The sequence below is a fragment of the Bos mutus genome, chromosome 16 (genome assembly GCF_027580195.1).
Source record: "Bos mutus isolate GX-2022 chromosome 16, NWIPB_WYAK_1.1, whole genome shotgun sequence".
NCBI classification, from domain to species: Eukaryota; Metazoa; Chordata; class Mammalia; order Artiodactyla; family Bovidae; genus Bos; species Bos mutus.
The window spans coordinates 60,864,013-60,936,101 of record NC_091632.1 but is presented as its reverse complement, the minus strand read 5'-3'; the positions used below and the strand labels follow the sequence as shown (position 1 = coordinate 60,936,101).

General features: G+C 42.5%; 1 protein-coding gene across 1 annotated transcript; it reads right to left on the bottom strand.

Moving 5' to 3' along the window:
- Window positions 1–13,723: 13,723 nt before the first annotated feature.
- DUSP10 (dual specificity phosphatase 10) lies at window positions 13,724–54,839 on the bottom strand. Its single transcript, XM_005905554.3, has 4 exons — window positions 54,687–54,839; window positions 51,587–52,440; window positions 18,742–19,113; window positions 13,724–15,029 (listed from the first exon to the last, which is right to left on the bottom strand). The coding sequence occupies exons 2-4, from the start codon at window positions 52,395–52,397 to the stop codon at window positions 14,764–14,766; spliced, it is 1,449 nt and encodes a 482-aa protein (XP_005905616.1). The 5' UTR covers window positions 52,398–52,440; window positions 54,687–54,839; the 3' UTR covers window positions 13,724–14,763.
- Between the last annotated feature and the right edge of the window lie 17,250 nt (window positions 54,840–72,089).

Here is a 72,089-nt window from a genome sequence, read left to right as displayed (position 1 = left end):
GCAACACACTCCAGTATTCTTGCCTGGAAAATCCCATGGACAGAGGAGCATGGTGGGCTACAGTCCTTGAGGTCGCACAGACAGACATGACTGAGCACCCATGCACAGGCAGGTCTGGTCATGAAGGGTAACATTTTGAGGAAGTCAGCTTTCAGGAAGTGCTTACAGTGGTGGTACCAGTGTTCCAGAGTGCCCGTGATGTCTGGGCTGGTTATTCAAAACATCAGAAGATCAACACCAACCATAATTGATGGAATTTTGGATGCTGAGAGAATAGGAGAGTTAGAGGGAACAGATTAAGTTCCTTCATTTGTTTCCTTCTTTTATTCATTCATGCATTTATCCAAGCAACAAAGAAGCCAATACCCTTTGATGTAGGAGAACGTCAGACATTGAGATTAACGAGTAAGGGCTTTGGGCGACACAGGCTGGGCTTCCCCTCGTGTCTTCCCACTATGCTGAGATGACCTTGACAGAGTTAGGTATTAGACTTGGCAAAGCCTTCATTTATTAAAAAAAAAAATGGGGATAATAATGTCTACCTTTCAGAGAGGTTACAAGGACTAGATGAGAAGCTTATGCAAAGGATTAGAGGTGTGTTTGGGGTGCACTAAAAACTCAGTGCATGCATGTAGGTGCAGTCGCTCAATCATGCCTGACTCTTAGCAGCCCCGTGGACTGTAGCCCAGTCTTCTGTAGCCAGACTCCTCTGTCCATGGGATTTCCCAGGCAAGAATACTGGGGTAAGTTGCCACTTCCTCCTCCAGGGGATTTTCCCGACCCAGGGATTAAACCATGTCTCCTTTTTCTCCTGCATTGGCAGGTAGATTCTTTACCAATGAGTCATCTGGGAAGCCACTACTCAGTAACGTCCAGGTAGCACTATAGAGTACCTCCACTTATTGAGTTGTGGGCTCTTTTTATTTACTTCTTAGTTGATTTATCAGACACTGCAGTTGCCTGTTCCCCTGAAGGATTTTGCCAGAGATAAATGTGAGACATGAGAACTTTTAAATTACAATGAAGTTACGCAGTGTAAGCTATGCTGTGTACGCAACCCACTTCGGGAGCACACAGGGGAAAAGAATGGAGAGAGGAAGAGGAGGATCTGGAATGGCCTCAAGGAGACAGTGACTTTGAAGATGGGTATAGAAGACGCTAGTAAAGTAGTGCTCAAAATTCTCCAAGCCAGGCTTCAGCAATACGTGAACCGTGAACTTCCAGATGTTCAAGCTGGTTTTAGAAAAGGCAGAAGAACCAGAGATCAAATTGCCAACACCCACTGGATCATCGAAAAAGCAAGAGAGTTCCAGAAAAACATCTATTTCTGCTTTATTGACTATGCCAAAGCCTTTGACTGTGTGGATCACAATAAACTGTGGAAAATTCTGAAAGAGATGAGAATACCAGACCTCCTGACCTGCCTCTTGAGAAACCTATATGCAGGACAGAAAGCAACAGTTAGAACTGGACATGGAACAACAGACTGGTTCCAAATAGGAAAAGGAGTATGTCAAGGCTGTATATTGTCACCCTGCTTATTTAGCTTATAGGCAGAGTACATCATGAGAAATGCTGGGCTGGAAGAAACACAAGCTGGAATCAAGATTGCCGGGAGAAATATCAATCACCTCAGATATGCAGATGACATCACCCTTATGGCAGAAAGTGAAGAGGAACTCAAAAGCCTCTTGATGAAAGTGAAAGTGGAGAGTGAAAAAGTTGGCTTAAAGCTCAATATTCAGAAAACGAAGATCATGGCATCTGGTCCTATCACTTCATGGCAAATAGATGAGGAAACAGTAGAAACAGTGTCAGACTTTATTTTGGGGGGCTCCAAAATCACTGCAGATGGTGGTTGCAGCCATGAAATTAAAAGACACTTATTCCTTGGAAGGAAAGTTATGACCAACCTAGATAGCATATTCAAAAGCAGAGACATTACTTTGCCAACAAAGGTCCATCTAGTCAAGGCTATGGTTTTTCCTGTGGTCATGTATGGATGTGAGAGTTGGACTGTGAAGAAGGCTGAGCGCCAAAGAATTGATGCTTTTAAACTGTGGTGTTGGAGATGACTCTTGAGAGTTCCTTGGACTGCAAGAAGATCCAACCAGTCCATTCTAAAGGAGATCAGTCCTGGGTGTTTTTTGGAAGGACTGATGCTAAAGCTGAAACTCCAATACTTTGGCCACCTCATGCGAAGAGTTGACTCATTGGAAAAGACTCTGATGCTGGGAGGGATTGGGGGCAGGAGGAGAAGGGGACGACAGAGGATAAGATGGCTGGATGGCTTCACTGACTCGATGGAGATGAGTTTGAGTGAACTGTGGGAGCTGGTGATGGACAGGGAGACCTGGCGTGCTGCAATTCATGGGGTCGCAAAGAGTTGGACATGACTGAGCGACTGAACTGAACTGAACTGATAGAAGACTGTGAAAGATTCGATCTTACGGAAGAGAAAACAACCACATGTGTTCCCAAGGATCTGTGATTACAGATTGTATGTCTACACTCATTTGTATAGATTTATGTTTTGGAGCAAGGCTATCTTTTTTGCTTTTCATTTGTATTTTCTTCCTTCTGGATGGTAAGTTGAGACAATAACCTACATCTTCTTGAAATAAAATAGTTAATTCTTGCTGAACTTTTCTTCTATAATGTGAAGAATAGCTAATCAAATTTCTTTGTGAATATTATACACTTTTACTTTATATGTATATTTATAAATATATATAAAATATCAAGCAGTGCCTGGAGCCAATAGCTGCTCAATAAATTTTACTTATAATTCTCATCTCTTCTATTTATCTCATTTGCCTTTGCCTCTACACTGTAGAGGCAGTTGGTTATTTAAAAAAAAAATAGTGGATTGGATTTCATGGTCTGGAACTTGAGGGCAACTTGACTTTCAAATTACTGTATCTCCTCGAGATCCTAGCACATACAGAGGGCTCCATGGGTGGTTGGTGATGGAAAGGAGAGAGAAGGAGCAGAGCAAGGACAGAGATGAAGAAAGCAAGAATGGTCCACGTACTACTTTATGAACCCTGTGGTTCATAAAGCTATGGTTTTTCCAGTAGTCATGTATGGATGTGAGAATTGGACCATAAAGAAAGCTGAACACCAAAGAATTGATGCTTTTGAACTGTAGTGTTGGAGAAGACTCTTGAGAGTCCCTTGGACTGCAAGGAGATCCAACCAGTCCACCCTAAAGGAAATCAGTCCTGAATATTCATTGGAAGGACTGGTGCTGAAGCTAAAGCTCCAATACCTTGACCTCCTTATATGAAGAACCAACTTCTTGGAAAAGACTGTGATGCTGGGAAAAATTGAAGGCAGGAGGAGAAAGGGACAACAGAGGATGAAATGGTTGGACGGCATCACCGACTCAATGGACATGAGTTTGAGCAAGCTCTGGGAGTTTGTGATGGACAGGGAGGCCTGGCGTGTTGCAGTCCTTGGGGTTGCAAAGAGTGGGACATGACTGAGCAACTGAACTGAACTGTGCCCTGAAGAGTTATCTCCTTCTCCCCAAGGGAAAGGGCAAAATAACTTAGTGTTGTGGAATTAAGGGTTTGTTTTTTTTTTTCCTGAGACTTGCACTTTTCTGACTAGGGTTTTTTTGTGTATGAGTTATCTTATTTAATCCTCACAACATGCCCAAAGTCCCAGAGGTTGAAATACCAGTCTGATTCCAGAGTCTTCTCTTTCCATAGCATCATCCTGACTATCAGATACTGCTATTTCTCTAATAAGAAAACAGAACTATCAGAGAAAAGATCAAATTTCTTGTCCAAGATCAGTTACTAACTGTATGATCTCGGGTTGTTTACAGACTGCTACCTGCCGGTCCTCAGTTTCCTCTTTTGTGTAACAGCAATAATGCCTGCCATTGCTAACTTCTGCAAGATTGCTGTAAGGGTCTCATAGTATGAGTGTGTAAAGGAAAATAACCTTTGATAATTGTAAAGCTATAAACGTATGAAAACCTGTTAGTGACATTCATACAAAGTGTCTGTAACTGATACCAGATCCTTCACTGAGTAAGGAAGAAAGGGTGGAACAAGGAGAACAGAACAGAGTCAAATATTCAGGCACAGAGGTAAAAGGGCATAAGAACCTGCTGGGGACACTTGAAGGTCTTACTATGCTACTTCATAGCTTTTCTGTCTGAACCAAGGCTGTCCAGACCTGATGTGATAATCTTTACTTTTCTGCATCCTGTCTTTGTGTTTACCCAAGACTCCGGAATTCATAGACTGTTTCTCACCCCCAAACACATGCATCCATCCCTGGGGAGAAGATCCTTCCCTCTCCAAATATGTACAAAACCACCATCCCCAGCGCCGGCTGCGGGCTGGCTGAGCTCAGGGCTATTCTGGGGCAGCCAGTTTGCACGCTGATAGGGGAGGATTAATGAGACAGTCTGCTCATCCATTGCAATTAGAAACAACACTGGAACTATTCTGGGGCTATTTCTATGCAGGGAACTTGAACTGCTCATCAGCCCTCCTCACTCAGAGACCTGTGGGTAATTAGGGCTGTGTTAAATATAGGAGAATCAGCGCAGAGCAGCCCCATCTGTGCTGGCGCCTTGGGTGCTGAGGATACATGGTGCCCTCAGCTAGCACTCCAAGAGCACTAAAAGAAGGATTTAGCAGCAACCTGGAGGATTTTGGTGTTGCTTAACTAAAGCTAAAAATGCCCTGGCCTTTTAGCCACGCATGGGCTGTCAGAGACAATTCAGGAGTGAAAAACCACGTCAGCCCCAGTAAAGCATCCTGACATTTATGGACCCTGAAGAGCCAAGCCCACAGGTTTGCCACCAGACCATTAAAAGGAGCAGTTCATCTTAGAACTGAGGGTGTGGAAGGAGTATTGCATAAGTCTATCAACCTTATATCTCAACATGAACAACTTGACGGACAAGTGAGCAAAGATGCATCCTTATCATTGCAACCGCCTGATGCCAAACAGTTGTGTGGACACTGGGTCATTATGAAGCGATTTCCTGTCCTTGTGAAAAGGTACTCTTAAGTCAGGAACTAACGGCACTCTGGATTTGAAAACTCTTAGCAGCCATTAAGTAATTTTCCCATAAGATTGCCAAGGGGCTGAAAAAGATCAGGTATTATTACCTCCATTTCTAAGATTTTATGATCATCTTTATTTTCTAAAAGTTGAAGTCTGGAGAATAAAATCAGGCCCAGCAGCAGGGCCCACAGTAGGTCCAAAGAGAGCCACCTTGAACTCCTATGGGCAGTCATCAACACGGGATGGTCCTCACCTCCTTTTTTCATGCTTTTTCCTTTTTTCTGTTTAGCATCATTGATTCACATTACTCTGTCTTCTAGCTTGCTGATCCATTCTTCTGTATCATTTAGTCTACTTTTGATTCCTTCCAGTGTATTTATAAAAATACACTGGAAGGAATCAGATATTGCATTCTTGATCTCCATTTGGCTGTTCTTTTTATTTTCTAATTCTCTGTTAAAATGTCTAATTTCTTGCTCTGTGCATCCATTTCACTCCCGAGATCTCTGATCATCTTTTCAGTCACTACCCTGAACTCTTCCTCATATATAGATTGTCTGTTTCTACTTCACTTAGCTCTTCCTCTGGGATTTTAATTTGTTCCTTTGTCTGAAACATGCTCCTTCTAAAGACTATGCTTTTCCATGGATGGGTGGTACTGGGTCTTGAGCCTTCTGGTGGACTAGGCCATTAGATCTAAATCTCTTTTAACTATATAAGAGGAATTCTTAAGCATAGAATGTACTGTTTGATGTTCCAGGACATTCCAGTTGATATTTGCACTGAGGAGAAAACATATTTATCCCCTTATATGAAGATAGTGGTAATGAAAAAAAAAAAAAAATTTGACTTAAGTGCTCACTTCCTCTTTTGAGCTTCAGGTTTGTTCAATCATGAAATGATTCAGAAGGAAATAATTATAATTTAAACACAACTTACAAAGATTCTATAATCACATATGTTTTTAGAGGGCTCAGTAACCTCATGATAAAGACTTCAACTTTATCCTGGCACCAAAGACAGGTGGTTTTTAGGAAATTCTCTTAAAGATAAAGGATAAGTTATTACATCTAATCCTTCCTACTACTAAGGAAAGAGGTACAGTGTCTAGTAGGTTTTCTTGAATTTTACAGAACATGTATATCCTCACTGGGCATGCTAATCCACTCTACCAAGTAACATGAAAGGTTATTAATTTAATTAGAAAGAAAGAAAAGAAAGGAAGTGAAGTCTCTCAGTCATGGCCAACTCTTAGCAACCCCATGGACTGTAGCCTGCCAGGCTCCTCCATCCATGAGATTTTCCAGACACGAATACTGGAGTGGGTTCCATTTCCTCCTCCAGAGGATCTTCGGACCCAGGGATCGAACCTGAGTCTCCCACACTGCAGGCAGACTCTTTACCATCTGAGTCACCAGGAAGTAAGGCTCCTGATGTATTATGATTTACAGGAACAAATAAATATTTGGTCTTTGTTCCTGCTTTTGATATATAGAGCTCCTAAAACCCTTGGAATTTCCCATGGATGAGAGCGATACTGGTGCTTTTTGTCATGCAGTGAGATAACTTTCGGAAAGCACCTAAGGATGGGGGCTAGGCACTAGGGAAACCAACCATGCAATTAACTATTGGGAACTTTCAGCCCCGCCCTAGACCTCTGGAGAGGAGAAAGGGGCTGGAGATTTAGTTCAATCACTAATGATTTAATCAGTTGTGCCAATATAACAAAACCTCTATAAAAACCCAAAAGGACAGGACTTTATGAGCTTCTGGGCTAGTGAACACACAGAGATTTGGGAAGAATGGTGTGCTCTCAGAAGACATGGAAGCTCTGTGCCCTTTCCTTATATCTTGCCCGATGTCTTTCTTCTACTTGGCCATTCCTAATAAACTGGTAACCTAGTACGTCACATGTGTCTCAGAGTCCTCTATGCCACTCTAGCAAATTAAATCCAGGGAGGGTGTCATTGGAACCCACAATCTTTGGATAGTCATTCAGAAACACTGGTAATAACCTGGACTTATGACTGATGTCTGGAGTGGGAGGGTCTTGTAGGACTAAATCCTTAACCTGTGGCACCTGGTACTATCTCCAAATAGTGTCAGAATCTAGTTGAATTGTAGGACACCCAGCTGGTTTCCAATAATAACTTGGTATGGTGGGGAAAAAACCCACACATTAGAACTGGATGTAGAAACTGAGCTCCAGAATAAGAGAAGTATCTGCAATATTTCAAGGCTGTCCTGAAAGCTGCTCTTATATCTATACCCAGTACATCCCATGGTGCTAGAAGGGTCTCTATTAGACACGGATTGTTTATGAAGCCATTCACCTGATAGGTGAATCATAGAGCAGCCATTCAGGATTTTGGAACCAAACTCTGACAGCTTCTTCAGGAAAATACCATTCATTTTTTGAGTAACAGTTTGAAATTGAAAGCTTACTCATAGATGATTACTTTATGAACCTGGATTGTTCATGAAGAAATATGTTATTGACCCACTAAGTCTCTAAATTGGGCAGGAATAACATTATTTGCTTGTCAAGTGGAACTGCACTATGTGAAATCAGATTCAAGTAAATTAAATAAACAAGTGATCTATTCCTGCTGCATCACTTCCTTGAACTCACAGTTATGGCTTCATGGAATGTTCTCTGTGACCAGTGGACCGAAAGACAAATATTTGACCTTGATTGCAGAGTTGTGTATATCTCGATACCATCCTAAAATGAATGGCTACGTCACTACAGCCCCACTCGGTGGGTGGCCAAGGCTGAGGGTGGTGAAGGAAAAATTTCACAGTGGGCAGAACTTCCAGCAATACACCTGGTTGTTCATTTTGCCTGAGAGAGAGTCAGAGATATGGATCTACGTTGCTTTGCAAGAAGTAGCCAATGGTTTGGAAGGCTTCTCAGGGACTTGGAAGAAATATAATTGACAAATTGGAGACAGAAAAGTCTGGGGAATAAGCCAATGGGCAGAACTCTCTGAATGGGCATAAGATGTACCATGTGAATGTTTAAAAAGCTCAACCTCAGCATAGAAAGGTCTTAATAAGGGACAAGACAATGTATTCTGTGAATCTCCGTCAAGTCTGCTTCTCTCAGTCACACCTGTCTGTAACCAATGGCTCATGCACAAAATAGCCATGATGGAAGAAATGGAGGTTATGCATGGGCTCAGTAATATGAATTTCCATTCACCATGGCTACTCTGGCTACAGCCAACACTGAGCACCCAACTCACCCAAAGCAGAGACAAATACCAAGCCCCTGAAATAGAACCATTTCTAGGGTACTCAGCCAGCTATATTATGTAGGTTAATTACATCGGAACTCTCCTATTATGGAAGGGGCAGTGTTTTGTTCTCACTCTACAGAAACACACTCCTCATATGGATTAGACTTCACTTACAATACTTTTTCCAAAATTAGTATCTGTGGGGTTATAGAATTCTTATATCTTATTCACCATCATAGCATTCCACAATGCCTTGTTTCTGATGAAGGAACTTACTTTGCAGCACAGGAAGTGGGGTGACAGGCTCACACTTGTGGAATTTACTACTCTTGCTATGTTATCCATCATTCTGAAGCAGTAAAATAGTACTTTTGACATTTCAGTTATGGAGCTAGATGGATGGTAAAATTTTCAGGGCTAGGGTAATGTCCTGCAAGATGCAGTAAATTTTTGAACATATATGTCAACAAATATATGTTGCTGTTTCTCCCTTATTCAAGAGTCACAGGCCCAAAAAGAGCTGTAAATGAAAAAAATTCCTCTGACTGTTACTTTTGGTGATCTACTTGCAAAATTTGTGCTACCTACCCTGCACCTTTGTGCTCTACTGGTCTAGAAGTCTTAGTTTCCAAAGCACAGATACACCTGCTAGGAGACCCAACAATGGCTCCATTATACTGGAAGTTGATACTATCTGCTGACTAATTTGGGCTCCTCATGCTAAAGGGAAAAAAAAAAAAAAAAAACAGGCAAAGGATGGGGTTGCTGTATTTCTGGAATGACTTGTGACTACCAAGGGGAAATTGGATTACTATAGGACTATGGGAGTAGGAAGAACTAGATCTGGATGAAGGGCACCTCTTAGGCTCTCATGTCTTACAACAAAAGAACCCAATGCAGGTAGGACTGCCAAAGGTTCAGATCCATCAAAAATGAAGATTTAGGTTATCCCAACAGCCAAGGAACTGGGAGCAGGTGAGATGCTTGTTGAGGACAAAGGGTAAATGGAATGGGTAGTAAAAGAAGGAAGTTATAATTATCACCTGTGACTACATGATCACTTGTAGAAATTAGGACAGTAAGAGTTATAAATATTTCTTACTTTGATATAAATATATTTGGTTTATATTAACCAGTTCCTTTTTCTCCTGTAGCTATTGTACCATCTAATATTAAATGTGGTTAGTCTTTGTATTAGTCTCCTTGGGCTGTCACAACAAAGTCCCCAAAACTGAGTAACTAAAAGCAATAGAAATGTATTACCTTATAGTCTGGAGGCTTGAAGTCCAAAATCAAGGTGTTAGCAGGGTTGGTTCTTTTGGAGACTCTGAGAATATGTTTCATGTCTCTCTCCTAGCTTCTGGTGATATCCAGTAATCTTTGGTGCTCCTTTACTTAGATGAATCACTCCAGTCTCCACCTCCCTAGTTATATGGCATTGGTTCCTCTGAATGTGTCCAAATCACCCTTTTATAAGAAGGATGTGTCCAGTTATACCAGTAATTGTATTAGCTCCCATCCTAATCCAATATGACCTTTTAAAACCTTGATTACATCTGCAACTATGCTATTTTCAAATAACATCACATTTACAAGGTCTGAAATTAAAACTTCAAAAACATCTTTTTGGCAAACACAATTCAATCTACAATATCCTTATATCTCAGTATTTAAATTACAGGATTTCAAAGAGACAGATCTCAAGTACAAGAGAAATGATTACCCCCAAATGAATAAAGTAACACATGAGACTATGCACTCTCATTTGGAGAAAGGATTAGTATCTCTTCAACTGTGGAAGTGATAGCTGCATCTTCTTAGGTGGAAACATCACTTTCTAATGTCTTTGTTCGGAAGTTATATATATATGGTTAAGAGAAGTGTAAATGGATAGCAAGTTGGCAAAGGATAGACTCTGGCAGTTTTGTGCAAGATCAACTTAGCTGAATATGAAATTGCATTTCCCAGAATTCCTTTATCTATTTCATGCTGGGATAAGGTTCACTTTAAAATAAATCTGCAAGAGATTGGAACACAGAAGTGAAGCAGCAGCCATTATACTATGAAGAGGGCACCAATGACTATTGCAACCAATGCACATTTTCACTGACCTGGAAACTCACCTTGGGTTAGGGCCATAACTGTGACTGTGGCTCTTAAAGCTATTTCCAGATTTCCTCCTTTGCTTCATAAGTCCTGCACCAGATACATGGTCAGCAAAATGGGAAAGGATACTTCTGGGTACTGGATACTTCTAAGTCACCCACATCATGGAAGTTGGTAAAAGGCAAATGTGGGCACTATTTTTTTCCACATAATTACAGTTCTTCCTTGTTCTCCTTTACTTTATGGCCACCTTTTCTCCCTGTTAGCTCTGTTGATCCACAGAGACATGGATCATCATCATCGAACATGGAGGCAATGTACTGCCATTGACTTCTTCACTACAGCTCCCAGTTGTCTCACCCTGTGTATCTTCCACCAAACAATGGCAAAGTTTGTCACAAAGGAGGAAATCAGGAACAATGGAAAGCACTGGTATTCATAGTCTACAATCTCCATAAAGTCAGAAAATTTTCTATAGATAGGTTTTGGACAGTTATTTCTAAATACCTTCTTATTGCCTTTCTGGATCCTTACTCATCATTTTTGATGCTCTCTTCCATTCACATCCATATATTATGACAGTCTCCAATGAGACCTTAAAAACAAATATCAACCCATATTTCTGGAGATTGGATGTTACAATGCTTGGGGAATAAAATATAATGTGTTGTGGCTTATGTATAAGAGCCTACTCACAATCAGGGTGACACCCATATTTCTTGATTTCTATTCAGTTTTACTTGTCAAACTTCTCGTCTTCCAGAAGATCTAGTTAGAGCAATTTACAAGCATTCTATCTTATTCCACTTCTGAAGTGTGATTGTTTTCCGAGTTCTATATAGTCTTTTTGTTTGTTTTACTATAAACTCCCATTTTCTTCTGTTCCCCATATTTTATCACCTTTCAGAGGGTTGCCTTTTCTCATTTACCATCAACATGTGGTTTGGCAGACATGTACATTTCCTCTTTCATATCTTCCCTTGTACATGTCCTCCTTTTGTCAGCTTCCCCGCCCCATGTCCTGCCGTACATGTCCTTTTCCAAAAGTTGCTAGCACGAGCTCTTCCATGAAATGTGAACTCTACATCTGGGTTAATATTCATTGATTGGAAACATATTAACTGGGGGGGGATGCTTATAGAGGAGCTGAAGCTGCTATTCTATTTAATTTAAAGTAACAATGCCTTTTTTTTTAATTTTATTAGATATGTTACAGATTCATTCTATTGTTAAATTAATCCAGCATGAAATAATTCTTGCTGGACTCAGAGAATAATATGTGCATCAGTTATTCAGAGACCCTGTTTCTCAGGAAGACAACAGTGAATTCCCAGCTCAGTCCCAAAGCTCCGAGACAACAAATGAGGCTCAGAACCTCATTTGAGGTAACAGAGCAGAACCCTAAGGGACCTTCCCAGGGCAAACTCCTCCCTCATATCCTTGGCTTAGATCCTTTTTGAAGTGCCTAGATGATAGTATTGATGCACATTTCCTGAGTTGTTTCACAGGTGCTAAAACCACCATCAAAGAGAAGAAATTAACTACTTGATGCTCATGAGCACACAGCCCCCAGACCTACTGGCACCTAAGCAATGATAATGTTAAGCTCTGTGACGCTGCACTATTACCTCACCATCAATCGATCAGAGAATTGCACAAGTTGATCACATACCTCGGGACTCCAGTTCCTTACCTTGTCCTTAAAAATGCTTTGCTGAAACCCATCTAGGAGTTTGGGTGTTTTAAGTACCAGCTGCCTTGACACCTTGCAATAAACACTGCACTTTCCTTCACCACATCCTGGTGTCAACAGATTGCCTTTACTACTTGAGGGTGAGCAAACCAAAGTTTGACTCAGTAACAAAACCTGGGGAGTCTGGTTTCTGGTGCAATGGCTTGGTTAATCCATGTAAATTTCACTAAGTGGTTAACATTCCTCATGAAGAAAGAGGCTAAGTGATTCAAAACAGATTAGTAAAATAAAGACAAGTTTCTCAGAATTCTTGGTATGCTCATTGGCAGAATTCCTATCTGCCCTAGGACAATCTTGCTCTCAAAAGCATAAAGTTATAAAGTTCAAAAATCATAAATTATTTTCATATTTTGCTCAAGAAACTATAGCAATTCTTATTTTGTTAAAAAGAAAAAAAAAAGGGGGGAATAAAACTCACACTATCAGAACTTTAATATTTGAACTTAGAATAAAGAAAAAGAAATATATAGTAAATCATTATATATTTTAAATCCCTAATTACACATCAATCCCACTTCTTAAATACGTTCTAGCACCAAGAAAATTGTTAGACTGAAGAGTAGAAAGCACCATAGAGAAATTTGCTTTTCACCTTATTAATGCTTTGTAATAAACCAAACTAAGTCAAAACAACCTTCAATTAATTCTTGTTAAATTCAGTCTCTATTTTGCTAATCAAACAAAAAGTTAAATCACTTCTACTAGAAAAGCTATTTTTTAAATATTAAAAAAATTTCATTATAATACTGGTCGGCAAATGTTCACAAGGATATTATGTCCAAACGTACTCATATAGAATTGGAAATTTCAAAATCATTCTACTTTTTTACTCACCTTGGGCAAATTTTAATCTGCTGTGAATCCTCCCTATGGCCAATTCCCTGGAGGCTTCTATTTTCAATAAAAATAGAAAACATTTGATTTGTTTTCTTCCCCTACCCCCTCCGTACTCCTCTGTGGACTGAGAACCCATGGAATACCAACTATGTATTAACCAAGTGTGATGGGGAAGCTGTACTTATGAAGTTGAATTCAGTTTGCTGGCAGAAAAGTAGGAAACAGCAGTGTGTTGCAGTGCATACCAGGTCTTCCCTGGCGGCTCAGAAGGTAAAGAATCTGCCTGCAGTGCTTCCTGATTAACGTTACCAAAGGTGCCAGGTGGGTAAGTGACAATGGAAGGGGGATATCAAGACCCCCACAATATTGATATTGTAGGGGTCATATTGTAGGGGTCACAGACATTGATCAAAGAGCCACTGGGGAGATAAGAGAATTCTAACCAATCAATCTGGCAGTGACCTGGTCACCAAGGCTCAAAGGCTGCTGTCAAACCTCACACCTTTTTCAAGGAGATTACCTGAGGTTTCCCCTTTGTAAGAGGAATTACATTGGCAGAAGTGGATGGCAGGACTGTGACAATAGAGGGGACCATGACCTGGCCGACTAGAGCTTTTTCACTTCCTTGCTAATTCTCTCTGCTTCACACTGAGGCCAGAGAATATTTCCTTTCCCTCATCTCTCTATCCCTGTATCAAAAATTTGTGTTTACTTCCAGTTACGTTACATGGACAGCTTACAAGAGGTAAGAGATGCTTGAACTTGAATTGAGGAAAAGAAGAGGAAATAGACACATTTCCAAATGATTTTCATTTATATAATGAAAATAAAATTTTTACACAATCAACAGAAACACACCAAGATTTTTTGCGAAAAATATTTTTAAATAAATTTTTGTCTTTTTTTTTACATTCTGATATACATATGTAACAAGGTTTATGGCACTGTAACCAGAATCAAATCAAAGAGAAAAAAAAAAGGAAAAAGGTGGGAAAGAAAGTAACTGGTTTTGTTTAATTCCTTTCTATCTCCAAGCTGGCAACTTTGCACTATTTGTCTATTTTTCAGCTGCCAGCTCTAACTCATTTGCACACTCAAAACACCATATTATTGCACAAGAAGCCAGTGAAGGCATATGGTATAATGGTCAGTTCCTTGCTATTTGAAAAAAAAAAAATCTCTTAAACACAGAGAGGGAAGAAAAGTAATCCAGAGTATGAAACACACAAAATCAACAGTATCCTTTGTCTCTTTAAAGAATGTGAAGGGTTCTTAGACCACTTAAGCTGCCCTGGTCTTCTCTTTGCACCAGTGAGCACAGCAGGGCTTGGTTTGGTTGGGTTTTTGTTTTCTATAAGGACAGGTCAGGCAGATCCTAGGTCTTCATGATTCAATTCTTTTCTACTTACTTTGGGTTCTTTTTAATTGGTTTAAAGTATAGTGTCTTCGGTCTATGAACCTGCACAGACTAGTTAATCGTAAACTCTACAAATAGCTTAAAAGGAAAAGGGGAAGAAACAGGTTTTATGATATTTTTATTGTTGGCTTAAAAAAATGACTTCTTTAGACTCCCTGCTTTGTCAGTTGGTGGGAAGTAAATCTCAACGGCATCAAAAGTTAAATTCTTCTCACACTGGTTAAAAATAAAGTTTTTAAACAAGTTTGTTTCCATTCACAAACTTTACCCCCATCTAAAAAAAGAAGAAAAAGAAAAAAAGAAAAGAAAGAATCCATACTCCTTCCTCTTCATCTCCTAATGGAGAACAGTCATCCTTTCCAGCCAGACTATGGTCACACAACTGTCTCCACACCCATCAGCTTTGGTGTAAGGATTCGTGGTGTCACACCATTGTTCAGGTCTTCCTCAAACTCCAGCAACTGCCCCATGAAGTTAAGGTTTGGGGAAATAATTGGTCGTTTGCCTTTGACAAATTTATAAGCATCAGTCATGGTCATCCGCGTGTGCTTCATCAAGTAGGCGATGACGATGGTGGCAGAGCGGGACACGCCCGCCTGACAGTGGATGAGCAGCCCCTTCCCACACTGGTGAGCTTCCTCTGGAATGAGGGAGAAAAGCAAGAGGTGCAGGGCAGGGGACAGAGAGATGGAAGGAGAGAGGTTAACGTTTATCTAGACTTGATGATGTCATATTCTGTAGAGAAAGACAACATGAAAATGGTTTGGGAACTAAGTATAATGTCCTACTTAATTGTGTCTGTTTATGGCACAACCTCCAGAACTGGCTAAAAGCAGCATTAGCTTGAATAAGAAGCTTATTTTACATTTAGAGGGATGAGTAGGTGAGAGTCATTCACTATAATAGTGGACTTCACAGGTGATGGTGGTCAACTGAGGAATGAGTTGTGACATAATCAGCCTAAATGTAGTCACTGGTGAAGTAGACCCTTCTGATTAAGGATGTTAATTCCCATCGTCACACTGTGTCATTTATCGAAGCTAGTGTTATTAACAATGTCTCTCCTACCTGTGATAGAGAAAAAGCACTTCTTTTTTTTATATTGTAGAACTGCTCTGTACAGGAACTAGTATTAAATAGATAAGAGTGTCACCTCCATCTGAACTGTCCAATCCCCTCACATGCATACATGATGTTCTAACATGGTAATGATATGGATGACGGAGGAATTCCAGTGCTGGCTCAGAATCCAGGGCAATCGAAAAAGATAATACTTTAAAGGTTTTCAGATATATTAAAAACCCAGGAGAACAGCTTGTGGGCACTGTCTGAATGGATTCTCAGTGACACTTCTAAACTATTGGGTTGGCCAAAAAGTTCGTTTGGGTTCTTAGAGTATACAAATACCCAAACAAATTTTTTGGCCAACCCAATAAAAGTCATCCCAAAGACAGTATCCCTGAAAAATATACCAATTAGAAGATTGGGAAAGGAGTATGTAAAGGAGAGCCAGATTTTAACATAAACTACTTCTACTGGTTACCCACTCATAGATCAACAAAACAAACATTGAGCAAATTTTCAACTTAAAAATTCAGAGATTTGACTTACTTCTTATAGATAACAGTATTTTACAAAAGCATCTCCTGTTTTCAATTTCTTCTTTTTAGCACACACTATTTAACGGCCTCCACCCCCAGAGTGGAAAGCATGGGGGTAAAGAAGATGAGCCACAAAGGGCTAGGTCTGGCCATGGTTCCACCTCGTAGAGGACCTTGCGTGAATCCTGTAACTGCTCAGAGGCTCAATCCTCCTATCTGAATAATGGGAGTAATACTAACCAGGCATAGGGGAATACAGGAATAATATCAGCCAACGCAGCAATAACCAACTGTCATAGTTAAATCCTAAACCTAGACTCTGCTTAGTTTACATCAAACTCTCTGTGGATGCTATTATGTTTCTAAAACAGGGTGTATTTTTCTTAAAGCAAGACTGTAAGATTTCAGTTTACTCAATGATATAACAATGAAAATTTAAAAATTGTGCCTGTGCAGGGTGTGATGTGGAATTGTTTCCAGCCTTTAATGTTATTTATTTTTGTTTTGTTTTGTTTTTAGAAAACCAGGTAAGCCTGAATAATTTATAAGGAATGTGGATGCTTTGATTGAAATCCTTAGACCCTAAGCACATCTTATGCTACTCATTAAATAGAAAACAATTTCTTAACTTCCCCCAACTGGAACTAAGACAAAAAGTTGTACTCATGACATTATATGTCAACCAGGATGTTCCTCATCTACTTGGATGCAAACTTTTCTCCCTTGGGGCTCAAGATTTGATTCAGATATCATTAACAAAGAGTTTAAGGTATCTTTGCATCCACAAGCATTATGCATTAGAACTATTGTAACACTTGACTTACAGAAAAATCCAAACAAATTTTCTGGCCAACCCAATAATAGAGCCTTGTAAACACTGCCCACACTTCTGGCCCCAGTGTCTGGCCTTGGAGTCAAGAGCATTAGGCTCTGGTCCCTTCTCTAACACTAAAGTTCCTACAATCTAGGAGAAGTCACTTTACTTTTCTGAGTTCAATGACCATTCAGAATTTCCTTCCAGATTGAACATTTCATAGGCCTGCAAAACCAGGCAAGATCAGCAAGAAAATGCCTGGGCCAAGTGACCAGAGCTGCCAACTCTACAGCAAATCTACCTACTTCAGTGGCTGATAAATCCAAGTTTTTGTGTTTTTTTTTCTGACAAAAGAGTATTGAACTTGAGTGCATTCTTCCTGAGACAGAGGCCAGTGACAACTTGCTACAATATTTAGGAAAAGGACTGGGTCACTCTTTTGTAGTAAGAAAGACTAGAGTCACTTGAGAAAAAAATTGTTGAGTGCCAGGTCCTCTCCAAGTGATCATTTAAGCCTTGCAACAGTTTGAGGCTTAGAAGCAGCAAAAGTTAAAGTTGAGGATTAGGGTTAGGCTGGTCGTTGCTTCTCTGTGGAGATTAAAGCCTGCTGCTGCTAGAATTTTCTCTCCTTGGGAACTACACGGGCTATACCATTCGCTCTTTCCTACTTCAATGAGCCTGGATGAACTAAGGAAATCTAGTATCATCTCATGAGCGCTCAACCTCACACGCTTTGGCTACACAACTTTTAAGAATGGAGAGACAAAGCAAACAGAAGGGGAATACTACTCCCCACTCCCCCCACCACCTTCGCACTGATGTGATACATAAAGATGTTCACTATAGCACTATGTTTCTGAAAAATATCCTTCAGAAACGATCCTTCAGCAAATGCTACCTTGACCTCAAGCATTGGCAATTAACTCAAGGTAAGATGAGATGGCTGGATGACATCACTGACTCGATGGACGTGAGTCTGAGTAAACTCCGGGAGTTGGTGATGGACAGGGAGGCCTGGCGTGCTGCGATTCATGGGGTCGCAAAGAGTCAGACACGACTGAGCGACTGAACTGAACTGAAGGGAGACATGGATAAGCTTAGAAGTCTGTGTCATACTTACAATACAGCCAGCACTCAGTACCTGCAGGGCATCGCTTCCTGCATCCCTCTACTCCTGTGGATAAAATCCACAGATGTTCAAGTCCCTTTATATAAAATGGCACAGTGCAATCAGCCCTCCATATCCAGAAATTCCATCAGTGGTTGGCTGAATCTGCAGAGGTGGAACCTGTGGATCTGGTGCTGTGCTATGCTTAGTCATTCAGTCATGTACAACTCTTTGCGACTCCATGGATTGTAGCCTGCCAGGCTCCTCTGGGGATTCATGGGAAGCCCATGGGGATTCTCCAGGCAAGAATACTGGAGTAGGTTGCCATGCCATCCTCCAGGGGATCTTCCCAACCCAGGTCTCCCTCATTGCAGGTGGATCCTTTACTGTCTGAGACACCAGAAAAGCCCACCAGAGGGCAGGCTATATTTAACTCCCTACAAGATGCCAAGAAATCTCAGTAGACCATATACTCACGCACCTGTTTTGGCCACCAACTTCTTCCTTTCTACCAATTCTTTCGATATGATGTCATAGAACATCTCAATGCTAACCCCTGCCACTTTTTCACTGGGAACTGGAGACATGAGGTGGTCTCACTGAATGGATTCCCAACCCAGTTGAATGACTGTACTTTGATAACCATGGCTCCAAAACACTTGCTGGGTTATGACTTAGGAGAATACCCTGCACCAGGTGGGGGAGCCCCAAAACACTTCCGTGGAGCTTTTCTGCAACTCAGGCAGAAATCTCGGACCTGCTATCAAAGCAAAAAAGCCGGAGGGAAAAGGAAGCCAGAAGACGAGACTTCCCCATGGGAGATAGTTACCGATGAACTCAAAAGCCTCTTCAAAGTACTGCCGCAGGTTCTGCTTGTTGCTGTCGGTGGCCGGCAGCCGCTTGTAGTTGAACAGGCCTTTCTCGTAGTGGTAGAGGGGCAGGTGGGTGGTGACGTTAATGACGTAGCCAATGTTCAGGCGCTGCATCGTCTCCAGGTCCTGAGCGTCCTGCTCGTTGCCAAGGAACAGGAAGGGCAAGATGGGTGTCAGCTCCGCGTTCTCAATGTCGGGGGTGCTGGGGATGGATTGAGGTAGCATGCTCGAGGCCGCAGACGCGCCGCCCCCCACCTCCCGGCACTCTTGGAGCTGGAGGGAGTTATCACAGAGGTTTTCATGGTTCTGCTTAAAACTGCTAAGTCCACCTGCAACACAAACACAGGAAGTGAGAATGACTCCCACCTCGAACTTCAGAGCTGTCAGAAGAATGAATGCGTGTAGTTGCTTATTGCATTTTTAGAAAGAAAATCAAAACACAAATGAAAGTCCCTTGGGAGACCCAGGACAAATTTTGGAGGCTGCATGCAGTACTTTGGAATTGTGCCTTTTATACAAACTGGGGCATGTTCCCCTGGAAAGAGTTCCACGAAGCATCAGGTAATTTCATTAGCCGCACATTTGATCTGCCCCTAAGAGTCATATGCTCAGTGGCCTATATACAGCCTTGCACTTTAGGAGCCCAGGAAGGCACAGATGACTTCCTCGGGTGTAGAATTTCTGCCAGTAACTAACTGGGCAATGGAGGTGTGTGACTTGCACCCTTTGTAAGCTCACCTCACCCAGAAGGCCAAGTTTGCTCCCAAACAAGAGAGTGGTTACAAGCAAAGACCTTAGAAGAACCCAGATTATCTTGGTTATAATCCCAGTTCCACCACTTCTTGGGTCTGTGATCTGGATAAGTTAATTTCTCTTTCTTGGCCTCAAATTCCCCATCTGTAAAATGAGGGTAATGGCATATACCTCTTAGTATGATTAGGAATCTGGTATACAGGGATCCAGAGGAGGCAATGGCACCCCACTCCAGTACTCTTGCCTGGAAACTCCCATGGATGGAGGAGCCTGGTAGGCTGCAGTCCGTGAGGTCGCTAAGAGTCAGACTTGACTAAGCGACTTCACTTTCACTTTCATGCATTGGAGAAGGAAATGGCAAGCCACTCCAGTGTTCTTGCCTGGAGAATCCCAGGGACAGCGGAGCCTGGTGGGCTGCTGTCTATGGGGTCGCACAGAGTTGGACACGACTGAAGTGACTTAGCAGCAGCAGCAGCATATAGGGATCCATACAAAGTATGCAAACCTCCCCCTCATCAAATGCAAATCATTTATGAGAATATATATCTTAAGGAAATCATCTGACCAAAGATATCCAGCTAGATGCATAAAGATGTTCACTATAGCAGTATCCGTTTTCTAGAAAGGCCAAGTAAGAAACAAAACCATTTTTGAAAAGAGAAAAGTTGTCAGTCACCCAAGTGCAATATTATGTAGCCATTCAGAGTTGTGAAAGGACCATGAAAATAAAGACTATGTTTCTATTTAATATTAAATGAAAAAATCTGATTCAAAAATGTTCACCATCCACATGATCAAAAGCTAAAGAACCATGCAAAAAAGAGCACTAGTTTAAATTAGGAAATGTATGGATTATAGTCTATTGCTTAAATTTTTTCTTTAATATTTGTTAGATGTGTTTGTGGGTAAGCCAAAAGGATTATTATGAAGGTCAGATTACACAGTGTACATGTAAGGGCTATGAAATCAGAGTTGACAGTATTACCTACTCAGTGAGCTCTAATTCTTATCCATCAGACACACTCTGGCCTTGCCTTTGAACACAGGCAGAAGCTGGAGATCGCCTAGAAGCTGAAAGTCATCAGAACACATTTACCACTCCCTCTCTCCTCCAGACGGATGCCTTACTTCTCTCTTGATAGTTTGAGGAGATAAGAGAAGAAACATAAGTGTGAACAGGATATGGTTGTGTTAAAATAAATAAAGGAAGTTGAACTGTTCACCAGTTTCTGAATCTATGTCCTTCTCCATTTCAAGTCTCATCTCTGTCAACCACATCAGGAAGCTTCAGGCTGTACCCCAAGACCAAGTCTCAGTGCGGCTCACAGCCAGTGCACACAAGTTGTAAAAACCCGGGAAATCATTATTTTTATTAAGATGCAGCCATGACTCAAAGTGTTTTGAAAGGAGTAGTATCATGACCATCTGTGTCTAAGCCTATTTGAAAAGAAAAACAAGAGCTACAAATTCATTTTAATTAATTTCTAGAATTAAACTCTGCCTTTACATCTTATTAGTTTATTCTGCTATGAAATAATGATTAAAATAAAAAGTTTGTCTGGATCCAAAGGGATCATTTTTCAAGCAGACGGAAGAAATGGAGATTATCAGTAAAAACTTCATTAGTGAATATACCTAAACAAGAATTTGAAATTACCCACCGTCACCAACACAAGCTCCATGAAAGAGACTGAAGAGTTATTTAGAAGTTTGCTCAGCTTTGGCTCCATAAAATCCTAGTAAACAGTTCCACACCAGTTCTGTAATGGGAACCTAGTTCACTTTTTTTTTTTTCCTTAAGAAAAAGACAGTTGTTACACTTTTCCATATAAGATGAGAGGACAGAACAACAAAACAAACTCAAAAGAAGCCTTTAGGGGGTAGGTGGGGGGGCAGGGAGACTTCTCTGTGTTCTTATTTAGGGTACTCAAGCTGTAATTTGTCTTAAAAGCAGCTAGTTTGGGGGAAAAAAATGCATGCCAGAAAACCACACACACAGAAAAAAAGCAACATAGAGCTTTTTAAAATTCTGTCTCTACACCTCCTTCCCCAATGACATCAGCTGGAGACTCCCCACCTGCCCAGTTGCCATAGCAGTTACACAAAGACATACAATGACATCAGTTGGCATGATATCAGCTCTTTGAGTGCAAACAATACAAGAAGAACTACTTTGTTTAAGGCCTTTGGTGCAACTGTGTTCTGGGGAGCCAATGACGTAATGCTAACAGGTGGCATGAGCCTTCCATTTGCCTAATGGGGGGAAAAAGCCCATGGGGGAGGGGAAGAGAGGGAATTGGAGACAGACAGACACAAAATGCTCCGGATCCCAGGGGGTGCTCACATGCGAAATTATGTGTATGTTTAAGCCGTGTGGGAACTCTGTTCGTCGAATCTTTGGAGGCAGAGTGCATAGAAAAGGAAATATTCTAATTCACACATATTAACTAGACAAGGAAACGTTCATTGAGGGATATGAACAAACAGTCTGTTCAACTGCCAGTCTGCTGACCAATGTCAGCATCAGTTCTCCCTAAGGGTCATGCACAGCAAGATACTGCAGTTAAAGAACTCTGAGGATGGTGCTTACAGCAAAATGAACCAGTAGAATCTTATAGTAGTGGCTTTGACAGAGATGTCTGTAGGGAGGACTGTTTTCTTCCCTTAGGGCTTTGGAAGTGAAGGGAAGGAGGAGGGCTTATGTGGTTCTCTCTTCCAAAGACTTTCCCTCCACCCTACCTCACCACATCCCACAGAAGCTGAACAGACTAGTCACTTCATGAGGAGTTTTGATTACTTTGTATTTGTTAGGACAACATAGGAGCATTACAAGATGACAACTAACAACTGAAGTGGAAGCAGTGTCGCATGGTGGTTAAGAGAAGGGTGAGAGACAGTCAAATACAGACTGCAACTGTGATTATGTCTCATGAGAGCTGTAAGACCTGGTACAAATCTCTTTTCCTCACTAAGCCTCAGTTTACTGATCTGTGAAGTGGGCATAATATCACCTACCCAAATTGTGGTATAGGATACCTATGTAAACATATGATCGGGCATTTGATAAGTAATATTTCATTACTACAATGTCATCATTGCTGCTGCCCTCACCTTCAGCAGATCTGCTGACTCTGAAGTTTGTGAGAACCCTCCACGCAGTGCCGTGACTCTGAGGCCAGACTGAATCCCAGCACTGCCAAACACTGGCAATGAGACCTTGTACAAGGTCCTTACCTCTCGGCTTCTTCGCTTCCCCGCAGGTGAAACAGGGTCACCTGCCTTATCGACAGTCTTGAGAATTAAACTGATTTATAAGAATAAAGTATTTTGAAACAATATATAGCACATATTAAGCACTTTTTTCATTACTTTGGAAAACTACCATTTTAAAGATCTAAAAAAAAATTCTAAGACAAATACCATGTGATATCACTTATATGTGGAATATAAAATATGACACAAACAAATCGATCTATGAAACAGAAACAAAATCATGGATAGAGAACAGACTGGCAGTTGCCGAGGGGGAGGAATTTGGGGGAGGGGTAGAGTGTGAAGTTGGGGTTAGCAGATGTAAACTTTTATATATGGAATGGATAAACAACAAACTCCTACTGTATAGCACAGAGGACTATATTCAATATCCTATGAAAAACCATAATGGAAAAGAAAATTTTAAAAAAGAATGTGTATATAGGTGTAACTGAATCACTTTGCTATATACCAGGAATTAATACAACATTGTAAATCAACTACATTTTTGTAAAAAAAAAAAAAAAAAAAGATATCTCAAAAAAAAAAAAAATTCTAAAGAAGCCAGAAAAGGAGGAAAAATAAAAGTACAAACTGAATGAATAAAAGAGCTTTAAGATATGAGGTTATCATCCAGAAAAAAATCTGCTTAATATAAAGACTCTAAATGATAAATAAGCTAATGTTCCAGAGTTTTTATTTTAAAAGTTTATTGAAAACGAACTAGGAACCAAGGTATCTGAGCAATTTTATAGTTTAAATAATATACTTTTATTATAAAGAAAGCAACAGCATTGTTTCCTAAACAATGAAATCTGATTTCATTTTCTTTGTCCTAGCTTTCCCAAGAAAAGTCTGCATGTCTTTGGATTCCTGGTTTTGCCAGAGGAGAATTGAGTGTTTTCAATAAAATCCCTCTTCTCCCCTCCCTCCCCTTCTCTCTCCTGTGCCCCCAAGTCCCACTGGCTGAGCGATCTCTATAGACACAGAACTGCTCGAAGTTATCAGTGCAAATATTTCCCAGGCATGGGCAACAGAACTGGAGGCAAACATTTCAAACCTTATCTCAAAACCAGGTTCTCTGCCAAAATGAGTATGGTCAGCACGTGGATTCTGAATGGCAACAACAAAGAATACACAGCACCCCCACAAAACACGTAAAAATGCAACTGGTGCGTTTCCTCCAACAGAAGGTCAGTGAGGTGAGAGTACCACTGAAGCAGTGGATTCTAGTTGAAGTGGGAAACCTCTCTCTATAGATGCATTTCAGCTCCTGTAGCTGTTTTGGCTATTCCAGCCCTAGAAACACAAGAGCCCTCGGTAATGTGATTCAGAAGCAGTGCTCTGGGTGGCAAAATAAAGAAACTGCATCCAAATGCAGAATCTATAAGCAAGACATTTCCATCTTTCAACGATGGCCAGCACTTTGACACACCAGCTTTTTGGCTGTACACTAAGTTGAAAAGAGAGCATGTTCCAGAAATCTAATAAAAATGCTCACTGAAGGTCAGCAAATGGCATGAACATCCAAAGAAAAGTGGAAGGGGGTGCAAGATGGACTTTGCTACAAGCCTGCTTCGAGCATATTCTTTGTCATTCTTTGTTGTCTAGATTTTCTTACTGGGTAACTCGTTTTTTAAAGTAAAGTGGTGCTTAATGATAGTAGTTAAGAACATAGACTCTGGAGCCAGACTGCTTGTGCTGAGAATCATGGTTTCTCTAACTAGCTGTGTTACCTTGGTGAGTTATTTAACACCTCTGCACCTCAACTTCCACACCCATTATGTGGAGCTAACAGAAGTGTTTATGTCATAGAGCTCTTAATATGGATAAGATGCTACATGAGTTATTACCACTATAAATGAGAAAGCGATTGTTAGAAGATGGGTCCTTATGGATACTATTTTGTGGGTCCTCTGTGGAAACTGGAGTCCATCTGAGCAGACTCTCAAGATCCTGTTCTCACAAAGCCTGAATAAATTGGAGCTGACGTCAGGCTTCCAGAGTTGAAAGTCTCAAAGACAGAAGATGGGATTGGGGGAGTGGGGGAGTGGGGGTGGAGGTGGGGGATTGTTTCATACTTTTCAGGGAAGAAAATCACCCACCTTAACAGGAGAGAGGAATATTAGGATATTATAGGATATCAGGCATATAATCTAGATCCACAAAGATTACTTCTACCTCTTATTCTCTAAGAAATTGTCTTCATAAGTCATAGATGCAACAGGGGATTTTATGGTAGGAATGGTTTCAAGTTCAATACCAGAAGGTATCACCTAAACTGTTTTATGATCAGTTGTGCCTCCAGGGAATGCATATCCTTTCCCGAGGAGGTGGCATTAAAGAGGGAGAATGAGTCAAAAGTACTGAGTCACCAGGTGTAAGGTAAGAACAAAAGGGATAAAAGAAACAACTTTGTTACCAGGGGAAGAGAGAAACTTAGAAGGCTGAATCCAACCGTGTTGCCGGTGGAGACTGTGAGTCAGAGAAGAGTATCCCTATGACCCTTAAAATGCTGTCATTTCATTGCTTACATGTGAACTGTCCAATGTGTGAAAAAAACATAAGCAACAAGTTACCATAAACGTTAAAACTCTTTAAGAAAAATTAGGATCTTGAATTCAAAGGAGCACATTTTTATTATTTGGGCAATATTTGTGTTCCGGGAAGATATATCTGTTCATTTATTAGTCCCTTGCCTCATGGATTTTTTTACTGTCTGTTCTCTCTAATAGGAGATACAAGTTCTCTACAGATGTATTTTCAAAGCCAACTGTAGAAGGTAGTCTATTATATACCAGGCATCAGGGAAAGAGTGCAGGAATAACCTGATTTAAATCCTTTTGTACACAGGACTTAGCTATATGTTATAGGAAGACAGGTGATTTGTTGATATATTTGATACCAATAACTGTAGGTAAGAGATCAATCTCTCAGTCATGGATGGGTGATCAATCTCTTTTTGGAAATAATTTAGGTAAGTTAAAAGATACGTAAAAGGATCTCTCTGGTGTCTACTTTGCTGTTGCTAAGTCACTTCAGTCGTTTCCGACTCTGTGTGACCCCATAGATGGCAGCCCACCAGGCTCCCCCATCCCTGGGATTCTCCAGGCAAGAAAACTGGAGTGGGTTGCTATTTCCTTCTCCAATGGATGAAAGTGAAAAGTGAAAGGTAAGTTGCTCAGTCATGTCCGACTCTCAGCGACCCCATGGACTGCAGCCTACCAGGCTCCTCAGTCCACTGGATTTTCCAGGCAAGAGTACTGGAGTGGGGTGCCATTGCCTTCTCCGGGTGTCTACTTTACCTAGTGACAAATCATAGGTGGAAATTACTTCAAGAATGTCCCTCACAAAACTGTCTTTCCAAAATAACTATTACCCCTATCTTTACATTTAATAGTAATTTAACAAAGTTATATTTAGTGATGTTTTAAGGGGAAAAAAAAAAACAGAAAAGTCTTCAAAAATTTATGCCAGAATATTCTCAAATTTTGAGTTAATAATATGGTCCTTTCATTGAATTTTCTGCTGGACAAAAATCATAATTTAGACTATTAATGCTTACTTGAAATAGACATTCCAGATTATTTGCCATCCTTTCTACTACAAAAACTCAGTAGGTTATAAAATCTAGCACTGTGGATCAGCTAATACTTAGCTATAATATGTATCAAGAGCTATAATAATTTTTGCTCTTTCCTAAATCTTTATATAAGATGCAATGTGCTTTCAGCTAAATATTTGTTTCTATATACTTCTATACTTCTAATTATTAACTTGTTTGGGGGCTCTGACTTCTTGTGTTTTAAAATATATCACTTCCTTCTTTGACAGAATCTTTATACTGCCCTTAATGGAAAGAATTTTTTTGTTGTTAATTCCTGCCTAAATATTTACCTCAAGAAAGCAAACAGAGTCAGAAAGATCCAATGACTTAGGATCTTTGATTTATAAAAACTGAAAATGAAGCTTTAATTGTATGCATTCCAAGAAACGCTGACAGGGGCACGTTTTTGTCAAAGTTTAAAAGTTTCTCCTTCTAACCTTATCACCCTATCCTCAGCTCAGAAGCTGTCCCTGCTCCCTCCACTCTGGCCACAATCAGCTCATTCTCCGTATCTAATAAGTCTGTTTTGGTTTTGTTTTGTTTGTTTATTTGGTTTATTAGGAGATAGACAAAGTGAAGGGGATGCAGAGGTATAAAATTCCAACTGTAAAATATGTAAGTCATGGGGATGAAATTCACAGCACAGGAAATATCAATACTATTGTAATAACTCTGTATGGTGACAGATGGAAATGAGGCTTAGCACGGTGATCATTTTGCAGTGGATAAGAATATTGAATCACTATGTTATACACCTGAGACTAATGTAATAAATGTCGATTATAATCAACAAAACACAAAGTGAGCTGATTTTATAGTATTTAAATAATAGATCAACAAAGCTACTTTAAAAACAAATCAAAACAAAACAAAACCAAACAAACAAAAAGCAACAAAAATGAAGTTGAACGTGGAATGAATTTTGAGTTTGGGATCAGCAGATACAAACTATTTTGCATAGAATAGATAAATAACAAAGTCCTACTGTATAGCACAGGGAAGTAAATTCAATACTCTGTGATAAACTATAATGGAAAAGAATATGAAAAAGACTCTGTGTCTAGGTATAACTGAATCACTTTGGTGTACAGCAGAAATGAACACAACATTGTAAATCAACTATATTTCAATAAAATGAATTTTTTTTTAAAGTTACCTCACTACAGAATTGGTGGAGAAGAAAGCTGGGGATTAAATTTCAGCCTGCTGAAGTAGCTCTCAACTGCACACAAAAAAGGCAGTTTCTTGTTACTACCCTTGAAGGGTGGTGCACTTGTGTTGCCCCTTCTTAGCATTCGTACTTTAAGGCTTTAATGAGTAACTAGCGTTTGGGATAGAGCAGTTTAATTTGTGTGTATTTGAAGAACATGGGCAGATTGTTTGAGAGCATACTTCGCTCTCCAAGTATGTAAATACAGCCTGTTTCTTTAAATCTGTTACCTCATTTATTTACATTAGAACAGAAAGCACTGCCAGAAGCAACAGCTGATGACAGTCATACAATTTTCCACAAAGACAACAATTAAACAGCTTTGTGTTCTTTTAATGAGCAGATGACTTTTCTGAGAGAAGGCTTCAAAGGTAATAAGATCGCTGAGTTCCCACAGCCAGGAACCCCTCAGGTTTGGCAGAAATCACTGTGACTTTAAGGAAAAACACCCTTTGGCCCCCAGTCCTGCCAGCCCTCCTGTGTTAGCCTCTCTTTCCTCCTCCCCACCCTCCCCCTGCCTCTCTCACAAAACACTTTGGAAAGAAAACAAAAGGGAGCTTCTACCTGGAACATGTCTGATGCTTAAATGTCCAATGAATCCGCACAATATTTTTGAAACCTATTTTTAAAGAGTTGAAGTGAAGATGGGAAAAGTGGTCAAGCCTCCCTCCTGTCCCCCACCGCCCCCCACCACACACACCATGAGGCCCCTTAGTGTAGAGAACACCATCTTTACATCACCCTCCCCATTCTGCCTCCTAAAAGTTTCAGGAAGCACCATCTGGAAGGCAGAGAGATCAAGCCAGTTAATCCTAAAGGAAATCAACCCTGAATATTCATTGGAAGAACTGAAGCTGAAGCTCCAATATTTTGGCCACCTGATGGGAAGAGCAGACTCATTGGAAAAGACCCTGATGCTGGGAAAGACTGAAGGTAAATGGAGAAGAGGGTAACAGAGGAAGAGATGGTTAGATAGCATCACCAACTCAATGGACATAAATCTGAGCAAACCCCAGGAGATCGTGAAGGACAGGGAAGTCTGGCAGGATACAGTCCATGGGGTCGCAAAGAGTGGGACATGACTTAGGGACTGAACAACAGCAGCAGCAACCTGGAAGGCAGGGGGTAGGCATAATTGATTTTTCCAAGTCGCTTCTTCAGCCTGAGGGGCAAGAGAAGTTGTCCATGCTCCCTTAGGCCAAGCCTAGACTGGTCAGAGCTGACCTCTATGGGTCTACTTGTACCCTTCTTCCCCCAGTCTGTCCAAAGTCCCACATTATGGTCCTTATTTTCATTGGGAGTTCATCTGCCATGAGACTGAGCTTCACATCCACTCACAAAAATGCCAATTAAAGAAATTAATGCAATAGTTTTTCTTTTCAAGACAGAGCTTTGGGATTCAATCAAGGGAACAACTTTCTGCTACAAAGTGTCCCTATCAAACTACAGATTGAGTATATAAAGGGGCTGATAGAAAGACAGCCAAGTTCAATCCTCCTGTTCCTGAAAACATTGAAAGTTCAGATTTCCTTCTGGTCCATCCACATCTAAACTTTACCTATTTCATCCCAGGCCAACCAGTTCCTAGAGAAAGGCACATCTTGAACACACAGCTCAGGCCTATGGGTTTTCTAAACAGACACACCTGATGAACACAACTTTTAAAATCTCTTTTAGGGACTTTCCTGACCGTCCAGTGGTTAAGACTCTGTTCTCCCAGTGCAAGGGGCCTAAGTTCAATCACTGGTTAGGGAACTAAGAACCTGGAAGCATCAACTAAGACCCAACTCAGTCAAATATATAAATAAGTATTTAGAAAATCACTTTTATCTGAGAGCAAGTCCTCCCAGACATTATGAGATTTGAGTGACAGGCTCATGATGCCCCTTCCCTCTCCCCTCCTTTCTCCCTCCCCACCAGTCAGGGTCCGATAGGAGGAGATGGATGATCAATATATAAAACACAAATAAAAGATAATGATTAATGACGATGAGGGCCATGAGGTGCCCTCCAGGTCTCCGGTGCTGTGAGAGGGGGCCGATTAGATCAGGTTTCAGAGCAGGCCTCTCTGGGGATAAAAAGGGATTGATTGGTTTGGAAAACGGATGGAGGGGAGGGGACTCAGGAGAACAGTTGAGGCAGAGAGGACCGCAACTAGAGGCCAAGGCAGGACACTCATGAGGCCTCGATGACTCAAAGGGACAGAATGTGATGAAGCAGAATAAGGGAGCAAGAGTGACCAGAGGAGGCCCAGGAGTCTGCAGAGGGCCTGAGAGCCGTTAAGCAATTGGGATGTTAATCTAAATCATCAGGAAGCTCCTGAATGTTTAGAAGTCTGTAATATGTGATCAGTATGAGTTTGAAAGGGAAAGAGAGAGAAGAGTGAGAAAAAAATTATTAATAATTTGGCAGATGGTACAGTTTATCTATACTCCAAACCTGGGCAAAATTCATACCCTTCCTTTTGCAGAATACACGTTTTGTACCCACTATGGACTGACTGTGTCTCCCTCTGTCCCCACCCAAATTCTCATCCTGAAGCCCTAATCCCTAATGTGATATTATTTGCAGATGGGACTTTTGAGAAATAGGTTTAGATGCAGTTATGAGGCGGGGTCCTTAAAAAGGAGGTTAGAACCTTATAAGAAGAGACACCAAATACCTTGGTCTGTCCCTCTGTGTGTGTCTCAGATTGAGGACACAGCAAGAAGGTGTCCATCTGCAAGCCAGGAAGACCTCACCAGCACCTGACCATCCTATATCCTGATCTCGGACTTCTAGCCTCCAAAATTGTGAGAAAATAAATATCTGTTCTTGAAGGCACCCAGTCTATGGTATTTTGTCATGGCAGCCCAAGCAGACAAATACAGCAATGCTTTGAATTCCCATATAGCTTACTTTTTGAAAATATAAATTATAATGCTTACTTTTGAAGTACCACACCCATGGCTGTGGACTGCCTGAAATCTGACCCCTGGGAGCCAGCTCAAGTAGGTACCATATCTCAAATTCAAGCCAGAAGTGGTCCAAGGTCAAGATGGGAAAGCTGCCTAAAGCATGCCTGTGGAATCTTCCAGAACCTTCGTGCCACAAGCCAGCTACAAGTAGAGGAGCCCATTTCTTCCCCAAAACACATGTCTCCTCATTAGTTATACTCTCCCTGTGGATCAGTGCTGACCCCTGTCCTTCCTGCAGCCTCTGTCTGGGTTGAAGAAAGGTTTAGCTGGAGACTTTCTGTGTATCATGGAGGCCACTCGATACCATGTTAGGGCTTCTCCTCTGTTCACTAAAAAGCTCAATACCGGTTAATCCACCAGGAAGGATTAAAGAAGGGGGAAAAAAAAATCCATGAGATCATGCTGGAAGACTAGAGAGGGAAGAATGTTAACAGGAGAAGAGAGCTATAAAACACAAAGCCATGTTTTCCCCAAGAGCTCAAGCAGATAGTCTCCATGCTTGCTTAGGTCTCTGAAGAGAGGGGAAAGCATTCTTTGCTTTGCAGTGCAGGAGTTTAACTAATGAAGCACTGCTAAACAAACAAACAGAGGAAAGCCCAGGCAAGTTATTCATTAAACAAGCCCACTGTACAAAAGGAAAACTGTTGCTTAATGATCCACCTCCCCCGAGGACCAGCATTTATCTTAGACCCCAAATTAAACACATCACAACTTCACGGCAAAAGTATGTTTCCCAGAGGGATTTAAGTAGAGTCCAATTAAATAAATCTCTAGAAATATCAAGAGCAGGCCTCAAGAGAGAACATATTTCTACTGTGAAACATTCCCATTGGAAATCATGTTCGTAAAAGGTCATCTCCAAACATCCATGACAAGAGGAGGGGAAGAAAGGCAGGAAGTGAGACAGGGTCATGTGAGTGAAGGGTGGGTTCCATCCTTACTATCACGTAGGGAAGCGCTGGGCAAAGAGTGCTGTGAGCATCTCCGCTAGCTGTGGGTGACACTCCCACGTCCAAACAAATAGCTTTTACAAGGATGTGTTTTCATATGATCTGAGGGTCAAAGGGCTGTGGCTTAGGGAATTCAGGAAGTGGCAGGGGAAAGGATCAAGTGTCAACATCAAACCATGAGTTGTTTTACTGAACCAGTGTTTTCAGTTCACAAAAGGCATAGCAACAACTTCCTCAAGCCACTGAGCTGAATTCTATATTTGGCAAGAATACTAAGCAAGTCTGAGCATTAAGGATAAACTGCCAGAAAGAGCAGGCATGAGCTCTCTTGGCTCAAGGATTCACTGAGTCAGCTGTGCCCAGTGGTCCGAGCCCCACATGAGGGCTGAACTTGGAAAGATCAGCCTCGTGCCAGGTGAGGGGCCTTTGTGTGCCGAGAGATACATGAGTTTGCACCAGGTCAAAAGCTGGTGTGTCCCCATGTCATGGATCACCTTCTGGGATGAAAGGGAAGAAAAAATAAACCAGGAAGCCAGTACATCTCTGGCAGGGAGGACTGGGATCATATATTTTCAGTGTAGACTTGAGGTTCAGTGGAAGGTCAGCCAAGGTTGGTTCAGCCTGGGATGGGTGGAAAGGAGAGGTGACTTGAGAGGCACCCCACAGCTGGCACCCTCAGGTTGCCCAGCGCCCTCCCTTGAAGCCAGGCCTAACATTGCTCAGGGATCAGAAGTCCTGACAGCAGGGACTTGGAACACTGCCCCTCTCTCCATGCCGCATTCATACTGGGTGCTAGCTCTGTGACCCCTCTTGCCGCTTCTAGAAAACCAGGGGTTTGGATCGTCTGTAAGTTTCTCCCCAAAATTTCGGCATTCTATAATTTCAGCACAGTGTGGACAAACTGGACATCAATGAACAACCAAGAGAGACATTATCACGGGATTTGTGAACCCTAGATGACCTGCTTCCCACCTCAGGGCCTCTGCACGTGCTGTTCCCTCTTCCTGGAACTCCCTTCCCCTAGGTCCTCGTGTAGGTGATTCATACCTCAGATCAAACAGGATCCCATCATAAAGGTCTTCCTTTTATTTACAGCAACTCTCCTACAGATCTCTTTCACTATGCTGTGAAGTTTTAAAGTTTCATAGTCTTCACGGAGAAGACAATGGCACCCCACTCCAGTACTCTTGCCTGGAAAATCCCATGAACGGAGGAGCCTGGTAGGTTGCAGTCCATGGGGTCGCTGGGAGTCGGACACGACTGAGCAACTTCACTTTCACTTTTCACTTTCATGCACTGGAGAAGGAAATGGCAACCCACTCCAGTGTTCTTGCCTGGAGAATCACAGGGACGGGGGAGCCTGGTGGGCTGCCATCTATGGGGTTGCCCAGAGTCGGACACGACTGAAGCGACTTAGCAGCAGCAGCAGCAGTCTTCACTGATCGCTTATCTGAAATCACTTGTTAATTTCTTCCCTTGTTTTTGTTATTATTAAAGTGTGGATCCCAACAAAGCTGAGCTGTTGTGCATCTTAGAGGAAACACAACATCACTGCCCTGTGGCTCAGGCGGCCTCTGCACTTTCCAACAGCATGATCTCAGCAAAGTTCCTTAGCCTCCTTGGACCCAAGCTTCCTCATTTGCAAAACAGGGCTAATAATAGTTCCAGTAGGCAACAGTAGAGTCACTTCAAGGATTTAATGAACTAATACTGGGAGTTATTCATAGAAATTGGAAGTATGCACTGTTTAGCACTGAGAGCCATACCTGATTTATTATAGTAGGTGCTCATTAAATGTTTCGAGAGTTTAAAGAAGACACACATTAGTTGTGATAGGAAATGTCACTGAGGGTGGAAGAATAACTTGTTTGAAGTCAGTAGACCTGAATTCCAATCCCATCTCTGTCAATTACTAGCTGGGTATCCTTATACTATAACTTCTATGAGTGTCAGTTACAGGTAAATAGCTATTCCTAACTTATATCTCAGACTTCCCAGGTGGCACAGTGATAAAGAATCTGACTGCAATGCAGGAGACATGAGTTTGATCCTTGGGTCAGGAAGATCCCCAGGAGAAGGAAATGGCAAACCACTTCAGTGTTCTTGCCTGAGAAATCCCATGGACAGAGAAGCCTGATGGGCTACAGCTCATGGGACCACAAAAAGTCAGACAGGACTTGGTGACTGAACAGCAACAAAACTTATAGCTTCCTTGTAAAGAATAGAAACATTGACTATGAATGACAGAATTTCTTGATATGTTGATTACAAACAATAAACAGTATGGTTACATATTTATTAAAAATGTTTCTAGATTAAATGAGCTTTGGAATGAGAGGAGAAAGATCCAGTTCGTTGTAAAGATGTACTATATGTTGCTCAGCATAAAGCTAGGAATTTAAAAGATTAAAATGTTTTTAAAAATATATAGTCTCTGAAGATAAATCAAATGAGAGAAAGAATGAGATGAAGGAAAAATTGAGGAAATTTAGCAAAAGGCCTGGGCAGAAGAAACGTTTTAAGACTCCTCAAATACCCTGTGATAAACCACATTGGAAAAGAATATGAAAAAGAAGGTGTGTCTGTCTAGATATGACTGACTCACTTTGCTATACAGCAGAAATCAACACAACATGGTAAATCAGCTACACTTGAATTAAAAAAAAAAAAAAAAAAAAACCTGAAATGATGCCATCCCATTGAGACTTGTATAGGACAGGTACAGGGCCAGCCAGGTGAGTTTAGCGTAAGGACACAGAAATCCTGTCCCTCTCCCAGACTGGGAAGGAGGGCTGGAAAGGCTCATGGGGAAGAAGTAGCCTGTAGGTGTGACAGACAGCCATGCCTGAGGATGACTGGTGTCAAAGACAAATCATTCCCAGTGGCCTTTAACATTTTCTCCTCTCTCCATGCCTCCTTCTCGCTGCTGCAGCTGCAGCTAAATCGCTTCAGTCGTGTCTGACTCCGTGCGACCCCAGAGATGGCAGCCCACCAGGCTCCCCCATCCTTGGGATTCTCCAGGCAAGAACACTGGAGTGGGTTGCCATTTCCTTCTCCAATGCATGAAAGTGAAAAGTGAAAGTGAAGTCGCTCAGTCGTGTCCAACTCTTAGCGACCCTGTGGACTGCAGCCTACCAGGCTCCTCCATCCATAGGATTTTCCAGGCAAGAGTACTGGAGTGGGGTGGCATCGCCTTCTCCACGCGTCCTTCTTGGAGGTTCTATATAAGCAATGAATGAATAGAAAGAGCCATGAACAAGTAGAAGCTTACTTAGGAGGGAGCACTCAGCTTGTGGGATGTCAGGGAACAGGGGGAGAGACCCCCACAGTCCATTTACACACTCATTTATTAAGTATGAACATGTGGGCTGCGGGGGACAGTACTGAAATCTAGTTGGGCCCCCTCCCAGCTAACTGGCTTGCCCAATGAGACAAGCTGAGTTAACAGACAGATGAGTCACACAGTGTGAATTTACCAGCCCCAGGGCCATTTCTTCTGCCTCCTGTTGATGGGACAGAGGCTGGAAGTAAAATCAGCAATTCTCGGTTCCTCCCATCCCTCCCTCTCAACCTTGCACCTTTGAGCAAGTTACTTAACTCAGCAGCCATTTTAAAATATAATCATATCCTAAGAGCTTTTTCTTCAAACATAGGAGTTTCCTCTTCTCTAAAAAAGACTGTTCCAGCCCTGATTCTCTCACAGGGGTCACATTACTGGTGTTCTTGAAAGACAGAAACAAAGGCCTCAGAGACACTGGTCTTCTGGAAGGTGAGGATCTCAGAGACACAGAGTGAGCAGAGAACGCCCAGTTTTCTGTGTCTTTTTGGTTGGTTCTCACAAACTCTTTCTAACCTTCCTAGAAACTGGGAGTTAGCTCCCACAGTTACTGAGAGTGGCAGTTACCTAACTCTCTGCAACCTCAAAGCCGAACAGTTCTAAAGAGCAAGCCTGGCATAGTGGTAGTATGCAGAGTGCCCAGAGCTGGCCCAAGTAGGTAGAAATCAAGTCACTGTGGGCATTTCAAGAGACTTCTTTTCCAATTCTGGAAGAGTCTTTGTTTCATTCCTTGTTTTCACTGGTAAAGGAATCTCCCCTTGCAGTAACTACACAGCTTAAGTTTGTCTTTTCTTAGAAATGAGCCTTCTAGGGCAGCCCCAAGATGCCCTTGTAGGAGTCCACTTTCTAGGAGCTGGTGACCTAAGAGGGCCTTCAGGAAGAGAGCCAGGCCTCAGCGGTAACAGAAGGGTGACAGTTAGCAGGACCACAGGGAAGACAGAGTGTCTATTTTAAGAAGGAAGGCGAAACCAAACTGAAAAAGAAAAAGAAAACACGTGGAATGATGGTTTAAAAATCCAAACCAAAGCCCCCAAAGAAAAGATCTGAACACAGCATTTAGGAGATGTCAATAGGACACGTATGACAAAAGTGAGATTCAAAACATTGCTGCTGCTGCTGGGTCACTCAGTTGTGTCCAGCTCTTTTGCGATCCCCATGGACTATTTAGCCCACCAGGCTCCTCTGTCCATGGGATTCTCTAGGCAAGAATACTGGCAACCCATTTCCTTCTCCAGGGGATCTTCCCAACCCAGGCATCAAACCCGAGTCTCCTGTGTGGGCAGGTGGATTCTTTGCTACTGAGCCTGGGAAGCCCCAGACATTGCAAACTACTTAAAAACCAACCAACAAACAAAAATTACTACAAAACACACCTACCTATGTTATCACCCTACAACAGTTTCCGGTAAGGAACTTAATCCCAACACCAATATTTAAAAATCTCTGGTATCAAAGTGATAAAAATGTAATATATATGTCATCACCCTTTATGTGGTATTGTTGGACATGAAGAAGCAGAGGGACCCCAAGAGTTGCAGGCTGGAAGGTTCTGGGCATGGTGGTGTCAGAGGCTACCCTGTCTCAGGGCCAAGTCTCGTGGTCAACAGCAGTTGCCAGAAGACTGAGTCATTTCACAAGTCTAGAGCATAACTGGCCATTGTCACCTGAGATGTGGGGTTAGAGAAACAAGCAAGTTAAGCTACAGTACTCTGTTTTCCTGGACACTATACCCCTAAAACATACATCTCAATGGAAAGCAGTCTATTCTTATAAAACCACACTGTTAGGGGCAGCCTGTAACTGCCCCTAACAACACAGAATCAATACAGACTCCACAAGTTAAGGGCATGGAACCCAACAAGACTGTCCCTTACTTCTGACGCCAGCCACAAGCCCAAGGGTTCCTAGGCCACCCGCACTTTTGACCAATCAGCTTAAAATTCTTGGCTTCCCACACCACTCCCCACTCAGGTTGGATAATTCACTAAATGGCTCACAGAATGCAGGAAAGAGCTTGATGGTTTTATTACAAAGGATACATATCAGGACCAGCCAAGTGAAGAGATACACAAAGCGAGAGCTGAGAGGGTCCTAAACAAGGGCCTTCAGTGTCCCATGGACTCATCAGCCTTCCACTGTGTTCATGAATCAGAAAGCTGAATGCAGCTCTGGAGTTGAGTTTTCATTAGGGCTTCGCTACTAGGCCCCACTGAGTGAACCAGTCACGTGACTGAATTCAATCTCCAGCCTTCTACTTCTTCCTAAGTGGAGCTCAAACTACACAGAGAGTCCCTTCCCTATAATCACATTGCTTTACATCGGCTTTGCAGTAAGAATTTGACTTTCTGCTGTGTGACTTTGGCAATTTACCTAACCTCTCTGAGCCTCAGTTTCCTCGTCTAAAAAGTAGAGATAATAATACTGTTATCACTACATAGAGATCAGCACTATTCCATAGAAGTATGATGCCAGTTACTATGTAGCAAATCTTTTTTCTCATAGCTGCAGTTTAAAAAAGGAAAAAGAAATTGGTAGAATTAACATTAATTGTATATTTTACTTAGCTCAACATGTCCAAAATAGTATCATTCCAATGTGTAATCTACCATAAAACAATGATCAACGCAATATCTTAAATGCTTTTTACGCAAAGTCTTTGAAATCCAGCATGTATCTTACACACACAGCACACCTCAGTTTGGACTGAGGACTCATTTCAAGTCCCATGTGGCTCATGGCTATCATATTGAGACACGGCTGCAGATAGAGATGACTATTGCTGTCTTCATTGAATGAGTTAATGCTGAGTGTCCATTTCGCAAATGTTAACTAAAATATGTGTGTGCACATACACACACATAAGCCCTGTGTTAGGCAACTCCCACACAACATCAAATATCCTCCATCTTCCCCGGAAAAGAATAACTTTAGTTTGGAGGAGAGAGGCTCTTGGGTGAATCATTTACAGTATGTCCTTTTATTCCCAAACTCCATCTCCCCAGCCCACATTTGCCCTTGGCAAAATCAAGTAGCCATGGACAATAGCTTTTGATGAGAAAAGAAGCCCTGAAAGCAGCCAGATGGGGAGTCTCAAGAAACTCTGAATAGCTGGGAGGTGGGGAGGAAGAAAATTACAGTGGGGGGGGTGGTGCTGTGGCTCATGAAGTCACTGAGTAGCCCCTCTGCTCCCCCTCAGGCCGTCTTCCAGAGTCATGGCTTAGACCTCAGCAAGTGTACTTGCCAATCACGCCACTCTTCGGTCCCTAGAAAACGCTCTGCATTGTAAATGCAAAAGAATGTCATGAGTAGGAGATTGATTTCAAGGCAATTATTTAGGCCGCTTTGTAGCATCTGATTTCTCAGGACCCAAAACATAATCAAAGTTTTTCTTTGTTTTTTTTTAAGATGTAGATATTAATAAGAAAAGGACTTCCTAGGTGGTACTAATGGTAAAGAATTCACCTGCCTATGAAGGAGATGCAAGAGACACCGTTCGATCCCTGGGTCCAGAAGATCCCCTGGAGTAGGAAATGGCAACCCACTTCAGAATTCATGCCTAGAGAATCCTATGGGCAGAGAAATCTGGTGGGCTACAGTCCACGGGGCCACAAAGAGTTGGACACCACTGAGTGACTGAGGACATACAACACATTATTAAGAAAGCCCTGTCTTTGAATAGTGGTACCCCACATTCAGCTTCTCCCAACCTTTATAACAAAGCTGCCCATCACCCTGGCATTCATCCAATTCAGTCAGTTCTCACTGGAGTGGGATAGAAGTTCCAAGCCACCCTTAAGGTAGGAATGAAGAGATTCACCTAATAAGGGCAGACAAATGCATCTTTACATAATATGCAAGATTAATTATAATAAACTCAATCCAATTCACATACTTTATCAAGAAAGACAAGCTAATTATCGGTCAGAGAATTAGCTCCTATTTAAAGGGCATTTTACCTTAATTTGGCAAATGAACTAATGGGAATTGTCTTTCCATTCTGATGTATTCTTTTGACTGTTTAAGCAGTCAAATGATTTCCAAGCTGCACTAAAACCCCAGGGTTTTAAAAAAATAGGAGAAAGAGGCAGGGGCACAAACACTTGATAGCTTCTCACAAAATCTAACTCTTTCTGTTGTTATTTACAAGGATATTCCTTTCAAAATGCCTTATCAATAGCATCAAACTGCGATTTGATTCAGTGACTCAGATTTCTGAAACAAGGAGCTGGTGTTGGTCCTGCCAGATCATTCACGTCCACAATATTTTCTGGTTTTTAATAGTATTGACTGGGTGCCTCTACACTCCCTTACTCTGCCCACCAACACAGAAATTGGAAATTTACAGTACATGCCTTAGGGCACGTGTGTGGCACACACAGAATTTGTGCAAAGACCTCGTGATAAAAGATAAAGACTTCCCTACAAACTAGTAACTTTAACAGGCAGTTGGAGCTTATTTTTGAAGAGACACGCAGGAATGAAAAAATGAAGGAGGATTAAAGGGAAAAAAGAAACCCAAGGTGACTGGCCTGGAGCTTCCATTCCTCAATGGAAAAGTGGAGAAACTCCCAAACAAGGGGTTCCCTCCAGAGAGTTCTCTTATAATATCAAAAAGTTGGGACTAATCTTAACTTCATGAGTAGGCAAACGAATGAAGTAAAAAGTGATACAACCATAAAATAAGACACGTTATAACATTCAAAGAGAACCTGTGATGATTATACAGGAAGTAAAGCATAGGCAATATAAAGTGAAAATGAATTTCAGTTTCTGTATGAAAAACTCTGCAAAATATGCACATATATGGGTAAGGAATGCAGAGAATATGTAAAAGTGAAACTAGGCCAGTCCGGGGGATTAGCGTGTCATCTAATTTTTCTTTCTAAAATTTTCTTAATAGTCCAGCAGTGGGTATATAATTGAGTCTTTGCTAAGACTTAATTTTATAAGATTTCCTTACATAGAAATAGTATATAATTTTCCAGAGTAGCACTGATTCAGAAAAAAGTCCTGATGTAGTTACCTATCCACCCCACTAGAAAGGCTGGGTTTTTCCAAACCTTTAAACATAAAAAAAAAATTGCCAAGCATCAAAGAGCCATTTCTACTTACATTCAGTGGTGATATCAATTCATTTGACTAAATTTATTACTTATATATCCCTTGGAGATAGATATATGATGATGAGCTTTTATTACAGATATATGGTATTATAATTATATACATTTGTAATAAATGTTAGCAACTATGTGTCCGGCATTGTTCATATATATATATATATATATATATATATATGTATATATTATCTAATTTAACCTCAAAGAATCCCATGAGAAAATTGTCATTCCCCTCCCTAGTTTATGGAAAAGAAAACTGAGGCACACCAAATTTATTTCACTCAACTTCATGCTGCTAATCAGTGGCAAAATTGAGATTCAAACTCAGCAGGCTGACTCTAGAATCTGTGCTGTTAACTTACTATTAATATATTCTCTCTGCTAGAAAAGATGCAAATTTCTAATAGGAAAGCTGAATACAAATGCAAATCAGCCAGTCAATTCACTGAAAAGTCACTTAATCAGCTCCTTACAAAGGGGAAGGGAAGGAAAACAGGAAGCAACCTGGCCAAACACGTGAACCCACAGAATTTGCTTATTTAGTAACAACTCAAATGCAAACCAAAGCATTATACTCCCACTGGGGTTTAAAGGATTATTACTAAACTGACAGTTAGGAAATATGGATTCTATGCCAGTGCTGCTACCAACTACTTACGTTCTCTTGGGTGAGTAATTAGTTTCCATATCTGTAAAATGGGACAGTGTAAAAAAATGTTCAATAATTCTGCCTGAATGAATACCACTTCAAGAACTTGGTTCCCAGGGGTCCACTCTGCTATCCTTCAAGGATGTTATTTATGCTTTTTCTGGGGTCTGTCCCTGTCACATTTTCAGGTTACCTGAGCTGTACTTATAAGCTTAGAGTATAGAACGGAAGAAGAAAGATAAAGAAAGTAGAAGAGGAAAACAATAAATAGTAAATAGGTTGATAAGATTCTTATTCACTAATCTCAAGAGAATTGATTTCCCAGAGGTAATGATAACAACAAGAAAGTCTTTACACCCTTGAGGGGGTAAAATAACATAGGTAATATTATTATCCATATTAATAGAACAGATAATGAATATAAAACATAAATAATCAAATCCTGTCAGGTCTTAGAGTCTTTGCGATATAGTCATATATACCTATCAAACATGCCTTCTTACTTACTATGTATAATTTCATACCTGTCTTCCTTCTTCCTTATCTACTCCCCACTCTAGAAAGTGAGTACATTCATATGGACAAAAGAAGGAAACTTCATCTTCAGATCCACAGGCTACTAGAAGAATGGACTCTAAACTTCTCTGTGTTGAAAATACACGGAGCAGAAGGTTCAGAACGCTGTGCCCAGCAGTCTCTACCAGGTACAGCTGAGTGACCTTGGACAAGTATCTGGACCTCTCTGAGTCTCAGTCACTCATATGTAGAATGCAGTGTTATCATGAGAAACAGTGTTCCCATGTCAGAGTCCACTAGATAGCAAACATTTCCTAAATGCTACAAATAATCATTGCAGTTTTCAAATATTTCTTTCATTGATTGGTGGCTGTAGTTAGAAACCTCTGCCGTGACTAAAATTTGAAGTTTCCCAAAGCTGGGATATAATTCAGGATGAGGTCACTGAGCAGCCAGCTCCTCTCTGAGGACAGAGTCAGCCACTCTGAGCACTGGAATTTTCAGTTGAGGAAATACAAGAAAATGGTGGGGTGGGGCTGGGGGGCAGCAGATATTGTAACCAAGGACACTTCATAGATAAAGCACAGTTAAAGGGACCCTAAGGAATGAGATCTATAGCTCGCTTGCAAATAAACATGTGGCCAGCCTGGAAAGAACTGAGCCTTTGAGGTCCTTAGAGCTGGGTTTCAGTTCTCATTCTGAAACTCACTGGTTAATAATCGCGGCAGGGGAGGGTATTGAATCTCCTCCTCTGATTCTCCCTCTGTAAAACTAGGAATCTAAAACCTCTCTCAGGAAGCTGTGCTGGGAACTAACTAAGATGCTGATGTGATATCCCGATGCCCAGCACATAGAAAGCTTTCAATCACTTTTTTTTTCTCCCCGCAAACTATCTGGAAAATAATTTTCTAATTTCAGGGATGACAGGATGGTCAGTTATATGTGATTAAACAGTGTTCCACTGTCAGAGTAAAATATCACTCCATGAGAATCATCAGACCATTCTTACAGATCTTACCATAAAAAATATGTTTTTTAATAAGAAATACAAGGCCCAGGAAGATGTCCTGGATCCCTTCAAGGAAGCCCCTCTGAGAAGTCTGTCTTGTCTTATTATTTTAAGACATGTCTTATTATTTAAGACATTTTAACACAGACATGTTGTCATAACTAATGACAGTAATTCACGGCCTTGGAAACTGGAACCCAGGACTCCAGTCGAGGAGCCTGACAATCTGGTTTCTGACTCGGACAGCACCCTCTGCCCTCACACCGGTCTCTTTCCTCTGCACCCCTGCCCCTCCTTCCTTTCCTCCCAATCTACTTTTTCTTCCCTGTCTGCCAGGAGCAACAGCTGGTGATATTTAGCCCAGTGGTAGCAAACCCCAGGGCCAGAGTACAAAGAATGTGGGATTATTTCTCCCAAAGAATAAGCACCGAGTACTAAAGAACTGGACAGTAATGTTCTGCCTAAAGTGGTGACCACCACCTTAGCCAGGGACGCAAAGTAAGCTCACATGAGCTCACATCATAAGGGGAAAAGCTTACACTCCTCAAAGGGAGGATGGCCTGACAGTGCCCCCTGCATCGGACAGCTCCGTCTATTTACTTAATTGAGAATTGGGCAACAGATGCCTGATGGGAGTCCACTGGGAAGTAGAAAGGCCAAACCACACCCTTTGTTGAAGAACTCTGAGAGAGTTTAGCTTGATTTCGATGTCCGTGAAATTCCAGTCTTGGGGAGGGGTGGTAAAAGAAAGATAAGTAGACTTCTATCACAAATAAAACATCATGACAATATGGATAATTTGATGAATCTGCAATCCTTTTCTTTATGTTAGTGATCTAGAGGCAGAGCATGGGATAGCAGACTTTATCTTATATGAAAATACCAGGCTGCACAGCTCATTTCTGTATCCAAAAGCATAGGCTCAAGCTTGTTTTCCCTTTAAGTTACATAAAATATGGGTCTTGTTGGGGTGGGGACTGGAAAAAAAAATATATATATATATACACACACACACATATATATATATACACACACATATATATAATGTATTTATAAATATACTTATATTTACATAAATATAGATAAATTTCCCAACTTTAAGTAATAATAGATTATACAGATATAAGCTGAAAAAAAAAAGATGCTGAGACTTTCCTCCTCACTTATGCATAAAAGCATCCAGAATCAAGGACTTCATAATTAGAAAGGATACTACATCAACATGAATATAAAATGTATATTGAAGTACTCTACAATAAAATTCAGACTGTGGTTCACACTCCCACTTTTTTCTTCCCTCCCATTTTTCTAATTAGTAAGGTTACAGTACATGGATCTGTAGCCACAGAAAATCTGTGCAAGAGGGACCCACACAGTTTAGGGGAAATAGCACAGGCATCAAAATGATAAATGCTTGTGTTTTTATTGAAGCCCTGTCCCTTAGAGTGGGCTTCCCTGATAACTCAGCTGGTCCCTTAGAGTAATTTTTAATTGTACTTGAAAACTCTTTTTTTCCTAAGCAGGCCAAAACCTTGTCTCTGAAATACCATTTACAATGTTTGTTTGCTTTGCATGCCCTCTTTTCATAGAGAGCTTGCAGGAAAAAATAAACGCAGGTCTTATTCCTATCAGCAACATGTCCCAAATTAGTGAGGTTCAAATGACACAGTTCCACTCCAATGCACAGAGGAAGCCTGTCAGCCCTGAGCTTCTTGAGACAGAGTATGTGCATTTCCTTTTTTGATAAAAAACCCCAAAATTTTTTTTAAAAAAAGTAAATTTTTGGATCAAGACTTTGGAAAGAAATTGTGTTGGCCCAAGGAGATGTGCTTAGAAAAGGCCAGACTCTATCTTGAAAGGGAAAAATAAAGGAGAAAAAAGCCAAAGGTCACACAAACATGGATTTCCTAGGAGAATGATATTTTCTCCAGATAAACTGTTCCCTAAACAAGATTTTGTTGCAGAAGAGAATGAAGAATCCACACAGGTACATGAGCTGCAAAGTGGAATGGATTTGGAATATTAGCCTGGTCCACATATGCTCTCATTTTAACATTCAAATTATCCTAGTTATGATGGCAGATGCCTTAGCCTAAAGACCAGTGCTGAGCCGTAGAAGGCATTCAGTGATACCTGATGAACAATCACTTTGCTGTATAGCAGTAATTAATGCAACACTGTATTGTAAATCAACTATACTTCAATGAAAAAAAAAACAAAAAAGAAAAATTTAAAAAGTGAATGAATCTCCCATACCCACAAGGGTTTAACATCCATGGAAACCAACCAATCCATAAGTCCTTAGACATCTAGGTTCAGGGATGCATTTTGATAATTGTTTTCCAGCTCTTCCTGAAACCATTAAATTCCCTAGAAGATGGGATCAAATAATCATTAATATTGTTCCATATTTCTAAGACCCAGGTAAATATCAGGGCTATGAGCTTGCTGGTTTCAAAATATCTTAGACTTAAGTCCTTATACTTCCGGACTGAAATCCCAAAATTCAAGAACAAAGGTAAAAATACTCAAAGTGATTGATCGTTGTTGCTGTTCATTCGCTAAGTCATGTCCAAATCTGTGACCCCATGGACTGCAGCACACCAGGCTTCCCCGTCCTTCACTATCTCCCTGAGTTTGCTCAAACTCATGTCCACTGAGTCAATGATGCCATCCAACCATCTCATCCTTGATTAAACATATTATTTTAGGGACTTCCCTGGCAGTCCAGTGGTTAAGACTTTGCCTTCCAATGCAGGGTACCTGGGTTTGATTTCTGGTGGAGGAGCTAAGACCCCACAGACCTTGAGGCCAAAAAAATAAAATGTAGAAAATGAACTTATGGTTGCCAAGGGGAAGGGATAATTAAGGACTTTAGGAAGGTCATGTACACATTGCTGTATTTAAAATGAATAATCAACAAGGACCTATTGTATAGCAGGTGGAACGCTGCTCAATGTTATGTGCCAGCCTGGATGGGAGGGGTGTTTGGGGGAGAATGGATACATATATATGTAAGGCTGAGTCCCTTCACTGTTCACCTGAAACTATCACAGCATTGTTAATTGGCTAAATTGGCTATACCCCAATACAGAATAAAAAATTTAAAGTTTGGCGGGGGGGGAAACATAGTGAACTTAACAGGATGGATGGATTTAAAAAAAATTAGAAGCAATATTTAACAAATTCAATAAAGATTTTAAAACAGATACATCTTTAAAATTATGTATGCATTATTTTATATTTGCATGCAATATAGTAGATACTGTTATCATTAGATTATAGTACACACCTACACACACAGACACACACAATCAACCTATCGACCTGGAAAGACCTATTTTTGCACTAAGGCTCTGAAATTAATCATGCATGTGACCTTGGACGAGCAATAAACCTCTCTAGGCCCCAGTTCCGTAACTGCATAATAAGAAGACTGGACGAGATCGATGGTGTCCCAGTTCACTGTGTGTTTGAATCACCTGGGAGCTTTTAAAAGTCCTGATACTTCAGCTGGACCCCAGACCAATTTAATCAGAATCACTGGGGGTGGGAACAGAGCATCCTAGGCCTTAAGTTGCCTCAAATGATTTCAAGGTGCAGCCTGCAGTGAAAGTTCCTGGACTAGTGACCTCTAAGCCTCCTTCCTCCTCTATAACCTGGGAGTCTCAAGTTCAGAAGAGGTGAGATGACTTCTCCTGGCCTTCTCCTGGGATGAGAACTGCTGCCCATCTTGTGTCCTGTAGCTGTTTGAACCAAACTGCTTCAGAACTGCAAACCAACACATTCCTATGCCCAAACTAGCGCTCCCCAGGGATGCTGGGCCAGGCAGAGCCTGGTTGGTGCTAACACTAGAAATAAAGGAAGCAGGCCCAGCTCCTGGTCAGAGGTTAATGCCAGGTCCTGAGAGCAGGAACACCACAAGGCTATGTCTAGAGAATGTTTCGGTTCTGTAATTTTGCCAGATCTCCCTTCCTCTACCCTGCTTTTTCTCATCTAAAAGGAGTTTCTTGAACTTGTCCTTCACAAGCCAGATGGTAAACTTAACTGATCTGAATGGGTGAGGACAGTGGTTCCTACTTAACATGCTCTCTAGGGCTGTGCTTAGAAAAGGGACACCCCTTCTTCCCATCCTGCTGCCCCCTCACCCAGTCTCATGGATGAGATTCTGAAAGGACGTGGGGGTAGTGGGGCAGAGCCCAGGGCCCTGATTTATTGACAGCTATCTATGTGCCAGACACTCGATTTACATTGTCTTTCATCCTTGATATTGGAATTATCCCTGTCTTACAGTGAAGAGAAACGGGCTTGGAGTGGTAACCTGAGTTGCCTAAGGACAACTCCAGTTGGTCAGTGGCAAAGTCCCGATTGGAGCTCAGGTGAAAGTGAGCTAAACTCTGCTGAACACACAGTGAACAGACTTTTCACTCACATTTTAATTAGGAAGCAGCACAGTACATCCAAAAGCTTAAGGAAGATACAGTCAACTCTGAACCAGCTCGACTCACTGAAAGAAATGAGCAGGCCTTTCCATGAATTCTCTCCTTTTCCCTGGCCTTCCATCTCATCAAAACGCAAAGCTTCAAGAACTTTTCAAAATGAAGCATACTCCCCACTCCTTCCACCTCCCCTTTTAAAGTCAGACTACAATCCTTATTCCAAAAATAAATCAGCCTGATGAAAGGCCAGAAAAAGCAAAGCTTAATAGTTTTATACTTTCATTATTTAGTTAAGGGACATTCGTTGGACAGATTTATCATCACATTTTTACAAATTCCCCACTGAATAAATAATTCTAGGATATGCCGAAATTACTCTGGCCTTCTGACCCAACATGTCTTTGTAATTACTTGGCACTCCAACTGTATGCTACTTAAATTAGGTAACAGTCATCAAGTTATTTTTAGGCCATAGCAACACACACACACACACACACACACACACACACGGCTGTACCTAACTTGTTATTTGCACTCCTTTGGAAGAGAGGCCAAAACTGCAGTTTTACTGACACCATCATTTCTGTTCAACCAACAGTAATACTACTGGGCTACATGGAGGGAGAGTTCACTCTGTATGAGGAACTGTTCTAGACATTTGTACACATTAATTCATTTACTACCTGAACTACCACCAGGAGAGTGCTGCTACTACATCCTTTTTGTAAACAAGGGAAATAAGGAAGTAAGGGAAGTAGCCATTGGCCAAGGGCACGTAGCTAGCAAGGCATGAGCCAAGACGCTCGGACAGGCTGGCCCCCTGCTCCTGCCTGAATTTCTCCGCCATTTGCTACACGGCTAATATTCAGTATGTCTGGATGTTAAACAGAAGCTCAGAATCACAACACTAAACATGTGAAAATAGATTATGCCTTTGTTTCACATATCTTAAAAAAAAAATCCTAACATCCCTGACGGTCAAGAGGAAGACTTTTGTTTCTCCCACAAAACAATGCAGAAGATAAAACATACTTCCTCGGGGTCTCCGATGTCTAAGCACAGCCCTTCACTTTGTCATCAGACTCAGTACTGTCTACAAGTGTTGACTTCAGAGCCTTTTGTGACTATGGGAAGATGTGCCATCTATGTGGCTCACTTCAGGAGTTTTGATGGAAAGTTTTCTAGCATAAAAAGTTACCTCTCTCTGTGATCAGATCTTTGCTACTGAATCAGCTTCCTGAAGTGGTACTCACTCATCCCCCGCCAGCCCTGCCCCCAGTAAATACTACTGACTCAGAGGCAGGCTTGTCAGTCACTCTTTGTTTTGTGACAGCACAGAGCAAGTCCAGGTATGGGACCTGATGGACTCCTGTGGAAGAGGATGCTATAGATGCCTCCCAGTCTGAGGGAGTGCGTGGGTGTTGGTGGGGTGGGAGGCGCTGCCCCATAGATTCAATAGTAGCCAGTTAGTCAAAGTGGAATTCCAAGCTTGAAAAAGTCAACAACAGGGACATGACACCAATATTTAGGAGTGAAAATGTTGTCTGTACTGTACTATAAAATATGCCCATACTTCTTAATTTGAAAGCATTAAGTTTAAACATGAAACATACTGAAATATAGTCAAACATTATCTATATTCTAATATATTTCAACAACCAATAAAGGAAGAGAAAGCAGAGAGGGAAAACATTAACAATTGTTTAATCTGGGTACTAGGTATATGGCGATCATGATACTCTTTTCTATGTTTCTCTGCATTTGAAAACTTTTATAATAAAAGTTTTAAAGACACAGATTGTCTTTAAAGAGGAGGTGATAATAGACTATCCATTCCTACATAGGTAAATGACAAATTACTTCCCTGAACCCAGCCTTGCTGAAAAGGGAACCTTACAAACATCATAGCAAAGATGGTAGCTCTCATTATGGAAAACCCAGAATCGTCTAGCCTCCTTATTCAGCTCGGTGAAAAATCACATTAAAAGTCAACTTTGTGTAAAACAGATTATAATTCTCTCAAAGCCTTTGCAAGTCTCTATACATGTACTTATTCGACTCATGGTTTGCCAGGTGGAGTAGAAGCACAGGTCTGATGCCATTTCTTCTTTGGAGGATGAGAATAAAAGATGAATTCAGACATAGGTCCCAGTGGGGAGGGGACTGTAAATTAGAACAGTCCCTTAATCCCAGGGTCTTCTGCGCCTCTGATCAGTTTCTTCCCAACCTGACACAGCATTACTAAAACAGTGTCTGAGCAGCCGCTCTACTTGACAGGCAGCACCAAAAATGGAGAGCATGGCACTGAAACAGGGGGGACATAAAACTTGGACAGGGAGGGCAGCAACCAGTGTTTACAAACAGAAACCAGAGACTCAGATGGGTCAGCCATAAATTAACCCGGGATTGTACTGAAATCTCTGAAAATAAACTCCCGAAGCCTTAGAAGCATCTACCCCAGATGCTAACCAACCCCCACCCCTAGCCCCACCACATCTTCCCTGCGAAAACCACTCCTTCCAAAATGGTACCGCTACTACTCTTGCTAAAATAAAATCTTACATCACCAAGGGTAGGGATTACTAAAATAAACCTCAGCAGAAAAGCCCGATCAGAATGGTCTGATAGACTCACTCAAGAACCTAGGAGAAGTTTGCTGGCCATGCCTTCTCAGAGGTACCCACCCCATTTTCACCTCAGTGGTGGTATGGTATTAACTTTTGGTTTACCCAGATGAAAGGGCAGCTAGAGGGGCATTCTAATATTGATCTCTTTCCCTTCTTTACCATCATGGCCCCAATTTTAGGCCATTCCCCTCCAAAGAGACCAAAATCACAATGACAAAAATAATAAAGTACATTACAGACCCTTCTGCTCCCAAACTACATATCTTCAACAAAATCCCCAGATAGTTGAAGAAAGAGCCCAAACTACAAATAATACAACCTCTACCACCAGTGCAACTTCCAGGTCGACCGCCGCTGCGTCTCACCAACCCGAAAATGATGAGCCCTGTGGGCGGTGGTGGCGGCAGGCGCCCAGCTGTGACATCAGCAGCATGTCTGGCCCCGCCCCACTGAGGCAACCTTACTGACACTGAGGAACAAGCCCAGGCTGCCTGGGCTCTCAGCTGCATCCACAGGAAATGGGGAGAGGAATCCCACTTTGATCAGCAACACCTAGGAGATTCATTTCCCAGCAACCCACAAGCCACTGCCATACACAATAATGCCCACTCCAAAATAGAGGGTAGACTCTACAGCTCCTCCTTAACACTCTCAATGTTTAAGTCCAGGGTCATCTTCATGTGGATTATTTGATGCCTGTTCTCAGATCATTTGGATGCAAAAGGCCTGCTTTCCCTCAACAGCATCTACTCTACATGAGCAAGAGACCACCCTGAAGATCATTCCATTGGTTCTCCACTTCTTGGCTCCCCAGTACAAACAACTGAGAAGTTTGTAGAGTGTATTTTCTCTTCTGAAAGAGATGAGACAAGCCAGGAGCACAGAGACAGAATGCTAGCTGGGTAAACCTACTGGGAGTCACTCAAAGTCAGCCAAACAAGAATACAAAACGACAAAATACAAGGATACACAGAGGAAATATGAGCATATCAGTAACCACAAGAAAACCCATCAAAAACAACATAAAATGCCTGGGTGCTGCTGGAACACTCTGGATGTAACTTCCATGATGTTCTCCTTCCCCTGAGAGCCCACCAGCCCTTCCTTAAGGGAAGCTGTACCTTTATCCTAGTTGAGCCCAATAAGAGTAGGCTCAAGGCCAGTGATGGTGGGCAGGGGAGATGAGGTCCAAGGAATTTAGAACTGGATTTCTAAGAACACTCCTCAACAAAAGGCAGAATGCACCACTGGGAAGACAAGAAGAATGGCAGAACTAGCCCACAAAGGAAAACCAACTACCTTGCTCATTCCAATGGCCTTTTGCAATTTAAATATGCAAGGTGTTCAAAGGAACCCAGCGATGCCTTTGGTCTACACAGTGCAAGAGACTGGCTGCCAATGTGGCCCAGACTGTGTGCCTTGACCCAACACTCAAGGAAAGAGAAGAAAGAAGAAGACTACCACCATCACCACCACCACCTGACAGAAAACACTGAAGATGAAGTGTGGTGTACAGTGTCCCAAAGGATGGCATCCAAGGGCAAAGAGACACATCTTGGAGGGACAGTGGATGCGGACTCCCTCTAGGTTAGGCAACGCTGTGCAGAAGGAGCCCAGAGACAGGTGGGCAATTAATTCCTCCTGCCAGGGCTCAATGACACTGACATCTAGTTATTCACGCTCAGTGTCCTGGGGCAAGCGACCCACCATCCCATCTTGGAAGGAGCTATGATGTCAACGGTTGTCAGGTGACACCAGAAGAAACAGTGTGTTGGGAGTATTTCATAAAATGACTCCATCCCTTGGAGTTTTGGCAAAGGAATGGATGTTCGAGGTGAACTCTTGGAGGGGCCCTAAAATAAGGATCTCTGCCCTTTTTGAAGGTCACTTTCAGAGAGGTGAGAAAGAGGAAGAATTTCCCACAGAAAGAACTGGTACCTGGAGGTTTACTTGCAGTTCACCATGGTTGCGGTTTTCTCTGTTCCATCAGCTTTGGTTAAGTCTGAGAGACAAGAACTTTCCAGCTAGTTTGAATGGAACAGAGTTACCAGCGCAAGCATGACTGCAGATGCCATCTGGTGTCATAGAGCCCCTTTTTAGAAAGATGAGAAAACCATCTCCGAGAGGGGGAAATGACTTGCACAATGCAAATCAGAAGGTGAATTAAAGACTAGAGCCCAAGTCTTCTGGCTTTCAGTTCAAGGTTGCTGGGTTTCTCTCCCAACCCCAAAATAATTAAGAGAGGGCATGGAAGGGAAGACAAGAAGAAGAAAGGCAATTCTGGTCTTTTGCAGCCAGCGGAAGGAGGATGCTGGTACTTCTCAGATAAAACCCAGGGTGACCCCAGGGCTGTGCTTGGGGAGAGGGTGGGGGCATTACCTTTCAACACCAGAGGTTCTTTGCCTTCTCTCTTCAGAGACTCGAGGACTATGTGGAGTGGCTGGGAGGGTACCACTCGGCTCGGCTCATTGGTATTCTCATCGTAAACTATAATTTCTTTGGAAAAGATCCTCTTGAAAGAGTCCTTGCCTTCCCTACAGGAAATCAAGTCTAAGACAGTGATCTTGCCCTGCTGCAGTCTCCGCCGGCTGATCTTATCGGCACAGTTAATGTGGACAGCTCCTTGGATGTGACTTTTGTTGTACTCCATGAAGGGCCGGCAGTCAATGATGACAGGGCCCTGGCTTGGCAGGTGACTCTTGCTGCATTTGGTCATCTTCTTGGCCAAGTCATTGGGGTAGATTATTTTGATGCTGGCTAGCTGTTTGGGGGTCCCTGCCATGGGGCTGCCCACCCCACCTGATGGACTTAGAGAGCCTGCATTCTCACTGTTGTTGACCATCTGGCTGGCAGGACAGGTGGTAGAGCTTCCGATGGCGGTGGTGGCGGTGCCAGCGGCAATGGCCTGGGTTGGGGCCTGATTGTCCTTGTCGTAGGTTGCCACAGTGCAGCAGCTGGCACTGCTGCACCCACAATTCAGGGAGCGGGCAGAGCCGCTGGATGAGGGCATATACGTCAGATTCGCAGCCTTTAGGGACACAACGGTGGTGGCGATGACAGGAGGGTGGCTGGTACTGCCAGGGGCGGCAGAGCCAAGGTAGCTAGAGTCTAAACAAAGGTTGAGATCCTGAGGTCGAACGGGCCTAGACAGTGCCACCACTACCCTGTCGTCTAAAGGAGACGGAGGCATGAGGAGGCTGAAAACTGGCAATTCAAGAAGAACTCAAGACAGTCTGTAAAGAAGGGGAGGGGGGGGAAAGAAAGAATAAAGTCATGTGACACAAAAAGCAGTCGAATCCAATCCCTAGGAAAGGACTTTGCATCCCTCTTAGCGAAGTCGTCCTAAGTGCCCAGTATCCTGTCACTCAAAGCTTGACTCTCACCACTATGGATTCAAAGAGGATGCACACCTGAGGACCACCCCCCGCCCAACGCCCTGTCCTGGCTGAGTCTAAGGTTAGATGTCAAGTCTATGCCAATGTTGATGAACAACCTTTCATGGACCCACATCCAAGTTCAGCCTTAGAAAAAGTACAAGCACAAAGGATCAGAAAAGCTCAAGATGGATGGGAAGGTTCTTAAAAGGCATCTCTTCTGGGCCTCATCTCCAGGGCAGAAGTATACTGCAATCATCTGAGAAGGACCCATACGTCCGCCCTTGCATACTTTCCATGTAATTCCTTCAGCCACTGCAAAGGCAAAGGAATGACCAAGAGTGCTGGCAAGGCTCATGGGAATATACAGCAGCTAAATATACATCAGGGGCAGATGTCAACTTTCTGCATATCAGAATGAAAGTAGCCCTCTAAGTGAATCTCTTTAATTTTGAGCTATTCTTACTTTTCTTTCTCCCAAGTCCTTTGAAAAGCACAACAAAGTCATATTAAAACCTCCCATGTTTCCTATTACCCTCTTATTTATAAATTAATCTGCATGTCCTCTTTCATTACATACTGGTCCCCTAAAATGAAGCCTCAAGCTACAGAGGCAGGTCTGAAAACCCTGATCCTGACAGATCCATCCCTCAGATGGCTCCCTTGCCGCACCACCCACTCCACTCCTGCCTTTAAGAAAAGAACCACTTCAACTCTCCATTCTCCTCCTTTCCCTACAGGAACATCCTAGAGCTTCTCTCAGCGGAAGGTAGCCACTATGCATAATCTTTTGATCTCACACAGATGTGCCCTCTCTTCAAGAGGATGGATTCATAAAGAAGACTTCCCAGTGAGAAGTAAAGAGTTGCCCACAGGGGTCTATGTCCTGTCTCATTGAGAGGGTACCTGCAAAGGGACAGTTCCTTCCTCCCTATAGGCATAGAGGTACTCCACTCCCGGGCCCTGCTGGCTCCTCTCCTACTAGACATACACACAGAGGAGAGGAGCTCATCTAAACCAACTTTAAGAGATGTCTGGAAAAATGTCATCCAACATCCCTCTACACAGGACTGTCACCATTCTCAGACACAGAGCCAAAATGTCACAGGCAGAATACACACACACACACACACACACACACACATACACACACAGGGGCTCGCACCTATCACATCCACAGATCCCCACCGGACTCAGCTTTCCCTCACCACCTTTAGATGGGCAAGAAGAATCCAACCCCTGTTCTCCCTCCCTTTCTCCTTTCTTTCCTCCCTCCTCCTCCCCTTCCTCCCTTGCGTAGTATTTTTTGAAGAGCGAGTACTATTCCAGAAGCTATAACTGTTTCCCAGCTGGACCCAGCAGTGAAAAGTCTTTGCTATTGTGTTACCTGGTAGGGTACGTCCCAGGATCAACAGTCCATTTCCCTTGAGAGGGACGCAGAAGCGTGCTCATGGAGACACAAGCTGGGACCCCCACCTCCACACAGAGTGCTCGGCGCGCACAAACGCGCTCGCTCGCTCGCTCGCTCGCTCTCTCTCTCGCTCGCTCTCTCTCTCTCTCTCTCTCTCTCACACACACACACACACACACACACACGCGCGCGCACGGAGTGTATAAAGAGACCTGCATCCCTGCAGCACAGGGTCGGGCATATATATTGCCCGTGAAACCATCCAGACAGCCTAGGAAACCTCCCGAAAAACACTGAGCTATCCCCCTCCCACTCTAGTCGCCCTTCCACCTCTAGTTAGCGGCTGGAAAGAAAATTAAGTGGTCAGAGAATGCTGCTTCCCCACTCCCAGGCACTTAACATCCTCCTTCGCAACACAGCGCACTAACAAGTCCCTGGCCTTTAAAACTGCCGCAAAGCATCCCAACAAACCTCATTTTTTCCTTCGCCCCCAATCCAAGTAGACTGCAGAGAGAGTAAACGCACAGGGCGGCGTGAGCCAACAGCGGGAACACTTTAACCTCACCTGCTGTGGCTCCTCCATAAACATCGCAACACACACACGCGCACACACACACCACATACATACTCACTCACACTCACACCGCCTCACACCCCTGGACTCTCAGGAGTAGCCACGGTGACTTCCACTTACTTCATAAATAAGTGTAACCCTCCACCATCTGGCGCTCCGCTTCAGCAAGGGATTCGCACATTCAGCCCTCATTCACTAGGCTTCATTGATCTCCAGCAGCAACATAGTTACTTTCTCTTTTGCTACACTGTAAATGTAAGGTTCTGAGGGGGCGGGCCGGCTGCCGACCGACGGTGTGTTGAACCAATAGGAATTCGGAGAAACCTGACCGCTACTTCGCTGCAGCCCGCGACCAATGGGCACCTGGAGGGGGCGGAGCCAGGGCGTGGCCATGGCTCTTTAAGGAGGGTTTATCCGACGCCGCTTCGGGTCCACAGTGCTTTAATACGGACGGTGATGTCATTGGCAGCCAATCAAAAACTTAAAAGGGCCAACTGGGGCCCGCGCGGAGCAGCTGCTCTCTATTTACATGTAAACCGAACCTGCAGGATGCAGTTAACCCTTTCCGGGGCTGAATTGTCAATGGGCTGTGTTTGCCGCTCCGCCTAAAACTGGCTCTGCAAACTTGGCGGGATCCCTGTACATCGCCTCAACAAGGGACAGACCACGCTGTTTATTTTCCCTTCTTACTCTGGCTGGATGATCAACCGTGTTAGAATAACTTTCTAAAGGCAAGAGGCAGCGAGAATAATCACTATCCCCAGTTGGAAAAACGGGTTCCCTGAGTCCCTCGAGGTGACTTGATAAACCGAAGATTCACGGACATCGCCCAGCTACCCGAGCGGGGGGATGAATGTAAGCGCGCGGCCAGGGACATCGCTTCTTCTACAGTCTGGGCCCGGGGCCACGCGCTGGAGGCCTGAGCTCCAGCGGGACTGGCAAACTTGCCAGTCCATCCACCGGCAGTGAGGCCCGCCAGCTTCGCCACGGCCGAAGTCCTCGGGGCCGCCCCGCTTGCTCCGCGCCGCCAGGAAGCATCGACCGCCCGCCCGCAGATGTCGCTGCCCCTCCGGCTGCCCTACTGCTGCCCGGCGCGGCGGTGGCGCGGCGCCCTGTGGCTCGCCTACTTCAGCGCCCTAGTCACGCCCCCGCTTCCCTCGCCTGCCTCCCGGAGCTCCATCCGTAGCTCGAAGGCAGCGATGCGGAGGGCTGCTCGGAGGCGGCAGCCTGGTTCCCAGCCAGAAGCTACAGAGGGCGCGTCCCCGAGGGGCTGCACAGGCGCCACCCCATAGCCCGCGCGCCCTTCCCGGCACCCGGGCAAGGCCTCCTGCCCGCTAGCGCCCCCTCTTCCACCCAGCGAGCAAGGTCCCCGCGCCGCACTCAGCAGAGCTGCGCGCTACCGGCCTCCTTCCCCTCGCCCCTCTCCAGTTGCCCGCCACCCTGTAGGGGCCCTGGGAGCCGAGGACCCAACAGCCCGGAGCTTCTGGAACAGCAGCGGCTGGAGGAAAGGAGCTGAAGCTGAGAAGAAATAACCAGCTTGAAGTGGAGCCGACGGAGAACTGGAGGCGGCGCCGCCCCTCTGGGTTCTCCTGTATTTCGTCGCCGGAGGGGTCGCGGTCAGAGGTGACCATCTGAGCAAAACAGGGGATTTGGAGGCGGGTGTGTTGCCAGCTGGCCTGTTTATCGTCAGGAAAAATCAGAGAAACTGCTGGAAAGTCTTGGGGTAGGAAAAGAAGTGGAAATGATGAGATAAACTGCAGAGAGTTTGCATCAAGGAACCCTAAAGAAATAGAGCTTTTTTCTTTTTCCTCCGTCTCCTGTCTGAGAGAGGCAGGGGTGAAAGAGTGAAATAATTATAGTGGAGTAATATGTTATGAGCACTATAGACTATTTGGCTATGAATTTTTTTCTCTTACCACATTGAAGGTGTCTGGAGACATACTTCAGGTTGTAAGCCTGATAGGCAAGCTAAGTGACCTGGGGACATATTCACATCATTGCCTTAAGTACAGACCTGAAATTTGAAGATGCCAAACCTTGGCCTGCTGGCCAGCTATGTTCAGTGAGCTGAGAGATCCCATATATACATAAGCACACAGTCTAGGCTTCAGAGAGGTGTTTCAAACTGAAGTGAATGCATGCAGTCATCTTAAACAGAAAAGGATTTTTGTAGCCCCCCTCTCCACTCACACACCAACACACATACACATTGCCCTTTAATGATAACCAGTGACTGGCTTGGGGACACCACTTGGTCCTTACATTTTTGGGGATCAGCAGATTCTGGCCAAGAAAAATGGGTTCTGGATAATTTCCACAGAAATCAGAAAACTTCCCAGAGGATCTAACCCTGGATCTATTTGCAGCTTTAATAACTTGCCTTTTCCTAACTGTAGATAATTATTGAAAAAATATTGACTAATCCAGGGTTGGAGAGTTCTGACTATAAGTCCTGATTCTGACTCTCATCTCTTATACTGTTCATCCAGAGACACTATGTTTATTTATATGTGTGTAAAATAGCAAAACTCCAGCTCAAAAGAAAAAGGAAAAAGTTCAGTTCTAGTGTAAGCAGTTTGGGGGTGGGAAGTGGGGAGGTAGGGGGAGTAGGGGGAAGGTGAGGGGGGAGAGGTTCTCTGCAGATCAAGGGCATTCAGTAAAAATTAATTTTTTAATTTTAAAAAGTATTGTCTTTGCTTCAGGAAATGCTGTGCCTCTAGTACCTAAAGGCTAGTACCTAAAGGTAGTCACCATCTATAAGTTATGAATTCATTGCTGACACCTCAGTATCTAAGTCCAAACAAAGCAGGAATTTATGCAATTGAGTAAGACTTCTTAACAGCCTTTCTACAAGGCCCTAAGGGGAAAGTAACTTCAAAAGGAAATGCAGTTCATTTAATGAGATGATTATTTTATTATAGTTTCAAACTAGTGGATTATTATAATTTAGTTGGCTAAGACTCTAAGCCAGTTCTACTGAAAAATCGGGAAAGATGGCAAAATTCCTCATCAGTTATCAAGCCTAAAACTTGGAATAAACATGTCATTAACATATACTAAGATGTAATTATTTTTTGAATTAAGCATCTCTAAGTGTATAGTTTATATTCAAATTATAGTGGTAGGAAAAAAACAGATTTTTTTGTACAAAAAAGAGTTGATTTTGTTCCATTTTTTGAGTCATAAGTGAGGAAATAGTATCTGAAGTACTACCTTTAGATTTAAATTAGTAATACCAGCCAACCAATGGCTGTGAACCTGAGCTGTATACAAATATCCGGCAAAGCCTTAATGTTCAATTTTAGTCCCAAAGAAATAGTGAAGCATCTTCACTGCATTTGAGTGTTCTAACATGATTGTACTGAACTGTATCTTTGTTCTGACCAACAAACATTGTGAGAAAAATATGAGTTCCTTCAGTGCATAGCACTGTGTTAAAGCAAAAAGGTGAAGCTAACTTAAGCCAGGATATAAGACATAATATGGACAATATCGAAAAATATATTAAGGACTTCCCTAGTGGTCCAGTGGTTAAGACTGCACACTTTCACTGCAGGGAACACAAGTTTTATCCCTGGTGGGGAACTAGGATCACAAATGCTGTGCAGCTTGACCAAAAGAAAGTGAAAGTGAAATCACTCAGTCGTGTCTGACTGTTTGTGACCCCGTGGACTGTAGCCCACCAGACTCCTGCGTCCAAGGGATTCTCCAGGCTCCTGCGTCCAAGGGATTCTCCAGGCAAGAATACTGGAGTGGGTTGCCATTTCCTTCTCCAGGGGATCTTCCCAACCAAGGGATCGAACCCAGGTCTCCCACATTGCAGGCCGATGCTTTAACCTCTGAGCCACCAGGGAAGCCCAAAGAAAAAAAGGATGTATTAATTAAATGACTGCTTTTACGTGCATACAAATGGTTAAGTGTGTGGGATGATGGCAGAGGGTTGGGACTGGTGAGAGCTAGGTTTTCAAAATACTCAAGGTTGTAGTGGATTCCTGAAGGTACTAGAATTAAGGAAGAGAAAGGCTTAGAGAACATTTAGAAAGAGGAAATTGTGGGATAAATGTGATGTTAAATCAATAAGCAGTGGGGGATGAGCAGTGGGATAGAAAAGTGAGGTGACGAGCAGATGAAGCCACTGAGACCAGCCTGTGGAATATCCTGTGACACTTCTAGGCCTTGAGGAAGGCTAAGGAGAAGGATCCCCTGAAAGAGTGGGCCACCGCAGTGCCTGTGGGGGTGACAGAAACAGAGGACCCACCTACACTTTTCACGGTCTCTGAGTTTTGAACACAGGAGGCCTGCAGATCTTTCCTGTTAAATTCATGGGTAAAATGCAGTTTGGGGCTTCCCAGATGGCTCAGTGGTAAAGAACCCACCTGACAATGCAGGAGACCTGGGTCTGATCACTGGGTTGGGAAGATCCCCTGCAGAAGGAAATGGCAACTCACTCTAGTATTCTTGCCTGGGAAATCCCACGGATAGAGGAGCCTAGCGGGCTGCAGTCTGTGGGGTCCCAAAAGAGGCAGACATGATTTAGCAACTAAAACAATAAGTAAGTGTGCTTGGGACTTAGGAAAAGGTTCTGAGGCACTGAAGTTTCTTTATCTGCATGTACTAGTGTGATAGCCACTTGCTGCACGTGACTGTTGAACACTTGAAATGTGACAAATCTGATTTGAGATGTGCTCTAAGTTTACACTGGATTTTGAAAACTGTATAAAAAATGTAAAATATCTCTTTTACTCTTATGTCCATTACATATTGAATTGTTTATGGTTTGAATATATGAGTTAAATAAAATATGCTAATAAAATTCATTTTACCTATTTCTCTTTTCTTCTTAGAATATGACTATTAGAAGATGTTCAGTGACTTATGCCATTTACATATTACTATTGGACAGTATTCTTCTAGAACCTGAAATGGCTCCTTTGATTTGAGGTCACTTTGGTGCCAAAGGCACCAGAGCCACAGAGCTGGTCTAACATTGACCTGGAGGGGACTTGAGAGCTTATCTAAGCCAGTGGTTTTCAAACTGTGTTAGGATGAGCCAGAGGGAGGAGGGATGTGATGCAAGTGGGGTGACTAAATCCAAGGCAGCAGAGAGCTGGTGGAGCTCTAAGACCACCACCCACCCCCGCCCCAACTGCTCCACTCTTAAGATGTATCTACATATATTACTCCTGAAACTCCAAAGTAAGATTTCACTGGAAGGAAACAACAGATTCTGGCTATTTCATTTGTTCTTTCTTTCTTTATTTTTTAATCCTGGTCCATTGTTTTACCTGCAAACCAATCTGAGGCCCAGAGAATGCAGAGGGCAGGGCCCAACACCAGGCTTGACATCAGCCCTCATTTCAAAGTCCAGCCTGGCAGTAGAGGAGGTGACTGACCTGTTGGCTTGGGAATTAAGCAGCTCTCAATCCCATGGACAGAGGAGCCAGGGAGGCCACCATCCTTGGTGTCACAAAAGGGTCAGGCAAGACTTAACAACTAACCAGCAACTATCTCAAGTACAGTGAGAAATGCCCTTTCTGTAGTTAGGTACTCCTCCCCCATGTTCCACACCATCTGTGGTCTCACACATGCCTCCTGTTCTTTGTCAAGAGGGTTCTGACTAGGCCCAAGTGTGTGGATCTTGACACCAACTTATTTCCTTGTGAAAATAACAAACACTAACTCATTGGCCCCAGGTCTCTGGCAATGCCTTGCTCTGCAGTGGATGGCTTATTATTATTATGTGTTGCTACATCAAAAACTTAACATTTTCCCCTTTGCCAAACTGAGCAATCATTTTCTCATTAAGAAATGCTGTCAGGCCCAGAGGCCTTCAGCCCCAGGAGGCTATGTCAGGCTGTGTTGTTCATATTGTGGGAAGCAAAGATAAGAGATAAACACACATCTTTAGCATTCTTAAACCCCCTTAGGACTTGTTGCAGGTCCAACATGAAGGAATTAATCTAACCTTCTCAGCATAGCCTAGTGGATTAAGACAGTACCACTTCTGGATACTACAGTTCCCTTTAGGTTACTGAGTGTGTCTTGAGCTTTATGTCCTTCACAATTAAACATTGATTAAACTGATTCTAAGGGGAAAAAAATAATAACAGGTAACATTTTTTAGTGTTTTGTTTTGTGCCAAGCAGTGTTGAAAGAGATTCACAGACATGAACTCATTTCAATCTTCATATCCATATGGATGCTGTAAGTAGGTACTTTTATTAGCCTTACTTGAAAGATGAAGAAACAGAAATACAGATGGATTAAGTAATCTGCCCCAAATCACACAGCTGGAAAGCAGCAGAGGCAACATTTGAACCCAGACAATCCGGCCCCAGAGCATCTGCTTTTAACAATTCTGTGTCATTTAATTCACGGTCTCTATGATTTTATAAACTTCTATCATATCCCCCTCAGCCTCCAGACTGCCAGGCTATTTTTAATTACCTCTTCGGAAGAATTCACTGTTTTTTCCTCTACTTTCTCCCGAACTTCTCAGAGTCTACTATGTCTTGGTGTGGTCTCTCTCACCACTGCATCTTCCATGCTTCAGTTCAGTGCAGTTCAGTCACTCAGTCGTGTCTGACTGTGACCCCATGAATCGCAGCACACCAGGCCTCCCTGTCCATCACCAACTCCCGGAGTTCACTCAGACTCACGTCCATCGAGTCAGTGATGCCATCCAGCCATCTCATCCTCTGTCATCCCCTTCTCCTCCTGCCCCCAATCCCTCCCAGAATCACAGTCTTTTCCAATGAGTAAACTCTTCACATCTATTAAGCTTCTACTTCAGTTTCCAGAGTCCTCTCAAATAGTTCTGTAAACTCGTCAGTGTTAGGGTTTCACTACAGGCTCAACTGACAGATTCAAGGAAGGGCCAATGACTTCTCGTTTGCCAACCACGTCTTGTTGCTGTCCTATCCCTAACATAGGACAGGAGCTAGCACAGGGTGAGCACAGAAGCTCCGTTGAATACATGAATGAGTGAGTAGCAAATGAATGAATGAATGAATGGCATTTTTCTTATATGTGCCATGAATTGTTGGTTTTTTTAGCTGCATACCTGGGTTCATCTGACACTTTTCTAATTACTCATTTTGGCTTCTCCCTGATAGCTGAAACTTGAGGGACCTCTGAAGTCCCTAAATTCAATCCTCTCCTGAATGATTCATGCAGATGTTAATCAAGCATCTGTCTTTGGGGATCCCTGTTGTTTACACATCATTCTTGTTTGTTTGTTACCATATTATCCCATTTACAGTTCAAATCCAATTTCTTTTCCATTAGCACCTATGGAAATATTAGCTTTCTCATTATATTCCACACAATAGTTGTATTTTTGCATTTGCCAGCACTAATGACTTTATGTTCATCTTCCACACTTAGGAAAATATCCCTCATTATTTTCACTGTTTCAACAGAATGAAGGTATCTTCATTTTCCCTTTTATTTTCATTTCTAAAGCAAGCACTTTAGAATTGCACTCTTGGCTTGCAAGGGCCAAGAACGTACAAATGTGGTGGATGAGTCCCTTTATGGGTGAATTTAAGTATTCTCTATATGCTGAGTACTAGGCCTACAGTACCACCCCTGGCACATAGTAGGTGTTCAAATGAACTCAAGTCAGGTCAGGTCAAGTCACTTCAAGGTGTTAAACAGGTAAGAGAAAAGTCTCTATTGGAATTGATGACATTTTTAGTTCAAGTTGGAATCTTTAAGATGGAGGAATGGATGCCATAAACTTTCAGCTCACAAAAATTCAGAATTTTAAGAGAGAGAGATTGGGTCAAAGAGTGGCCAAATGGAGTGCTGGAGCTCTGTTTCATTCAACTACTGATGCGTGGACCAACCTGTGAAATAGCGGAAATGGATGAACCAACAAATGTCTCCCCTCTCTTTCAGGTCAGGTCAGTTCAGTTGCTCAGTCATGTCCGACTCTATGTGACCCCATGGACTGCAGCACACCAGGCTTCCCTGTCCATCACCAAATCCTGGGGCTTGCTCAAACTCATGTCCATTGAATCGGTGATGCCATCCAACCATCTCATCCTTTGTCGTCCCCTTCTCCTCTCGCCTTCAATATTTCCCAGCATCAGGGTCTTTTCCAATGAGTCAGTTCTTCACATCAGGTGGCCAAAGTATTGGCGCTTCAGCATCAGCCCTTCCAATGAATATTCAGGACTGATTTTCTTTAGGATTGACTGGTTTGATCAACTTGCAGTCCAAGGGGCTCTCAGAAGTCTTTTCCAACACCACAGTTCAAAAGCATCAACTCTTCGGCGCTCAGCTTTCTTCATGGTCCAACTCTCACATCCATACATGGCCACTGGAAGAACCATAGCTTTGACTAGATGGACCTTAGTCAGCAAAGTAATGTCTCTGCTTTTTTTTTCTACCCCATTCTCAGGAACTAGGAAAACTGGTGCTACTTGATAAACTTCTCATCTGAACTTTAAATGGCATTTCTGACAGCAACCAGTCCAACGAACTGTTTTCCCTGTGTTATGCACAGAACAGAAATGACAACAAAATTCCGATTCCCTTGTCAATGCACAATCCCAGTCCTCATATATTATGTGAGTTCTCCAAAGTAAGAACTAGAAAAGCTAGAGACTTAGACACTCTCCAAGGTGACCCAGAATATTTTACCAGTTGTTTTTTCTAGCCTATATAGAATTTGTTACTGCTTTCCCTAAAGTTCAAATTTTTTCTTTCCCACTTCCTGTCTTCCAATCGTTAAGATTACTTCTGGGAGGAATAACGGAGAAATCAAAAGAAGGAAGAAAAGAAGAAAAAAGGAAGACTGAGAGGGCTGGAAATTTTGGTTGTTTTCTTTTGCTTTTTTTTTACATTAGATATTAAATTTTTTATTGACACATATTTAGTTTACAAGGCTGTGTTAGTTCAAGTGCATGGAAAGTGATATATAATGTGCATTATTTTTTATTCTTTTCCATTAAAAGTTATTAAAAGATATTGAGTGTAGTTCCCTGTGCTACACAGTAGTAGATCCTGTTGTTTACCTGTTTTATAGATAGTGGTGTATACATATTAATCCCAAATTCCTAATATATCTCCCTGGCCCTGCTATCCCCTTTGGTAACCAGAAGTTTGTTTTCTAGGTCCATGAGTCTACTTCCAGTTTGTAAATAAATTCTTTTGTATCTTGTTTTAGACTCCACATATAAGTGAAATCATATATTTGTTTTCCTTGTCTGACTTCACTTAATATAATAATCTCTAAGTCCATCCATGTTTCTGCAGGTGACATAATTTTTTATGGCCAAGTAGTATATATATTGGAGAAGGCAATGGCACCCCACTCCAGTACTCTTGCCTGGAAAATCCCATAGGCAGAGGAGCCTGGTAGGCTGCAGTCCATAGGGTCGCTAAGAGTCGGACACGACTGAGCAACTTCACTTTGACTTTTCACTTTCATGCATTGGAGAAGGAAATGGTAACCCACTCCAGTGTTCTTGCCTGGAGAATCCCAGGGACAGGGGAGCCTGGTGGGCTGCTGTCTATGGAGTTGCACAGAGTCGGGCATGACTGAAAGTGACTTAGCAGCAGCAGTATATATATACATACATCTTTATCCATTTATCCAGTAATGTACATTTAGGTTGCTTCAGTGTCCAGGCTATTGTAAATAGGTGCGGCTATGAACATTGGGGTTCATGTATCTTTTCAAATAAGAGTTTTTTCTGGATATATGCTGAGGAGTGGGGTTTTGTTTTGTTTATAAATTATTTCTTTGTACTTTTGATTATGGGACTGGGAAAGGTACATTTGGGCAGAGAGGGGCAAGGACTGGTCAAGCAGAAGAAATGTTGCCAATTCCAAACATTTTTGTTTTCATGAGATAAACAGACTAGAACAGAATTTGGCCACAGAAAGGAGTTGTTGAAATCTTTGCAGCCAAAAATGAGGTAGCATTGAAGCTCAGTCTGGCTGTCCCCAGCAGATGCTGGGCCCACACTCATGAGGTGGGAGGGAAGCAGTCACGCTGCTGGTCTTGCTGCATCTCTGTGAGGGGCAACTCTGACCCAGACAAAAGCTGATTGTTTTTATGCCAGATCAGGGGGCATCAAGTATGAGAGGATCTGGTAGCAGCCTTTGGGGAGGCTTAGTGAGTTCAAATGCATGCCCAATCCAGTCGCTCAGTCTTTTCCAACTCTTGCGACTCCATGCAGAAGCCTCTGCAGCATGCCAGGCTTCCCTGTCCATCCCCAACTCCCAGACTGTGCTCAAACTCATGTCCATCAAGTCAGTGATGCCATCCAACCATCTCAACCTCTGTCGTCCCCTTCTCCTCCAGCCTTTAATCTTTCCCAGCATCACGGTCTTTTCCAATGAGTCAGTTCTTAGCATCAGGTGGCCAAAGTACTGGAGCTTCAGCTTCAGTATCAGTCCTTCCAATGAATATTTAGGACTGATTTCCTTTAGGATTGACTGGTTGAATCTCCTTGCAGTCCAAGGGACTCTCAAGAATCTTCACACCACAGTTCAAAAGCATCAACTCTTCGGCACTCAGCTTTCTTCATGATCCAACTCTCACATCCATGCATGACTACTGGAAAAACCATAGCTTTGACTAGACAGACCTTTGTCAGCAAAATAATGTCTCTGCTTTTTAACATTCTGTCTAAGTTTGTCATAGCTTTTCTTCTAAGAAGCAACCATCTTTTAATTTCATGACTGCAGTCACCATCTGCAGTGATTTTGGAACCCAAGAAAAGAAACTCTCTCACTGTTTCCATTGTTTCCCCATCTATTTTCCATGAAGTAATGGGACCGGATGCCATGACCTTAGCTTTTTGAATGTTGAGTTTTAATACATGCCCAGAGACACTGTACTCAAACCTTGGAGAACCCCAAAGATGAGTTTCTCTGATCCCATAGTATGAGGAACAGATTATGCCTCCTTCTCTCATGATGATGCAGAGCTTTTCCCTTGTGTTTTTGAGCTGCTGTGATCTCCATCTGTGATGGTTAATTTCAAGTGTCAACTTGACTTGGCCATGGTGCCCAGAGAGATGATCAAGCAGTATTCTGGCTATTTCTGTGAGGGTCTTTCATTGGGTGGGACCAATGTTTAAATCAGTGAATTTTGAGTCAAGCAAATTGCCCTCCTTAATATGGGTGGGCCTCATCCAACCAGTTAAGGATCTCAATAGAACCAAGACTAATCTCCCCCTCTGCCAACAAAAGAAAGAACTCTACCAGCAGATGGCCTTTGGACTTAAAATACAACATTGGTTCATCTTACGTATCCAGAATGGCAGCTCATTCTGCAGATTTTGGACTTGCCAGCCTCTATGACCAGAAAAGCTTTTTCCCTGAAACAATCCCCCGTTTCCCTGCTTCATACACATAAACATACATCCTAGTGGTTCTGTTTCTATGGAAAACCCTGATTAATACACTAATACAACCTTCATTTTTGGGGACAGAGCAGAGCAAGATCTGGGAAATAAGCATTCTACTGAGTGTTAACACAGCTCTGTTGGGGGCCGGCGTGAGGCACTCCGCCCGTGGCAAAGGTCATGAGGAAGGAGGCTCGACATACGCAAAGGCAGGATCGAGCCTCAGGAGTCCCCCTGGAAATCCTCGAGCATCTACCCCCATAACCAGAGCCTGCCTACTTTGCTACTTTGTGCTCTCATCTACACCTCTGACTTTAAGGGGGGCTGTCCCCCACCACCTCTTTTGGAGAAGGAGTTAACTTAGAGCTCCAGTTAATGATAATTCCTGGGCGTGATAGGAGTGTTTCAACCTATAAACTCCTCTGAAGGTTCTCTAGCCTGCCTGACAGGCTTGTCCAGCCACATGTGATTGCTCACAGCCTCCCAACCGTGAGAGGCACAAGATGCTTTAAACCTTCTAAAAACTTCCTTAGAAAAGTTAGAAAACCATTAGTATAAGTATAGTGGGCTGATTAGAAATTGTATTAGTGAAGGATTTTTCATTTGTTGAGCCAACGTTTGCTGCTAAGTCTCCTCATCTCCTGCCCTTACACACATTAATGAATATATAGAAGAAATAAGTATTAACCTTTGATATTAATCACATTAGACCTTAGGCTAAGTAAATTCTTTCCTTAACTAAAACCCACTATACCCTCACCCTATAGGTATGTAACTTTATTTGGGTGGCGTCTGTTTTAAGAATAATCACCCCTGGAGAAATAAGTGTCCTGGTTGACTGACCGCTGTCACAAGGAGAGGGTCATAAATTGTCAGCAGGCCTCCTGGCCAGAAGATGATGTAACACCCCTAAGACCTCTGTATACATTTGTATGAAGCACCTGACTTTGATAAAAGTCAGGACTGCTGACCCCACGTGACTTTTGCATAACATCTCAGTGTATAAAAGTAGACTATGGAAAATAAAGAGTTGGGATCAGTTCCTCTAAAGACTGGTCTCCCCATGTCGCGCTCTCTCTCACTCCGGCTGAATCTCCATCTGGAGCGTGGAGCCCACCAAGCTTACTAGTTTTGCCTGGGCTTCTAAGATCCGACTGGGGAGGCCTCAGTGTCTCCTCTCCTTCAGGAGAACGGAAGGACGCCTGCGGCCTACATAAGTGGTGCAAGCTTCTTGTCTTGAAGCTTTATTGGTCTCCTGCATAAACCAAGCTACTCAGCCTCTTATCTCTACTTTTTCCTACTGAGCTATCCTCATTCTATTACTCTTTATATCTCTAATTAATATCTAATTGAAGCTATTATATCCTGATCCTCGCCAAAGCCGTCCCCGCTTCAAACTCCCTGGATCATCTGGGGCTGGACCTCGGCACAGCTCCATTCCTTTCCTGCATTACAGAAGACACACTAAATTCAGTGTACCTCATCTTTGAATGCCTTCATTTTCAAGAGTGTAAAACTACTCTGAAACAGTAATGACTACACACTAAATAAATCTAGGATAGAAAAAAAAAATTTGGAAATCTAAGCTATGATTATTAATGAAGGAAAACAAATCTCCCTGCCCCCCACACTATAATTTTTTAGGAGAAAGCAGAAAAAAGTAGTAAGGCTTCTAGTTTTAGAAATCTAAAGCAATCTAGAGACTGGAAATACAAAAATAAACAAGATAAGTTTCTAAGCCTCTGATTTGTGTCCATTTAGCCTGAAGGAAGAAAGATGAATATTTTTGCTTTCCCCCACAAATGCATATTTAATCTTTATCTAAACATCCTGAATTTTGAGCCCATCAGGAGCTTCTATAGTCAACGCAGATTGCTTTCCCAGTGTTCTATCATGTATTAAGAAAGCTATTTTAAATCCCAGAATTAATGGTGACATCTTGTTGCAGTTATTTATTCCTTGTTTTGCTTTCCCAAGTTAATCGACCTACAGTTGAATTATTACAAGATCTCAGCATAAGGGCCTAAGGAGTGGATTTGGCAAAATGAAGAGGTCACAGTTCACAAAACCGCATGGGACATAAAAATGTACTGTATTTTTGCAGCTGCCTAATGTTTTTGGTTTTCCTGGCTCTTTATCAGGAATGTGTGAAGCGATTGACTGTGAATATACAGCTCTCTGCTTCATCCTCCTTGGCTTCCAGCAGACTGGAAGCTCCTGCCTGCTCTCTAGACCAAAGCTCCTCCAGCTTCAAGTACACACAGATTCCCCAGGGTATCTTGTTAAACTGCTGATTCTGACTCATGGGGTCAGGGGTGAGACTGGAGCCTCTGCATTCCCTCACATTTTCCAGAAACTTTGATGTAGCTGGTCCACAGACCATACTTTATATCTAGACCCACACTGTCTAATACGGTAGCCACTAGCCACACATGGCTATTTGAGCACTTGAATCGTGGCTAGAATGAATAAACGCCTATTGTCCATATAGAATGCACGCTTAGATTTTGAAGATTCAATAGGAAAAATAGACAAAATACCTCGTGAATAATTTCATCTTAAGAACATCTTGAAAGAACATTTTAGAAATACGGGATTAAACAAAACATACTATTAAGCTACTTCCACCTGTTCCTTGTTACATCTTTTAAATGGAGTTACTGGAGAATTTAAAATTACGTCTATTGTTTGCACATGTGGCTAGCATGACATTTCCGTTGGATAATGCTGTTCCAGATCAACAGAGCTGGCCCTCGAGGTATTTGTAAGGGAGTGAGTTTCCTATTCCTTTGATCACTTTTTGCCAGACACTGAATCCATCTCCTTAACTCCTCAGAACTTCTTTCTATGGTGCTGTCTCTCACCCACTTCCCACCCATTCTAAAGTCAATCCCAACACTGCTTGGCCATCTTGGGTCCTATCTCTTAAACTGTATACTCTCTAGCAAGGCCTAGCCAAAAATGACACAGAAACCCTCCCCCAAATTCATTAATGGGACTCTCCTTTGTGTTTCCCGAAAGTCTGTGACATATACACATACATATATGTCTGTGACACATAACATTCATAAAAGACCAAGTCTCTTAACAAAAAGGGCATGGGCTTTAGAATCAAGAGACCCTGGAGTTTAATTTGATCAATTTATTACTTAACTTATAGTCTACCCCGTGCCTCTCTTTTAGATGCTAGGGATTCACGACTGAACAAAGTTAGCATACTCTCTGTCCTAAAGAGTTTACAGTTTAGAAGAGAAAATAGACATTGTCAGAAAGTACATGAAGAAGCAGATTACAAAATACCATCCCAACTTCTCTCTTTTTTTTTTCTTCTGTGACTATTCATTTCCCTTTCTGAGCCTCAGTTTAATTTTTGGAATAGGAATAATAACAATGTTTTCTGAGGCTCTGTAAGGATTATAAACAATGACTATATTTGTATAGCTAGCATAATGTCTGGCACAGAATAAGTGTTCAATGAACAGTTGCTGGCCGGCTAAATAAAGGTGAGCAATGCTGATCGTATTTATTTGTTTGCTTATTTGTATGCTGCCTGTTTCTATGTTAAGCAAACAGCTCTGGTAAAGCATCATTTCTACCTGAGGTCTATGAGGGTGTTCCTGGAGAGATAAGCATTTGAATCATCACAGTGAAGAAGACACCCTCACCAATATGCATGTTGCTCAGTCGCAACTTTTTGTGACCCCCTGGGACTGCAGCATGCCAGGCTTCCCTGTCCTTCACCATCTCCGGGAGTCTGCTCAAACTCATGTCCATAAAGTTGATGATGCTATCCAATCATCTCGTCCTCTGTTGCCCCTTCTCCTCCTGCCCTCAATCTTCCCCAGGATCAGGGTCTTTTCCAATGAGTCAGCTCTTTGCATCAGGTGCCCAAAGTACTGGCGCTTCAGCATCAGTCCTTCCAATGAATATTCAGGATTTATTTCCTTTAGAATTAACTGGGTTTGATCTCCTTGCTGTCTAAGGGACTCTCAAAAGTCTTCTCCAACACCACAGATCAAAAGCATCAATTCTTCAGCACTCGGCCTTCTTTATGGTCCAATTCTTACATCCATACATGACTACTGGAAAAACCATAGCTTTGACTATATGGACCTTTGTCAGCAAAGTGATGTCTCTGCTTTTTAGTAGGTTTGTCATAGCTTCTTCCAAGGAACAAGCGTCTTTTAATTTTATGGCTGCAGTCATGGTCCACAATGATTCTGAAGCCCAAGAAAATAAAGTCTGTCACTTTTTCCCCATCTGTTTGCCATGAAGCTTTTAAAAACTAAGATCATGGCATCCAGCCCCATCACTTCATAGCAAATAGATGGGGATCAAAAAGGTGCATGGGCATGAGCCAATCTCTGGACAGCCCAAACAGAATGAAAAGGTAAAAGAGGGAAAATTCCCTCCCTCTTTCCTACCCTTGGACATAGGAGTGGTTTGCTGGCCTTCAGACTCTGGGACTTATGCCTTAGAACTTTACCCTTGAACCAGGAGTTGCACCATCAGCTCCCCTCATCTATAGGCCTTTGGACTCAGACTTAATTACTGGTTGTCCTGGTTTTTCAGTTTGCAGACTGGGGCGGTGGTGGTGGTGGGGATGGCTTTGGCATCTCCATGACTGTATGAGCCAACTCAAGTAACAAATCTCCTCTTATATGTTTCTATACACATCTTATTGGTTCTGTTTTTCTGTAGAACCCTAACACTGTCTCATTCCACTAAGTGTTTGCAGTAGCTGGTTAGGTCATTGTCACATTACAGATGGTAGAGTAACTTTGGCTCCTGATGTCATTCAAACTTATTGAGTACATTTCCCAAAACCATTCTTTGCACATAAGAACTAGTCAATAAATAGCCATTGAAATCAAACTACTCCTGAAATAGACAGTGCAAGTGTCCTCATACAAAGCTCCTCATTTGCAGAAAACAATAGTAGCCAGTGGAAGCAACTTACCCAGTAATACACTTTCAATAGTAGTTCTAGAAAAGAATATGTTGGCCCTTGATGTATGGCAGAAACCCATAAATATTACAAAGCAATTATCCTCTAATTAAAAATAAATAACTTTTTTAAAAAGAATACACTGATCCTATTTGCTAGGCACTTGTGGGAAAAGAAAGAATTTGTGGAAAAGCAGTCAGAGGAATGAGGGAAGATCAGGAGAAAGAGGAGCTTAGAAAGGAATTTCAAAAAAAGAGGATAACGGTGTGTCTGACGCTGTAGGGAATTTTAGTAGGTTGAGGTCAGAGAAGACACTTGGGCATGGGAACTAGGAGCGAGTGGCAGAGACATCGGGAAGAAGAAGCCTGGTGACAGTGGAGGTGACAGTGTCAAAGACTTCCTCTTCAAGAAGTGCTGTGATTAAGGAAAGGGATGAGATAAAAAGCTAGATGGAGGAAGCAGAAGCATCAGGGAACTCTGTTTCAGAAAGCAGGGGTTGGGTGTTTTGGTGGCTGAGCTTAGTTGCTGCTTGAAATGAGATGCAGAAGGTACAAGAGAGGAAGAGAGCAGTTGTCATAAAGAAGCCCTGGAGGTGGGACGATAGAGGAATGGGTCAGCAGGATGGGGACAATCGTTAGCCAGGGGATCCTTTCCTCCAGAAATGAAAAGGAAATGTGAGTAAACTTTCCATTAAGCATTGAGGGCAGACAAGAATTGTTTAAGAAGTGAAGTAGGAAGCAGGACAAAGAAGGAGGTGAGGAGGGGATGATGTGCTGGCATTTTACCTGTGCATCCAGCCCAGACTCTTCTGACCCAGGCTTTTCAAAGTATGGTCCATGGACCAGTGCAGGACCACAGGCTGCTTGTTGCTGGTCTCAATTCAGAGAAGCAGCTTATGTCAGATGCAAAAAAAAGAAAAGAATTACTAAGCACACTATTCCATGCAGCTGAAATTTTTCCCTCTTTGAAAGTGGCAGAGTATTCATTGACCTTCTGGCTGGGTTCCCTTTCTCATCTTGGTGTACAGAGCAGGGAGTTTTGGGTAACATCTCCTACTGACAGTTCTGCCTTAATATCCCATAGACCTCTCACCATCACCTACCTCCTAAACCAACTTTTGCTCCTTGACTGTCTCCTGCAGGGAGCTGACGCCTCCATGCACCAGGTCTCCAAGACAGAAACATGGGGGAAGGCAGTTTATTCTAGAAC

Coding starts and splice junctions, on each gene's coding strand:
- DUSP10 (XM_005905554.3), bottom strand. CDS start 52,397: ATGCCTCCGTCTCCTTTAGACGACAGGGTAGTGGTGGCACTGTCTAGG. Junction 19,114..51,586: donor AGAACCTCTGGTGTTGAAAG/GTAATGCCCCCA, acceptor TTTGTGTTGCAG/GTGGACTTAGCAGTTTTAAG. Junction 15,030..18,741: donor AGAGGCTTTTGAGTTCATCG/GTAACTATCTCC, acceptor CCCTCATTCCAG/AGGAAGCTCACCAGTGTGGG.